This window comes from Corvus hawaiiensis, chromosome 2, assembly GCF_020740725.1.
Source record: "Corvus hawaiiensis isolate bCorHaw1 chromosome 2, bCorHaw1.pri.cur, whole genome shotgun sequence".
Lineage (NCBI taxonomy): Eukaryota > Metazoa > Chordata > Aves > Passeriformes > Corvidae > Corvus > Corvus hawaiiensis.
Window position 1 is genome coordinate 95476656 of NC_063214.1, and position 59959 is coordinate 95536614.

Consider the following 59959-nt stretch of genomic DNA (forward strand, 5'->3'; position numbering starts at 1 on the left):
ATAGTAAGTGGCAAGCTCCTGTGCAGGTCAGAGCTTGGTGGCTGCACTGATTCTCTCTCTATTTTGCGAATGTGTTAATACAAATAATGTCTCTGTGTTTTCCCCGGGAATTGCTGGCCTTGCTGTGCTGTATCTGCTTTGTGGAGAAGATGAAGGAATACATCTCTCTCTCCTATCTGGGATTGATGTGGATGGTTTATTAGTCAGGCTCACAAGGTCCCTGTTCACCCTCATTGAACTTTCATACTAATAATTAACACTGTTAGCATACTGTGGAGCTTGAGGAATCTGGTGTCATCCTGGGATCAGAGAAGAAAAATTTTGGTTGAGGCAAAACTCTGATGCGCCCTAAAGTAGTCAGTCCTTGCATGGCAGGGTGTGTGCAAGGATTTGGGCAGATTCTCTGGACAGATATCACCTCCCATAACCTGGGACTTTACACCTGAACAGACAAACGACCCTAGCAGACTGAGAATCAGCAATCTCTAGCACTGTACTGGAGCCTGACATGTGCCCATTGAGCCACAGGTCAGTACTGTCACAGGATTGTGACAGGCAGGGACACAAAATGTGTTGGAGAGCACCATGGTTGAGACAGGGATCCAAACAACGACAGTAATTGTGGAAAAGTTGACAAGGAGAATAATGGATCTGTATTATCAATTAGAAAGGGGGCAAGGAAAGCACAAAGGGTTTTATCAAGAAGCTGGTTTTTCAACAAAGAAATTGGAGGAAGGAGTGAGAGAATTCAAAAAGAACGAGGAAGCAACGCAGTCTCTGGCCTCATCAGAACTTCGAGACATGCAGAAAGATTACAGCCACAGGCCAGGTCAGTGGATTTCTGTGTGGCTACTTCAGTGCTTGAGTGCTTCAAGCTAGGGAATAGACAACCCTACAAGAGGGGATGTGACACTGCATCTGGTGGTCACCAACATAAACAAGCTAATCAGAGACATCAAGATCAGTTGCCTCAGTCTCTTGCCTCAGTCTCCAATGGCGACCTCTCTTCCCACACCTCTTGAGTCGATGGACAGCAGGATTGGAACTGAGGTAACAGAGTCCCTCCCACTGTAAGGAAAAATCACGTTCATGACTATCTTAGGATCCTGAACACACAAAAGTCCATGGGACCCAAAGAGATACATCCCAGAATCCTAACAGAATTGGCTGATGCAGTTGACAAGCCACTCTCCATGGCAGTCAGGTGAAGTCCCAGGTCACTGGGAAAAGGACAAAATTGTACCTGTCTTTAAAAAGTGTAGAAAGGAGGATCCTGGGAACTACTGACCTGTCAGCCTCACCTCTGTGAAGCTTCCCCCCCAGAAGCTGTGCTCAGGCACATGGAGGACAGGGAGGTGCTTAGGGACAGCCAGTATGACTTCACCAAGGGCAAGCCCTGCCTGACCAACATGGTGGCCTTCTAAGACAGAGTGACCATATCAGTGGAAAAGAGAAAGGTTACAGATGTCATTTATCCAGACTTATGTAAAGCCTTTGACACAGTCCCCCCAAAATCCTTGTCTCTAAATTGGAGAGAGTTGGATTTTATGGGTGAACTGTTAGATGGATAAGAAAGTGCTTGGACAGTAGCATCCAGAGGATAGTGGTCAATGGCTCAGAGTCCTGATGGATAGCTGGAGAGTAGCCCTGGGGAGAAGGACTTGGGGGTGCTGATGGATGAGAGCCTGGACATGATACAGCAATGTGCACCTGCAGCCCAGAAAGCCAAATGTGTCCTGGGCTGCATCCAATGGAGGCTGGGAAGCACGTTCAGGGAGATGACTCTGCCCCTCTACTCTGCACTGGTGAGACCCCACCAGGAGTGCTGCATCCAGCTCTGGGGTCCTCAGCACAGGAAGGACATCAACCTGATGGAGCGAGTCCAGAGGATGCCACCAAGACAATTAGAGGGATGGAGCACCTCTCCTATAAGGAAAGGCTGAGGGAATTGGAATTGCTCTGCCTGGAGAAGAGAAGGGTTCAGGGTGACCTAATTGTGGCCCTGCAGTACCTTGAAAGGAGTCTACAAGAAAGATGGAGAGAGACTTTTGACAAGGGCATGTAGCAACATGACAAGGGGGAATGACTTCAAACTGTACGAGAGTAGGTTTAGATTAGTTGTTAGGAAGAAATTCTTTACTGTGAGGGTAGTGAGACAGTGGAACAGGTTGCCCAGAGAAACTGGGGATGCCCCATTCACAAGACAGATTTCATTCTCCCCATAGCACCCTCATAGTGCTAGTAAGTATAAGTGCAGTAGGCTTACATACAGCAACCACCTGTGGGCTGAAGCCCTGCTTCCTGGGAGGTGGCTGGATCACCTGCTGATGGGAAGTAGAGAATAACATTTTTGGGATGAGGCAAAACTCTGATGCGCCCTAAAGTAGTCAGTCCTTGCACGGCAGGGTGTGTGCAAGGATTTGGGCAGATTCCCTGGACAGATACCACCTCCTATAACCTGGGACTTTACACCTGAACAGACAAATGACCCTAGCAGACTGAGAATAAGCAATCTCTAGCACTGTACTGGAGCCTGACTTATGCCCATTGAGCCACAGTTCAGTGCAGAGTTTCTCTGCACACACGGGATCTTTGCAATTTAGATTATATATTAGTAAGAAAATGAATTATCCCAAGACTGTTGACAATGACAGAGACAAATTAAAATAATCTTGCTGGAGCTATTGACTGACATTTTTTGTTGTTGCCAGTAAAGAATCTGAGAGATTCTAGATGAGAATTCCAAGTGTTTTTCTTTCACAGGATTAGAAAGGATTCATAAACCTTGCCACAAAAACTGCTCAGCTGTTGGCTGCTGCTGCACTTCCTCCTTTACTCTCCTCACACTGATAGGAAGAATGGAATCTCCACCCACACAAGTTTTCAGCCTACTTATGCCTGAAGATTTACATTCCTGTGTAGTTATCAATACAGCCAAGGACTGAAGACATTTAAGCAGGAAAAATTCTCTGGCAAGTTTCTTTTTCCTACTTTTTTAAAATTTCTCGAGTGACTGCTCAGCCACCAATCCAACATCTCATTCCTCTCAACTGAATCTGTATAAAATTGCTGTGAGTAAACAAGAAAACTAAAGAAAATATTCTAGCAATGTTTGCTGTCGGGATCGAAATGTCTTTTTTTTCTGGCTGATATTTTTAATTGGGATTATTTCTGTAGCCTTCCATTAAGCAGATCTTTCCTCTAACCAGACTCTGGAGCTCTGAAAGTTATGCCTAAGAGGTCTCCTTGGGAGAAATCCAGAAATCAATAACTAGTTATTGTAAAACAGATTGATTTACATAATTGAAGTCTAACAACCTTTAGTTAATTATCAATCTAGTTCAGGTTATTTATGTGCAACATATTTCAAAATACAGCAAAGAGTTCCGCAAGTGAAAAGATCCAGGAACTAAACACAGAAAAGGTCTGCAAATATTTTTGTGAGTATAAGGCACAAAGGGTGGTAGCAGGCATTTCTGTTTACTTTCTTCACAGAGGAAGGGTTGGGTCCTGTATGATGATTTCATTGCCAGCTATTATTCTCTGCCTTCTTTTGAATCACACCTCTGAATACTTTTTCTTGCCTTTAGAAGGCCTCATACCAACCATCAGAATTTTACATAAATGTGTTTGATATGAGAATAATGACTTTTTTCTCCTTTTTTACCTGAGTAAACAGAGTGATTTTTAGAGACACAGAGAACTACTACTAGCAATACACCAAGCATTTCTGAAAATGAGATCCAGGAGTCTATATATGGATCCAGATAGGCCAAATCATGGCCAAAGAAATCAGAGAACATGGAATTTAGTCAATAAGAGAGACGTCAAGATGAGGAAATTCAGATTTTTTTTTTTTGGAGCAGCCATATTAATTCTAAGCCTTTCTTCATGCAGTGCTCATTGGCCATGGATAAAATGAAAGATTTGAGTCTGAAAGAGACAGTGATTCGACCTGAATTATTTGAAGTGGAAGGTGTTCCCCTCATACAGCCAATTGGCAGCACGTGGGACCAAGTGTGGAAGTTCAAAGCCAGACCTGACGATGTGCTCATCGCAACCTATGCAAAAGCAGGTTGGTGTGGGTAGGAAACAGAATAGAAAAGTTTGGCATAGTGGTTATTGTTGGCATTGAAATCTATGTTTTTCTATTGTGATTGACATTTGTTTAACTCCAAACTAGACATATTTTAAAGACATGAAGCTGTGTCAGCTGTGACTAGTAACTTCTGACTTCTTTGGCAGATGCAACAACCATCTGTTACTACTGAAGTGCAAATGGCCAAAGTCTAATGACCTATAATTGTTTCCCTTAACTGAGATTATATGCATTTATATTAATGGTGTCAATAGAAGTTTTCCACCAATATGCAGCGATTTAACAATGCCTAGAAAGAACTGATCATTACTAAGAAATAATAGAAACTGACTGTATGACTATGGAATATATCATGTATTTGGGGAATGATTTGTTGTGTAAGCTTGTAGTGATTTCTGAAAATTGATTAATTCTTTAAAATAACCAAATTAATTTAGTAATTTTGGCCAATAAAAAAAAATCACCATTAATATTAGCTATCTGGTATTTTTCTCAGTGACTGGACAATATTTCTCCTCTTCATCAGACCATTTATACTTACTACACAAGAAAACAGCAAATAACAAGCATCAATATTAATTCTGTATGAATAAAAACATGTACCGTTTTGGAGATTCAGGAACAGATATGGGAGAATTTGATCATCATAAAAAAATAATTACTTGAATTAGCAACAATTTTTAAGGGCTTTCTTTTTTGTCAGTAGGGGGAAAAAAAATGTTTTTAACAAAAAACCCCACCATAAGTTTTGTAAAACTTGAAAGCTTTTGATTTGCTCTCTGTATACTGAAGGCAAAACCACATTATTTTATCCAGCTGGGATTAAAACCTTCTAGCCACTTGTCCTGGAGTGAATGTATGATACTGTATTCCCTATCAACTGCCTTATGCCAGACATGAATCCTGTGCCTTTCTGTGTCTTTAAGATGGGTCCGAGAGAAAGAAAAAAAACCCTGAAAATAATTAAAGTTAGGATTCCATTTGACATTATGTCATGCCTGTCTGAGATGAACAACACAAGCATCTTAAGAAAGGCTGAATCTCCTGCCCAAATTGCTTTCCAATTTATCCCTTAGCCTGTTCTCTAGCTGACCTGCCACAGTACCTCAGAGGAGGTGCAGTTAACACAGTGTTGACAGCCATAAAAGGGAAGAAACACACAAGATACACTATGCTGTAACTCTTATAAAATGTTGAAGCCGCTCGGGCAGATGAAATGTTGTTCAGACTTTCATAAACATGTTTCAAATGGAAACTTTGCAAATACTGCCACTTTTTTTATATTTTCAAGCTGTATGAAATTTTTACTCACTTGAAGTTCAGGTATTGCATTTTTTTGCTCAAATTCAGTATGAAAACAAAATTGAAATACATGACTTTTTGTGAGGGATAAAAGAAGGGAGTTTTATTCCTCTCTGCAAACAATAGTGAGCTTATCCTAGTGTTTTTTTCAGTACTGGTGTGGGGGCTATTTCTTTAAGCAAGAAGAAGTCTGTCTAAAATGGAATTCCTTAAATTGTGCTTTGGGAATTACCTTTGTATGCTTAATTAGGCATTTTGCCTCTATTACACTCTCTTTCCATTTTGTCTATTATTTTCTATGCTATTCTTTCCCCCATTAGCACAGAGTCCATCCTTCTGGCTTTCAGTTCCATGGAAGAAGAAACACTTGACTATCCTGGAGGGAAACCTCTAAACATTTGACATTTTCAGGTACCACGTGGACACAGGAGATAGTGGATATGGTTCAACAAAATGGAGACACTGAGAAGTGTAAACGTGAGACTACTTACAAACGCCAGCCTTTCCTTGAGTGGTTTATCCCAGAGCCTCCATCTCTACGTTACTCAGGTGACTATTATTTCTTTTTTAGACAAAATGAAACAAAACAAGCACTTAGTGCTGATGCCACAAATTTCCTGGGAAAGGTCCTACTTGCTCTGTTCTTGAACTAAGCACCATTTTGGCTACTAAGGACCAGTTCAGTTGCTTTAACATAAACAACTAGTGCTACTCAAAGTGCTGCAAGGCTGGCAGATGTGATAGCTTCAGGTGCTACTGAAGACCATTATGTTTAGGAGTGGTATCTGAAGCTGTGTTTGATACTCCACAGTACCTAAACCAGCAGCAGATACCTATAAAATGGCAACATGGGGGCAATTGAATGCCATTCTGTGATTACAGCCTGTATGGAAGGGAAAACTATGTCATGGATGTATTTCCAAAAGGTTGATTAAAGCAGCCAGGACGGGGTCTGTGGCTCAGACCCAGGAAACAGACAGTTCCAGAGAGAGCGTCCTGCAAGGAACAGTCCCTCAGAGGTCTGCGGCGATCCCTTGGCCGCCGGGGTGCCTTCACAGGGGGTGCCTGTCTCAGCAGGCTGTCAGCTCTTCAGTGATTCAGCAGGAGTGATTTCAGCTCTTGTCCTGCGAGGCAAACCCCAGGCTAGACCAGGAGGAGAGAGACGAGAGACCCATACAGCAGTTCCGCATGGGGCAGCTTTATCAGTCCACACCCTGCGAAGGAGAGGCTAGGGACAAGCTCTCTGATCCCACAGGGGCAGAGGGCTATATCTTATAGGGATACAGGGGTGGGTGTGAGAGGGTAAAAGCCAATGGGTTACAAAGGATCTGCATAGGTCTCCAAGAGGATCATGGGTCTGTGTCCTCTCTCGCCATAGGTGCAAGGCGGCTGCCTTTTCCAGGGAGATTCTGCTGGGAGGTTGTGCAATCTCCCGATCTCAGCAGGCGTCCCCTCCAGGGCAGAGGATGGGCATACTGTACAATGGATAATGTTTTCAGTGGTTTTGCTACTGTTTCAAGTAACCGCTGCTCAGTTCTAGGGTCTAGTCATCTAAACAAGCTGTGGGACATTCAGGCAACCAGCAGGCTTCACTGGTTTGCAGTTTCTTACAAAAGTCTCCCCCAGCAAGGCCTCCATTTCCACACAAATCTTTAAGTCAGACTCTCAGGTTTGAAGCTGAAAAGCTTGACTAGCTCTGCAGAAGTGCTACTTTTGGTCTTATAAGCTAGAATGTGTTGACACGGAGAGAGACAAAAAAATGATAGATGACAGAGGATGATAGATGATGACCGAAAAAAATTATGGAGGTCATGACAGATGTTTAAAAAGGAGAAGGGAGGAGATAGCACATCTCCAAATATCACCAGATATTCCCAAGTAGTCCCATATATCCATAGCTACTGAAAATCCACTGTCATTCTCTTAGTTTCTCTTTATGTGCTATTCACAAAGTCTAGTCAGCCAGTCATATTCTTGTATCCTAGAAAGAAACAAAAATTTCTTACCTGTAAGGTGGAAGGAGATCACTAAATACTGCAAAGGACAAACTTTGGTTGGATAAATATAAATCAGTATTCATCACTATCCGTTGGAGAGCAGGAGTTAGGTATGGGCCCAAGAAAGCACGAAGATATAAATCAGTGTTTCCCCTTTTCTACTTGATTACATACATAAAACTTTCTCTAGAAACACTGAAGATGCTTATGTAATGTTGTATATGTTACACTGCTATGTAAGTGGATATGAATGATCAATGCAAGGTGAACTGCTGAAAAGTCAGTCACAATCACATGTATAAGCACAGGAAAGAAGTGCTAGTGCAATTTAGAGAACAACTCACATCTTATAATTAACATCCCACAGGTCTGGAGTTAGCTGAAGCCATGCCATCTCCACGAACAATAAAAACTCATCTGCCTGTGCAGCTGCTGCCTCCATCCTTCTGGAAACAAAACTGTAAGGTAAGGCTGAAGAGGCATACTCTACTTCAAGGGCAAAGAAAGTGACATAAACCAGGGCAGAATATGTTTTCCAGAATCTCTGTGAAAACAAAAGGTCTCCAAAAATATTTTCCCTTTAATGTGCAAAGTCCGTGCAAATCTAAAGTCATGACTAAGTTACCTGAGCTAGATTTTAGAAAATGGCAGCTTCAAAGCAAAATCTCTTAAACCTCTACCAGCAGGCTCCAAGAGAAAACTCCAGGAGATGCTCAATATCTATATAAGTATGTGCAAGTTAATTTCTCTCTCTCTCTTTTCATATCAATAAAGATAATCTACGTGGCAAGAAATGCAAAAGACAACCTGGTGTCATACTACCATTTCCACAGAATGAATAAAGGATTGCCTGATCCAGGAACCTGGGAGGAGTTTGTGGAGAAATTCATGACTGGAAAAGGTGATTAACTGCAATCAGTTGTATAAGAGATTTTGATCATTTTAAGAATGCATGGCATTGATTTATTAATTTCAGTTATGGTTTGAAATCCAGTTCTGACACTGTGGAAGGATATATGTTGAAGGTGTTTCAGTCACAATTTTTCTTCATTCACAGGTTTTTATTATTGCCCAAAGGATTAAATCTACCTTTATGCTCCCATTTTGAGAAAAAAAACCCAACTACTCTTTATTCTGTTATCATTCAGAAAAATATATGGCAATTTTCAGTCTTAATCTCTTGTCTCTGAGATTAAAAGAAGCCAGTTGAAAAGGAACAATGGTTTAATTGGTTTTACTCTAGACTGATAAAATTAGAAATTTTAAAAAGAAATTGAGGGTTAATTTTGCTAGAAATGTGCAGTGTGAATTTGAGATAAGGGAGTCTTTGTACCTAAATTAATGTATCTAAAAATCAGGCATCTGAACAAAGACAGTTATCTAACTAAGGGCAGGCAACCCCAGAAGCTGATTCATCTGTTTCTAAAAGAGGTGCTGATATCACAGGATATCCAAGAAACAAAACCTGGTCAAGTGTGTGTCAGTTTACAGTTTGGGTCATTAAAGCTTCCTTTGGTCATTAATATTTTTACCACCATGTAGGCCTAGAAATACCAGTGGCTGGGCCGGCATAAGAATCTCACGTCCAAAGGAGGCCTTATGTCTTGTGTTTGACCAGATCATCCTGGGAGCCATCTGTCCCAGTGCAGACATCTAGAACATATCTACTTCTATCTTAGCTAATGTACTAGTTTGAAAACAAACCAGTGGGAGGCACCAAGTCAGAATAACAATTTAATGGAAATTAAAGAAAAGGGGAAAAAAAAAGGTAAAAGAAAACACTGTCAAACTGACAGAGTCAAGGTACAACCTGACACCCTGTTAGGCAGGGTGGTGGTAGCAGTCTGGTAGAATGGTGGCTGCAGTCCTCTGAAGCAGTGATCCTGTAGTAAAAGAGTCTGCTCTTCCTCAGGAAGTCCAGTGGTGGCTGTGTAGCTCCTGTCCTCTGGAAATCCAATGGGAAGCCAGTGTCTCTGGTGTTCAGCCTCAGCTTATATCCACGATGGGATGCTTGGTTCCTCCCTCTGGGTGGAGCATCTCACAATGGGGTAATGAGTCATGAGGCCAAGTGTTGATTAGGCTCATTAACAGAAGATAGTCCGGAGGGAGTTATCTCTGAGTCAGGCGGCAGGACAATGATGGGCAATTAACAGAAAGACAGTCTGGGGGGAGGAGGCAAGGAAACACTGCCCCACCTGATTTCAACAGCTGATGGAGATGGTAATAGAATACACTGCAACCCAGGACATTATCCACCCCTTATTCTATTACCATCTACATTATCCCAAATCAATACCTTCTTAAACTCTAAAACACACATACATATATGTAGGTTACGGGGGTTCTGGGGTCCTGTCGGGATGGCCGGACGTAGACGGTGACGGATGGAGACGAGAGATCTCTATAGGCAGGTCTTGGGACACAGCCGGTTTATTGTAAAGGGCGTGGGTATTGGGGCACTGCTCAGAGCTGCTAGACTCAGCTCTGAGCAGGCCCAAGAGAGCAAGAGAGTGAACGGGTGAGAGAGAGAGTGTAAGAGCAAGAGTGGAAGAGAGAGCAGGAGAATAGAATGGAAGAGAGAATGAGAATGTCTGAAGTCCTGGTTACAATACAATAAATCATCTTCTGCACTGAATATTCTAATTGTCACTAACCAATCTAATACAAGATACAAATCCTATAGCATTTACATACAGCCTATAAGAGTTCTTATATTACCATAGAGTGTTACATCTTAACTTCTAAAAACTACTCTTTGGACCCCTTCTGCTGAGCTAGTAGGGTCTGCTCTGACCCTTGGACCTGTTTGCAAGCAGAGGGTATTGTTCCATCAAGAGGGGATTACTTCAGTGGCCATACCATTGTTTTCTAGTTGTTCAGTAACTAAGACCTGGTATTTCAAAAGTGGCTTTCATTTCGATGTTGCCTGTAGTTTTCATATTCCCAAAATCTTTTGTCAGGCAATCATATTTCCAAGGCTTTCCTGTTTCATCTTCCCCAACATATATATATATATATATATATATACACAGTGAAATCTACACACCGTTCTCACCTAAGATTAGGTCTCCTTGTGGTACACAACGGGTTTCCCCATCTTTCTGCATTACCCACCAAGTGCAACCAGGTCCTTGAGCAAAGACAATCCCACGGATGGGTTTGCCTTTGCCTGAGGTGGGATTAATCCAAACAGTCTTTCCTAAAATACCTCTCAGGTGTACCGCAGGGACTCTATCTCCATCCACTGTGTGCAAGGGTTCAGACTCGGCGGGACCAGCTCGATTGATGGACCCTCGGGTATTGACTATCCAGGTGGCCTTTGCTAAGTTCACTTCCCAATTTTTGAAGGTCCCCCCACCAAGTGCCTTCAGGGTGGTTTTAAGTAGTCCATTGCAGCGTTCAACTTTTCCGGCAGCTGGTGCATGATAAGGAATATGATATATCCATTCGATACCATGTTCTCTGGCCCAGGTGTTGATGAGGCTGTTCTTAAAATGAGTCCCGTTGTCCGACTCGATCCTGTCAGGGGTGCCATGTCTCCACAGGACTTGCTTTTCCAGGCCCAGGATGGTGTTCCGGGCTGTAGCATGAGGCACAGGGTAGGTCTCCAGCCATCCAGTGGTTGCTTCAACCATGGTCAACACGTAGTGCTTGCCTTGGCGGGTTTGGGGAAGGGTGATGTAGTCAACTTGCCAGGCTTCACCATACCTGTACTTTGACCATCGTCCACCATACCACAGAGGCTTCACCCGCTTGGCCTGTTTGATTGCAGCACAGGTCTCACAACTGTGGATGACCTGTGAGATGCTGTCCATGGAAAGGTCCACCCCTCGGTCACGGGCCCATCGGTATGTTGCATCTCTCCCTGATGACCAGAGGCATCATGGGCCCAACGAGCTAGGAATAATTCTCCCTTGTGCTGCCAGTCCAGATCCACCTGTGATACTTTCACCTTGGCAGCTCGGTCCACCTGCTCGTTGTTGCAATGTTCTTCATTAGCCCGACTCTTGGGTACGTGCGCATCCACGTGTCGAACCTTCACCGTCAGCTTCTCTACTCGGGCAGCGATGTCCTGCCAAATCTCAGCGGCCCAGATGGGTTTCCCTCTGCGCTGCCAGTTGGCCTTTCTCCAGCGATCCAGCCATCCCCACAGAGCATTAGCTACCATCCATGAGTCGGTGTAGAGATAGAGCCTTGGCCACTTCTCTCGTTCAGCAATATCCAAAGCCAGCTGGACGGCTTTAAGCTCTGCAACCTGACTCGATCCACCTTGTCCCTCGGTAGCTTGTGCAACTCGTCGTGTGGGGCTCCATACTGCAGCTTTCCACTTTCGATTAGCGCCTACAATTCGGCAGGAACCATCAGTGAAGAGGGCATAACGTCTTTCAGTCTCCGGTAGCTCATTATATGGTGGGGCTTCCTCAGCACGAGTCACTTGCTCTTCCTCTTCTTCAGAGGATAATCCAAAAGTCTCACCTTCAGGCCAGTTTGTTATAATTTCTAGAATCCCAGGGCGATTCGGGTTTCCAATACGGGCACGCTGTGTGATGAGGGCGATCCACTTGCTCCATGTGGTGTCGGTGGCGTGATGCGTGGAAGGAACCTTTCCCTTGAACATCCAACCCAGCACCGGTAGTCGGGGTGCCAGAAGCAACTGTGCTTCAGTGCCAATTACCTCTGAGGCAGCTTGGACTCCTTCATAGGCTGCCAAGATTTCCTTCTCTGTGGGAGTGTAGTTGGCTTCAGATCCTCTGTAGCTTCGGCTCCAGAATCCCAGTGGTCGGCCACGAGTCTCACCAGGCACCTTCTGCCAGAGGCTCCAGGACAGACCATTGTTCCCGGCTGCAGAGTAGAGCACGTTCTTCACCTCTGGTCCTGTCCTGACTGGGCCAAGGGCTACCGCATGAGCGATTTCCTGCTTGATCTGGGCGAAGGCTTGCTGCTGTTCAGGGCCCCAGTGGAAATGGTTCTTCTTGCGGGTAACCAGGTAGAGAGGGCTCACGATCTGGCTGTACTCGGGAATGTGCATCCTCCAGAAACCTATGGCGCCTAGGAAAGCTTGTGTTTCCTTCTTGCTGGTCGGTGGAGACATCGCAGTGATCTTATTGATGACCTCGGTGGGAATCTGACGTCGTCCATCTTGCCACTTTACTCCCAGGAACTGGATCTCTCGGGCAGGTCCCTTGACTTTGCTCCTTTTGATGGCAAAGCCAGCTTCCAGGAGAATCTGGATGATTTTCTCTCCTTTCTCAAACACTTCCTTTGCTGTGTTTCCCCACACGATGATGTCATCGATGTATTGCAGATGTTCTGGAGCCTCACCCTTTTCCAATGCAGTCTGGATCAGTCCGTGGCAAATGGTGGGACTGTGCTTCCACCCCTGGGGCAGTCGGTTCCAGGTGTATTGCACACCCTTCCAGGTAAAAGCAAACTGGGGCCTGCATTCTGCTGCCAAAGGAATGGAGAAGAAGGCATTGGCAATGTCAATAGTGGCGTACCACTTCGCTGCTTTGGACTCCAGCTCGTACTGAAGTTCCAACATATCCGGCACAGCGGCGCTCAATGGTGGCGTGACCTCATTCAGGCCACGGTAGTCCACCATCAGCCTCCATTCTCCACTGGACTTACGCACTGGCCATATAGGGCTGTTGAAAGGTGAATGGGCCTTGCTGACCACCCCTTGGCTCTCCAGTTTGCGAATCATCTCATGGATGGGAACCACAGAGTCTCTGTCGGTGCGGTATTGCCGGCGGTGCACTGTTGCTGTGGCGATTGGCACCTGTTGTTCTGCAACTCTTAGCAGTCCCACGGCAGAGGGGTCATCTGAGAGGCCAGGCAATGTACTCAGTTGTCTGATATCTTCTGTCTCCACAGCAGCTATCCCAAAAGCCCAACGATGTCCTTTTGGGTCCTTGAAATATCCATTTCTGAGATAGTCTATGCCGAGAATGCACGGGGCCTCCGGGCCAGTCACGATGGGGTGTTTCTGCCACTCGTTCCCAGTTAAACTCACTTCAGCTTCCAGTACAGTCAGCTGCTGGGATCCTCCTGTCACCCCAGAAATGGAAATGGGTTCTGCTCCCACATACCTTGATGGCATCAGAGTACATTGAGCACCGGTGTCAACCAAAGCCGTGTATCTTTGTGGGTCAGATGTGCCAGGCCATCGGACCCACACAGTCCAAAAGACCCGATTCTCCCTTTCCTCTACCTGGCTAGAGGCAGGGCCCCTCTATTCCTGGTCATGTTGCATGTTGCTCTCTTCCGGTGAATACGTTCCTGCGGTCCCTTCAAGAGGATCGGTCATATTATCATTCCGGTACCGTCTGGAGTTCTGTGTGCAGGAGACCAGAGCAATGTTGACTCTAGATGCGCTTCTTGTGGTAGTTGTCCCTCTTTTTAGTTCACGTACCCGAGCTGCTAAGGAGGAGGTGGGTTTTCCATCCCACTTACTCATGTCTTCTCCATGTTCCTGAAGGAAAAACCAGAGGTTACCTCGTGGGGTGTATCCTCTCTCCCTGGTTGGGGGTCGCCGGCTCCTAATGGCAGAGACTCTTGTTGGTTCTGGTGGGATGTGGTAAATCTCTTCCTTAAGTTCCTTTTTCAGTTTCTGATGGCCTTCTTCAATCAAGCTCCGGACTTGCTCAGCCAAAAGACTTGTTTCCACGGATGAGACATGGGTGCGAAACGGGGCTGTGACGGTGTCCTCGTAAATCCTCGGTTTGTTCACCAAGACGCCCACCCTGTCCTCGCCTTCCCTCCATTGCAGCGTTGCCAGGTAACGGGAGTATATCTCTGGTCCAAGGCGTGCGAACCTCAACCACATCTGTGACGTGCACTGGACACCATCTGGGCTCTTAGGAAATCTCTCATCTTCTGAGAAAATGATCTCCAGCACAGCCAATTCCCTCAGGCACCGGATACCTTGTTCCATTGTGCTCCATTTTCCTTGGTGCACCTGGAGGTCTTCTTTACAAAGGTACCTGTCCCTTACACTTGTAAGCAGTCGCCGCCAGAGGCTGAGGGTTTCTTGGGTTCTCCCGATCCCCTGGTCAATGACCACATCCCGGGACAGAGATCCCAGTTGCCTGGCCTCACTTCCGTCCAGAATGGTGTCATTGGCTGCAGCGTCCCAGATGCGGAGCAGCCAGGTCAGGATAGACTCGTTCGTCTGGCAGGTGAATTCCCTCCGCAGGTCTCGCAGCTCACCCAGGGATAGCGACCGAGTGATGATCTCTGGTTCTGCCTCTTCTGCTGGGTGCGAAGGTCCTGCTGCATCCTCGTCAGTCACTATGCGGACTGATTTGCTTTTTGATTTCTTCTTCTGCACGGGGGCAACTGCAATTGGTTTAGGCTGTTCTGGTTCAGTGATGGTTTGCATGGGGACGCTGACAGTGCTTTTGGTTCCTTTCTCCTCTGAGTCAGTCTGCGTAGACATGGACACTGTTGTTTTACATTTGGTTCCTTTCTCCTCTGTGACAGTCTGTGTAGAGATGGACACTGTTGCTTTTTGTTTGGTTCCTTTCTCCTCTGTGTCGGTCTGCGTAGAGATGGATGCAGTTGCTTTGCTCTTGGTTCCTTTCTCCTCTGTGACGGTCTGCGTAGAAATGGATGCGGTTGCTTTGCTTTTGGTTCCTTTCTCCTCTGTGACGGTCTGCGTAGAGATGGATGCGGTTGCTTTGCTTTTGGTTCCTTTCTCCTCTGTGACGGTCTGCGTAGAGATGGATGCGGTTGCTTTGCTTTTGGTTCCTTTCTCCTCTGTGACGGTCTGCGTAGAGATGGATGCGGTTGCTTTGCTTTTGGTTCCTTTCTCCTCTGTGACGGTCTGCATAGACATGGATGCGGTTGCTTTGCTTTTGGTTCCTTTCTCCTCTGTGACGGTCTGCGTAGAGATGGATGCGGTTGCTTTGCTTTTGGTTCCTTTCTCCTCTGTGACGGTCTGCGTAGAGATGGATGCGGTTGCTTTGCTTTTGGTTCCTTTCTGTGTGACAGTCTGCGTAGACATGGTATTTGCTGCTTTGCTCCTTTTTACCTCCTCCTCAAGCAGACGTTGCACCACACTAAGTAGTGTTTTGTTTCTAAGCATGGTGTACACAATGCAGGCCATAGAGAAAAAAGAGAAGAGAACTGACAAGAAGATTATACCATCCTTAACATCCAGAGGGAACTCAATTTTTTCAAAAACTGCTGTGCCTGGCCTAAAAGGCTGGAAGAAACCACTCTCTACTCCTCCCACCAGGGGCTGGCTGTGATTGTTGAAGAGGTCCCAGACATAGGAGCCCAGACTAGGACAGCCAAACAAAATTGAGTATATATTCCGAATGGTATTCATCGCCTCACAGGTTATTATGCTATAGACATAATAAACCAATAAAGCAATTCTCATACCATTCCCTGGTTTTAACAGGAGTAATACAACAGGCAGGTAGTTCCCCATGTGAGGAAAAATATAGAGAGCAAGATACAGTACCCATGCAGACCAGCTGAGCACCATGGTGAATAGATTTCTGTTTATACAAAATTGTAATTCTGACCTTTTCTCAGAGCAAGCCCCACATTGGGCGCCAAATTATGTACTAGTTTGAAAACAAACCAGTGGGAGGCACCAAGTCAGAATAACAATTTAATGGAAATTAAAGAAAAGGGGAAAAAAAAAGGTAAAAGAAAACACTGTCAAACTGACAGAGTCAAGGTACAACCTGACACCCTGTTAGGCAGGGTGGTGGTAGCAGTCTGGTAGAACGGTGGCTGCAGTCCTCTGAAGCAGTGATCCTGTAGTAAAAGAGTCTGCTCGTCCTCAGGAAGTCCAGTGGTGGCTGTGTAGCTCCTGTCCTCTGGAAATCCAGTGGGAAGCCAGTGTCTCTGGTGTTCAGCCTCAGCTTATATCCACGATGGGATGCTTGGTTCCTCCCTCTGGGTGGAGCATCTCACAATGGGGTAATGAGTCATGAGGCCAAGTGTTGATTAGGCTCATTAACAGAAGATAGTCCGGAGGGAGTTATCTCTGAGTCAGGCGGCAGGACAATGATGGGCAATTAACAGAAAGATAGTCTGGGGGGAGGAGGCAAGGAAACACTGCCCCACCTGATTTCAACAGCTGATGGAGATGGTAATAGAATACACTGCAACCCAGGACACTAATCATTTTGACACTTGCTGGAGAGAAGCAGGCACTTCTGACAGCATAGCAAATATTTAAACCAGGTAGAATCATAGAATAACACAATGGAATTTTGTTGTCTGTATGGTTCTAACCCCTGCCCTGCTCAAAGCAGGGACAATTAAGACAAGCCTTGTCCAGGTGATCAAATGAATACTGGAAATGTGTGTTTCCATTGACCATAATGCATTTGCATTTGTTGCCCTCTAAAACTACACATGAATCCTGCTCTGAGCATCCATACACCTGAGGGATTAATAGCAAAAATGCTGTAATAAGCACAGTGCACAGCAGTGCTTATCACAGCCATAGTGATTCAAAACCAGCTTGGAAATTCACAGGTACTGGTTAAGAGGGAAACATGAGTGCTACGTGTTAAAGACAGTTGGGGCATTTATAGCTGCTGCTGCTATTACTTCTTTTTCAGTCCTCTGGGGTTCCTGGTATGACCACGTAAAAGGATGGTGGAAGGCAAAAGATAAGCACCGTATTCTCTATCTCTTCTATGAAGATATGAAGGAGGTAAAAGGCAGAACATATGTTTATAGAGCTCTGAAGTATGTAAGTCTAGTAGATACTACTACAAGCAACAGTTTTGTATTACTTGATCTTCTTATCAGATCTTCTTATCTGATCTTCTCTGTTTGAGAACTGCATCTCTAACACTATGTTTGATTTCTTTGCCTTTCCTAGCTCTCCATCTTATCCCATTGTAATTGTCTCTGCAGAATCCAAAGCAAGAAATTCAGAAGATTGCCAAATTCCTTGAGAAGGATCTGAGCCAGGAGGTTCTAAACAAAATAGTCCATAGCACCTCATTTGAGGTAATGAAGAACAATCCCATGGCAAACTACACTGAAGACTTTCAAGGAATAATGGATCACTCCATTTCCCCATTCATGAGAAAAGGTACTGAGGTCTGTTAGTGACATCAACTCTGGTTGTCATTCTGTTTTGAAATAAGCATTGAAGTAAAAGTATCTGATAAGTTATGGATAATGAGCTTCAGGAAATACTGGTAAATTAATCTTTTCTCTTTTTTTGCTTTTCTGTTTCTTAGGGACTGTTGCAGACTGGAAGAATCATTTCACTGTGGCTCAGAATGAGAAATTTGATGAAGATTATAAGAAGAAAATGTCTGATACCTCTCTTGTTTTTCGCATGGAACTGTAATTACTTGCAATGGAACTTAATGATCTTCAGCCTTTTCCATGTCATATATTTTGCTTTTCCTTCACAAAATGTCAGTGTCCCTAAGAATCCAAGATCTCTCTTTCACACATCACTGATTTTTCATTACTGAGAGAGTGCCCAAATTATGCCAAAGTTTAGTAATTCCACTGAACACTTCTGAAATAATTCCACTGAACACTTCTCAGTCACCCCTACCACAGCAACTTTCAGCATTAATAAAAATATTTCAGACATGCTGTGAGTTTTGGTCTCTGTAAAGCTGCAGTTGATATTGCTGGCATTTTCAAATCAAACTCTTAACAGAAACTAGGAACCAACAGGAAAAAAGGTGTTAAAGGAGTGCAACAGGTCGTAATCAATAAATAACAATAAACAAATTTAAAGGTGGTCAAGTATAAAGAGACCAACAGAAGTCCACAAAGTAGAATAAATTTAATTTGGTCTCATTTTAAGTTGGACATTATAAATGCTGTTGAGATGAAAGCAGTATTTCCAAGAATACTGAATACCCATTACTTCCTTTGATAAAATTTGCTGAAGGGCTGAACAGAGGCATTTATCTACAGTCTAGCTGTGGACACAGTAGTCCTTATTGCATCTCACACTTGCCTCCTGAACTGGATATCACAGTGTTCTGCTAACATTTGGAAAATTCTGAAAGTTGGTGTGAACCAGGTGGGGAGACAGTGCTGCAACCTCTTCACTGTTGTAAAAGTGTTCATCAGATGCCTCACTCCATTGCCTTCTCCTTCATCTCACTCTTAATCAAATATATAAACATCTCATTGAGGGCTCTTAGTTGCAACAGGGCCTGGTAGGTACAGGAAAATAAAAACTAGTTCTGCTTCAGCATTAGTACCATAACTACAGCCATGCTTTGAGCTTGCACAAAATTAAGTAAAGTAATTCATAACCCATTTAATTATAGGCAACTGTTACCAATCCACTTTTGGATTTCAAGTGCCATCATTGAGCTTGGCACACAAAAAAGGCCATAAAGACTTCCTGCTTAACTGAGTTTTCACTCTGGATGTCAGAAGGAACAGAATGTAGATTACAGCAGCTAAAGGAAAATACCGTTTCAGTCTCATTTAGTCTCATTTAATCTAGCTTAGTCTAGTTTAATACAAAAAAATGTTTGCTGGGGATATTTTCTCTTTGGCTCATGGAGAGTTAAAAGTGAGCTAAAAATCTGTAGCAATATGAGCAGCTGTCAAATGCAAAGTTCAATTCAGGCTACCTATTTAATTCACATATCTAAAATGAATACAGTCATAAAGGGCAGCATATATCTAAAGTGAATGCAATCATAAAGGGCAGGAATACCTTGCATCAATTTGAAAACAAACAAAAAGCTGCCTGTTAAATGTAGGAGTTACATTGTCCTGGCCCATTGAGTTTTCCCCAAAAATGCAGGAATCACTGAAACTGGAAACACATATTTATTACATTAGCGCAACTTTTTTTTTTTTTAAGACTTCAGGCCAACAGATTCCTGTCCACAAACAAAGGATGACTCAGTAAAATGACTACCTGATAAAAAATTATCTGTCACAGGCACGGCTGTTCATCACAGTAAGGCTAAATACCAGCTTGAGGAGCTTTTCGCTACTTGTTTGGTTTTTGTTTATGATTAACTTGATTTACTGTCTCACTACTGCAAGTATAAGGAATAGGTGCTGCCTGCTCTCTCAGATATTTCCATTCTCTTGCATTGCTCTATGAAACCACGAGTCAGCACAGCTTGTCAATCTAATCCTCATTCAGTGCCACAAGAGGTATCACTAAATGGAAAACATGCTTAACTCAGTAGCTTGGTGACATTTTATGAGCAAGGCTGTACAAAAGGTCACACAAATGACCTGTTTACTTCTCCCTTGAAATCTCTGAACTATCAGAAAAGCAAAATGCTGACAGTGGCTGAAGCCTGATTTGAAAAGGGAGTTGCATAGCAACTGCAAGGATAGAGGAACCATATAATAAGGGACTTGTATCCCATTGAAAAGCCACCTTTGCTCTCACTTCCTTAGGTAACTTTTCACCCAGCTGCAACTAAGCTGCTACAAACAACAGATAAAAAGGACCACGGGTCAGACTGCAATCACAGAATAAAAAAGGAGAGAAACAAACACTTGATGTGTGGCTACATAAAAACTGGCTTCTCTTATGCTATTGATATTATCCTTCGATATATTCAAAGACAAAAATCTTAACTTTTTTGAAAAAATGTAGCTGGCAGAAGGATAGAAAAGTGGGGAGTTTCTGCTTTTTATTCCTTCTCAAGCCACCATAGCTGAGAGATCAACTTATGGATTCAATCATGATTTGCAGAATGTTCATATTGTACTAGTGTAAAACTACAAGGAATAGTTTATTGTTACCAGTGAAAATTATTTGATCTGTAGTTACGAAGAAAATTTGGGAAATAGGTTAATGGGCTGTAAGCATCCCGCAATGGACCCAGATTCTACAATGGTTTGATGTTTATTTTGAATGTATGTCAACAGAGATGTGCATATGCTTCTGGGCAGATGACTGGAGGGTGCCCTCATCTAGACTGCCTTTAACTTCCATATCTTTAGGTCTGTCAGTTGTTATGTACAGGAGAGCTTTAAATGATGTGTTTGTATATGGAGATTTTTTACTAATACCAACAGAAGTTGGTAAGAGACTTAATATATTTTTACATAAGATACTGTAAATCAATGAGCAACTGCAGAAGGAGATTGTATGTGTTCAGCCAAATTATTTCAAGTAATTTAAACTATTGTCACACTTCTGATGCAAACACATGACTCTATTTACCATGGAGATAAAACTGTACAGAACTGTATTAGACATAAATTCTGAATATATGCCCATGCTTTATTTTCATCCAGTTATCTAGATGCACAGTTTTACTAACCTTCTCAGGTGCAACATCTTCAATGTCAGCTTAACAAGGACTTGTGTCAGTTTAGCTAATGCAATCCCACAGCAACTTCTTCGATGCTGCTTGTTTCTTCTTTTGCAAGAGAGTGTGCCTGCTGGGTTCTGATAGTGGCAAAACTTTGTTATTCATCTCTAAAAAATGTTTCAAGGTCAGTGTTGATTAATACATGTTAACTGTTCACATGGTTTTGTTTTGCAGCTCTGCATAACGACTACGAAAACAAATCCTCCCATGGGAAAGAGTGAAGATTCCTGCTTCGATACAGACTGTTTAAAGGACACGGCTGTATTAATCCTAGAGTAGTCATAATCCCCCTTGAGCCTGGCTGTCAATAGCAGCTAGGGGAGACATTTTACTTTCACATGGAATGCAACCATTTCTGAAAGAGAATGAAAGAAGCACAGAGCTTCAAAAAAATTAAAGAAAGAAACAGAGAAGGGAGCTGTTCTATCTTCCTAGCTAGCATTCAAAGGCAGAGGGACACTGCTTTCCCTTCCACTAAACTAACTGCAGATGATCTGCTTCATACTTGAACTGAAAGTCTCTGTTTCTCCAGTTAGGAAAAAAACCACATGCAGAGGAAGAAGATTTTATTTAATTTGTCCTATCCATATAGGATATGGACATCTTACTCTATATAAGTTTTTTATAATGGTTTATGTAAACATGTTCACAAAGAGCCTTATCTTTACAACCAGGTTAATCATTAATTCTGGCATTTTTCAGAAGTGCATTAACATATTTTAAGCCTGGACGGAAGCTTTCATTTCCCTCACATCCTCAGTGTCTCAATGGAGGCTGTAGGTGAGCCTAGAGGCACATTGAGAGTGAGAGTTAAGTCCTTCATACTTCTAAGGTGCAACCAAACTGTGCTGCTGGACTGAAAGTAATGGGCTTAGGCTGGATAACAAGGCTCTGCCTGCCCTCCAGACCAAGCACTGTCTAGGTAGATCAGGAAAGTTGTCATTCAACAGTGTTCCATGGTTAATGTCAAAGAGGCAAATTACTCATGGATTGTTTTGCAGAAGGGCTTTGGCATCGCCTGCTGCAAGGGCAGTTGGTATCTATCAGCTGTGTGAGCTCAGACTGCTTTTTGAACTGTCTGAAGGCTCACAGTCTAATTATATCCATCTACCATGACTGTGGAGACAGAGGCATCATGTCAAAAGCAAGCTACACTGGGTCCTGCTCTGGTACAGGCAATGTAGGTACAGGTAGACTCTTAGGTCGGGCACCTAAAAATTAAGGTAACTAATTTTTTTTATTTGTTAAAATTGGGCCTTTTCATTCACAGTAATTTTTTATTGTACCAATAACACTCACTCAGCTACATTTGTTACTATCTCTGTGTGCAATTAGAGGATCTCCACGTTCTGTTAACAATGGAAGTCTTTTGTAGCCAGACCTCATCCCAGGTGTGAAAAGAAAATGGTTCCTCCTGTGAGTTTTACACTAATCTGTCAACAGGCTTGTTGGCCTTTGCTGGTGAGAATATCAAATTACTCACCTCTCTTTCCTTTTGCAGTTTAAGACCAGAATTGAGGACTATATATACAGTCTATTTTTTTAACACCTAACCAATCCTTCACACACAAAATGGTACTGAGATAAATAACTCTTTTTTTCACTGTATCATTCCACTCCTGTGGGAACATACTGAATTTCAACATAGTCAGCCAAATAATTTGCAGTTCATTTGCACAGGGCAGGGGCTGTACTTTAAGTTTCCAAACAGAGGAAAATAGTTAACATACCATAAATTCATATGCCATTTTCCCTTATATTAACCTGGCATGTAAAAAAGGTATAGAAGCAGCTCAAAGCAAGAACTCTGACTGGCCTGGCATAGGTCACAACTGAGAGTCTGCAATCCTCAGAACTTGTTGCAAAGACAGATTCTACAGTGGTAAGTATTTAAAGCATCTGCTCCTTTATGCCAAAAACACATTCCTCAGTAGCAAAACTACAGGCATTTTCTCATTCTGTGCTCTTCAGAAAATTCTTGCAGGTCTAATAATTCCAATGCTAGTGAACAAGCATTTGTGCCCTGCCTTGATGTAAGGGCTAATTACAGCCCTGTGGGACTTGGCTTCTCAATGAAAGCAGGATAGAAAATTTGTCATGCTCTTTTATTGTTTATCTTGTTATCTTGTTTTACATAGACAATGCTATTTTTAAATATGAATTAATTATCTTTTACAAAGATAATAAAATCATGGGATATATGGACTATGTAAATTATTCTTGTTTTTCTCACTTATCTTGTCTCAAATTAGCTGCATTCATTATTATGTATCAGCTTACTGTCTCCTTCTAGATAGGTAAGACAGTTCTTAAATTGTTTAAGAAAACTCTATCAGTCTATTGCAGGTACAAATTTTTCAACAATTTTCCCCACAAAATTCAGAGCAACTTGTGCTTTATTGTAACAAACTGAAATAATCAACAGTCAAAATCCTCAATTGTTTTTCTTTTAGTTATTCTATAAACTTTTTAAAATTCTTCTACCATTCCCTAACCAAGATTCTTTACAATTGCTGTTGCAATTCAGGACCAGAATAAAAGACTGTTAAGACAAATGTACAATATACCTAAATTCTGTTGCATAAAATGGAGGAGGGTGGGAGCGGAGATTTGGCCTGTCTCTGTCAAATATTTGATTTGGCTCTATTCCTGTCTCACAGGAACATGGAGCTCAGGGAGGGGTGGCTGAATCAGCCAGAATCAGTTTCAGAAAGCCTGCCATGAGTGAGCCAGTAGCTCATTGCCTTCAGTACAAACACCTCTGAAAACTCTTCTGTGTCTGCCTTGGACAAGCTCCAAAATCAATTCCCTCGTAGGCTAAATCATGAGATGACCCAAGAATTGGTACATAATACATATTGTCTGAAGATAGGCAGAGGAACAAATTTACATGAAACATTGTTTTCTCTGTGGTTTTCCAAAAGAGAAGGTTAGTTTCCTACAATGTTCTTCTCAAATATCAAAATTCAGTTGGAGGCTGACCTTGAAGCACAGAGCCATGCAGCATGGCATAGTTTGGGGTAAAAGCTTTTGCTAAGGAATGGTTTTGGAAAGACTCTTTCTTGAGAGGCTCTTCTTGAAATTGTGTGAAATCCCCATGTTAGATCACAGCAGCACAGGCATAGGTAAACAGTTCAGAGTATCCCAAGGTGAAAGGGGAAAGAAAGAATTATCTGTTTAATGCCCTCTGAGGCTTCTAAAAAGTATAACACAAGTTATGAAGAAACAACACCTTCATGCTGTTTGGTTAGGGACATCTGTTCCTTGACAGCAACCTTTGTGAGCATGGAACCATATGTTCCTGCTATAGCTGTGTACCTGCATAAATAAATATACATGAATATATACATAATGGCCTGTGAATGCATTTCAGGGGGGAAAAAAATAAACACTTTCTTAGGTATATGTGAAGAACCTTTCTGCCTTTTGTCAATATTTGCCATTTGAATTTTACAAGAAGAATGACAGTAAGTGCACTTGAAAAAATGCAATTATTCTTCCGAGATGAGCGTTTCAACTAATGCGACTTTTTATTAAAATACATATTCTCTCATGGCATTATAATTAATTTGGTGGTATTCATCCAGTGAACCATAAACAGAATAATATGCCTAAATTGTTTTTCCCAGGCAACTTCTCATTAAAAATCAATTACTTATCAGAAAATATGAAAAATTATTCAGGCACTACCAAAGTGCACGCATGGTTACGATGAAAAATGTGTGCCCTTTAAAGTAGGCATTGCTCCCCTCAAACCGGCATAAAAGCGTCTCTTACAAAACACGTAATTACAAGCCGTAACACCTGGGTTCTTCTATTAGCTCTGGTAGTCCTTCACATCCATTTTTGAATTTACTTTATCATGGAATTGTTAGGGTTGGAAGGGGGATCATCTCATCCAACCCCCCTGCCAAGGCAGGGTCACCTAGAGCAGGTGACAAAGGAATGTATCCAGGTGGGGTTTGAATGTCTCTAGAGAGGGAGACTCCACAACCCCTCTGGGCAGCCTGTTCCAGTGCTCTGACGCCCTCAATGTAAAGAAGTTCTCCCTAGTGCTGGAGTGAAACTTCTTGTGATTTTGTTTAAGGCCATTGCTCCTCGTCCCTGGGCTCTGATGAAAAGTCTGGCACCATCCTATTGGCACCCGCTGCATTTATTCGATAAATAACTTAATCACTTTGTGTTTCCATCGAAGTATTAAAAACAGGGTCTTAAATCGTTAAGCTTCTGCCCTAGCACGTTACTCTTCACCTCACGCTCTCCTTATGGTGGCAGTGAGACACCCGCGCTGACGGCACTGCGTTGCCCGCAAGAGCCCTTCAGGAACAGGGAATAACAGGGTGCAACCGTGTTGCAGCCATACCCTTTCCCCTTTCTAGAAGGCGGAAAACACGAGCTCGGCAGCGACACCTGGGACCCACACCGCGGCCCAGCTACACCCTGCCGCCGAGGCAGCAGGCCTTCAGCACAGCCCCGCCCGCCCCCGGGGCGGTGCTCAGGGACGGACAGGCCGAGCCCGGCGTGCCGGGATGACGGAGGCGGAAGCGGGTCGGGGAGGATGTAGCGGCGCTGGCAGCGGCTGCGGCGCCGCGATCTCCCCGCCCCTGCAGCCGACCGGCCCCGCCATGGAGGTAACGCGGCGGGCGGCGCGGCGGGGGGAGAGGGGCCGCGGAGCCCTGGGGGTCACCGCAGCTGGGGAGGGGCGGTGCGTGACCTTGGCATGCAGCATGGGGGACCGGGGAAGGTGCGGACCAGCCCCTCACACGCCGCGGGTTCCCTTCCCGCGGTGCCGGGCGGAGAAGCCTGCGGGCCGCTGGGCGCCCTTCGCCGCCGCCTCGCAGCGGGTGGCGCAGCCCTGGCGGACGGCAGCTGTAAGGGAGGCCGGGGGCCGGGGTGGGAAGGGAAGGGAAGGGAGGCCCTGCCGCTGCCTCTGCCCCGCGGAAATGCGAGCGCCGGTGAGGGCTACAAGAGAGGTTGCTTAGTGCCCCGCCTGCTTAGAAGGTGGGGACGTTGCCCTGCTGGCTCGGGCTGGGGAGAGCAGGCGCTGCTGACTCGATGGGAGCGACACCCGGGTGACACACGGCGGGGGCGTCGAGTGGTTACTGTGTGGAAGCACCCACGGGCGAACAAGGGCTCCTTTTCCACCGAGATGACCCGATGTGTTAGCAGTACGTCAACTGTGAAACACCTACCAACACAAGCAAATAAACCCACTGAAGTGTCTGTATCTAGTGTAGCTTTCATAAACACCAAGGCAAATCCAAAGGCAACATTGAAGAGTTTTAAGTTCACACATTAAATTAACTCTCCTGGTAGTGTCTGTGCTGCTCACGTGACACATTCTAATAGCGGTTCAGTGCCACTGGTTGTTGAAGCGATCACGATTCAAAATGCGTTTGGATGGGACTTGGTACACTTAGAGTTGGTGATGTCTAATAGTTGCACACTGCTCAGAAAATTGCTGTTCGTGATGGCCATTACTGCCACAGTTCACAGCAAAGGCTGCTGTTATTGCATTTATGCATTGGTTAGGCTTTCTAAGAGTATGTTAGGCTACTGCAAAAGTAAGGGATAGATAGCAGTTAAAATACATAGGTCATCTCGAAGTGTGTTGTGGAAACCCCTTAGTGTAGGGGCTAAAGTAGGCTTGAAACAAAACCAAAAAAAAAAGATTGTGTGTGTATGTATATATACGTATATCGGTATACTATGGAAGCATCCTGATTTCAGAATGGTGGACTAGAAACCATGCAGGATTGTGTTGGGCTTAAAAGCATACTTAGTAGCTGCAGGCTCGCAGCTTGGATGCACCTAACCAATAAAAATTCAGGGTGTTTTGGTAGCTCATCTTCCTCATTTTTCTTCTAACTCAAGTGGGTGAAGCCCTCTACATGAGCTGCTTCTGGTTTCTGTTACCAGAACAGCAAAACTGGATGCATTGTTTCACACGGTATGTGGTTCTGCCTCTCTGTGATTAGCTTAAAAGAGTTAAAAGTATTGTGAGAAGAAAATTCATCTGATCTTACTGTAGTATGAAGAGTGGTGAGCTGTCATTTTCTGAACAGTACATGCAGTTTGTTGTAATTCATTATGCTGTCCAAGTGCTAAAATATTAGGAGTGTAAATGTTGACAAAGTTTTACATGCTAAGAAAATCTGAAACTTTATAGCTTTTTTTTCCTAATGCTGTACCAGCACATTATTTTCTAATAAGTTTGCTTTTGCCATCTTAAAAAAAACCCCAAACACATAGATAACTATAACTGCCTTTGTCCTTTGTCTGTACTTGACCTCATGTTTCTAAAGGTGATGCTTTTTCTTATCTGTATCACCTGTTCTCTCTAAATTCTTAGTGATTGTCCATTCTCTTAGTGTTTAGATCTAGTTTGGTTCTTCCTTAGTTTCTACCATAAGGGTTTTGCTTTCTTTGGCAGAATGAAGAGAGTAGCAAAATAAAAGTGAAGGTATGTGTGTATACATACATACACACACACACACAAACATCTAGATATATAAAAGTACAAAGATTTCTATATACACGTCTCCACTTTTATACCTATGCACATATGATAGTATGAAGGAAAAAGCAGGGTAAAGGTTGAGGCTTGGAAATGCTATTCCTAATATATTGGAAGTGTCTGTTCCCTTTTCCTTCACAGCATTCTGGCTGTATATGTTTCTTTGTGTTCCTGATGATACATAAGCATATCCCATATAAACCACTGTAAAGTAACAGTCTCCCAGATTAGATCTGTGGAAGTTTACAGTCGAACGCATTTTATGTGTATGTGAGGAATAGGAAACCCAGAATTTGCAGAGCCTTTTCAGATATGTTTGTCAGGCCAGCAATCTTAGTGGGAACTAGTATGTGTAAGGAAAAAAGAAAGAAGAGTGGGTTTATAATTTGTTCAAATGAGCCCTGACTTTGCTGAGTCTTTTGGAATATATTTGATATGCTAACAATTGTAGTGATAAACCGGTGTGTTTAAGAAGGAAACAAAAAAAGATTAGGAGTTTATGTGGTTCAGAAGTTCCCAAGGTTTGATTTAATTGCAACTCCTCTACAAGTTTTTTTTTTTGTTGTCTTTTTTTTTAAATGGTTCTTTTAAGAACAAGATAGTGAGTCATGCTTTTGAAACGGCTTGTAAATAAAATTAATTTGCAATACTGTATCAGTTCTAGATGTCAATTCAGTAATGGAATCATAAGATCATACTGGTTTGGACATTGGGAGCTTTCTATTCTGCTGTTCTAATAATCACAGTAGATGTTTTTCCATTATGCTTCTGACTAATCCTACAAATATTTGTTGTTTTAAAATTTTATTTTAATTTTTTTCTTGTTCTCTTGCTATATTCAGTTAGTCTCAGTGTTTGAAGACTTTCAATTAGTTCCTTTGGTAGTCTTACACTGAAAAGTTAGTTACTGCCAATTGTACTTTATCTTGTGCTAGGTTCAAGATGCTGGGCAGGAGATGGTGGCGTCTTCTGGCACACCAGGACCAGGCAAATCAAAGGTAATCAGTCCTCACAAACCTAATTTATTTGGATACCAGTAGCTGCAAGGGTTACAGCTTAGCCTGCGAGCCATGACTAATAGGAAGACAAAGATATTTTTAACATTTCTTCTAGACAGGAAAAATTAACTTATAAACATTAAGATAAAGTGTTTTGGAAACCATGAGGAAAAAAATTTTTTTGGTATGTTCACTTCCTGTTATATTTGATAAATTAATAGCATGCAGTTTTGGCAGCATGTTTCATAATGGACACAGACATCTTTGCATATGTTGGAAGTAAATTTAAACAATGACAATGTTAGGTCAACATGCTATTTTCAAAATGTTGTTCAAATTGTATTATTGAATTGCCATCCTTGCCAAATGAATTTTCCTAACTGATGCTGCCCAATTGTCTGCTCCAGAGTTGTTTCAGAAAAGTACAGAATTAGGAGTAGTTTCTGTTACTGTACTTGAAATAACAGAATTGGATAACAAAATAGCAGTAACTTGTACTGTTATTCTTCTTTGAAATGTTGTTCTTCTTGCAAATGTATGGCAAGAGTTTCTTGTCCTAAAATTCAGCTTCTTGGAAGTGAGATGCTAAAATGCCTTGTCTCTATTTCTCTCTGGGTTAAAGGAAACCAGTTTCTCTGATACATACTTTTTTTTGCAGCTGGACACATTGCCCAAAGAAGACCTCATCAAATTTGCAAAAAAGCAAATGATGCTAATACAGAAAGTGAAGTCAAGATGTGCAGGTATCTTTCTGGAAAGAACAATGTCTGGCTAAATGCTTGACACTACCTGACCTTTTCAAATATCACTGTGTGGTTTTGATAAGTAGATCTAAATTCAAGGCAAAAATCCTAGATTTTATTTTTGTTCAATTTTGCTGTTTATGGTGGGAGGATAAGGGCTGAAGTAACTTGATTAAGAAAGAGAGGAAAAGAAGTATTGCTTTTGCCAGGTATTACATTAATTTTGGTCTGACAGTATGGCATGATGGAACAGTGTAGCTTGTGTAAAAGTTTTAGTGGGATTTGTCATTGTCTGTTCCCCATGCAGGTTGCTTTTCAGGCAGCAGATGGGAGGAAGAATGTCTGATATTTTTTTTCATGAATAGTACTGTTGTAGAGTACAATGGCTTCTTTAAGATAGTTTGCTACTTTATATTTGAACATTTGTTGCTTTAACAAGAAATTGTAAAATATATCAAACAAAATTTTATGCTTAACAACAAAAAGTATGTGTAAATCTGTGCTCTCACATGCTGTCCTTCTCTCTGCTGTCCCTTTTCCTCCAGTGGCCCACTACTTGGACTGGTGTCACTTCCCCTTGTTTGAAATGACAATTATGCTGACTGCTGGGAGCTGCCCAGTGAAACAATAAGGATATAGGGATGGGCTATACCAGGCTTTTCCTCAGTGTGGTTATTCATAAGATCTTGTTCTTCTGCTTGCTGCCTATTTTTAGAGAACCAGTAGAAACTGAGTATCTTTCCTCTGATTTAAATTGACCATGAAATAGAAGGTAAGATGATCATCAAAAGAATTTCTATCTGTTGTCCCTCTATCCAAAGAAGGAAGTTTTGCTTCCTCAGGGAACCATGCTCAGTGTCAGGACTGGAGAAGTAGTACTGAATATTTGGTCTCTTTCTGTTAGTCCTGTCTATCACTCAGTAACAAACAAAAACTGATGAAGTAAAAGACATCTCTGATTTGAACGAAAGTGTTGTCAGGCACTGGATTTACTAGAAATTTGCTACTGTGATGCAGCATCAATTCATACTGTGAAATTTCTTTACATTTTAAGAACTGGAGAAAGAAATTGAAGAACTCAGATCTAAAGCAGCTACTGCAGGAGCTGATGATATTATTCAGGTAGGAATATGTAATGGGTTTCTACTGTATTACATAAAGTTAGCTTACATACATCCACAGAAATAATTTGGTAAATAGTAAATAGCTTGAAAACTGTTATTCAAATTGAATGGAATCAATTTGCAGGAATCCAAGACACTTCCTAAAACCTTTTTTATTCCTTCTCCCCTCATGTCCTTACTCCACTTGCCAGCAAACACTATTGATTCTGTGAGGAATAGTACAGAGTAGTACACTTTCCAGGCAGAACTTATCACAGCACTTCAGTGCTTGAAGGGGGCTTGTAAGATGTGGACAAACTTTTCAGCAGGACCTGTTGTGATAAAACAAGGGGTAATGGTTTTAAACAAAAAGCTGGTCAATTTAGATTAGATGTAAGGAAGATGTTTTTTTACACAGAGGGTGGTGAAATATTGGAAAAGGTTGCTCAGAGAAGTGGTAGATTCCCCACCCCTGGAAATATTCAAGATCAGGTTGAATAGGGCTGTCAGCAACCTGATGGAGTTGAAGATGTCCCTGGTTGCTACAGGGCAGTTGGACTAGATGGCCTTTAAAGGTCCCTGCCCACCCAAACTATTCTATGACTCTATGAATGTCCCCACCAAGACTTTTCCTTGTGTGGCTGGTTAGACCAGTTTTTGTTTATTTTGGAGTGACCATTGCAGAAAGACTTCAGCTATTTACAAAAGTTCTGACAGTCATTTGATGAGATTAAAAACACATAATTCAAGTTGCATGTCACAAGAAGTATTTTTGGGATCTGTCTTTCTCAAGGTAAGGGTCATAGCATACGAAAGTGAAAATTGGTAGTGACGAGGAATTTCTCAACTGTAGAATTGTTTTGAATAATTTGGGTAGAGATTTCTTTTCTACAGAAAGGGAACTTCACCACCACCACCTGATAATAAAAATTAGCTGATCACAAGTACAGTTTTTAAAAGAACCCAAAGTCATTGTTTTAGTCTACTTATTTCATATCAGTTTTATTTGAGCTGAAAGCAGTTTTTAAAACCAGACTGATGTGTTTATTTGACAAAAAGGGTCATAATCAGTATGTGAGTTCCTACATTTTGCAGAAATCATTGTTTCCATTGTTAAGAAACCCTTCTTTCAATGACCTTTCTCATTTAATATTAGGCTCTCACAGAAAGGCTGGATGCTGTGCTTCTGGAAAAAGCTGAAAGTCAGCAGCAGTGCATAGCTCTGAAAAAAGAAAATATTCAAATAAAGCAAGAAGCAGAGGTACTGAAACGAGCCACAGAACATTACTGAAATATTTCAGAATTATATTTATTTTCCAGGTTTACTTGTTGTATATCTAATTTTAATCTTTTTCTTCACTTACCTTTGTTCTATCTTTTAAAAAAATCTAAAAAAATCTAAAGGCTTTATATATTAAAGCATATTTCTCTGTACCCCCTAGTTCATAGTAATAAATATAAAATTCTTACGTACATTGTCTAGATCCACAGCTGTGAGAAGAATTCGGTGTGTACATTAAAAGCCTACGTAGGCTTCAATCCATCAGCTCTGCCTTTCCATGGGAGATACGAGATTTACCTTTAGATATTCGTAAGAAGGAGCCTGTCAGCCAAGGCACCTATATTATATCAATAATCTCAATTAATAATAAAGTGAAGACTGAATTGCTTGCAATTGATGGGCATTGTTATATTCCAGATACCTGAATTTGTTGTACTAAAACTAATCTGATATTTAATACATTATCAGAATAGTTGCTAAAGCTGAAGTCTATCATGACCGTTTTGTGAAATTACGCTGGTAAACATGATTTAGGATTTAGTTTTCCTTTCTCATTTTGCAAATGTTCTTGTACTCTGTGCAGTGTCTTCTGAATTTATTTGTCTTAATACAGTTAGATATTTAAAAGCTATAACAGTTTTTAAAAAACATTCTCTCATTCATTTTTGTAAACAGTTCACTTGGAAATTCTGTGTGCTAAATTACCAGTATTTAATAATGTTCTTGTTTGTTTAGGCTGCAGTGGCTAAAACAGAAGAATTGCAAAAACAACTGGAACAATCAAGTATTGACTCTCTGGAAGAAATAAAAGCTCTGAAGAGTGAATTAGCAAATGCACAATGCAAGCACAATGAGGATTTAAAAAAGCTGAAGTTGGAATTAGATGAACAAGTGAAGAAACAAATTGAGCTGGTGGAGCAGGTTGAATGTCACAGTGATAGTCAGAAAGAAATTAAAAGATTACAAGATGATGTCCAAAGAATTAAATCTACTTATGAGGAGCAAATTCTGTGTCTGAACAAGCAGTTGGAAACTGTGAATGAAGACAAAAACAAAGAAGTGACAAATCTGCAAGAAACTATTAAAAGCAACTCTCAGTGTTACCATAATGAAATAAAAAATCTGAATGAAGAGCTTAAAAAATTAAAAAATGCCCATCAGGAAGAGGTGTCAGAATTGATGCATCGGATTGAAGTATCATCTAAAGAAAACAAAGAAAAGCAAAATCAAATAAATCAGTTACAGCACAATTTGGCAGAGAAAAATGCCAAGGATGAAATGCATGCTCATACTGACCAGCGTGAATATGACTTGGAGCAGCTGAGAGAAGTCTTAAATAAAAATTTAGAAAACAAGATAGATGTTGCAGATACGCAAGAAGAACCTTGTGTAGAAGCAAGAATGGAAGAAAAGGTTAGGTACCTGGAACATAGTTTAGAAGAACTCCAGTCTCAACATAGTATATTAAAAGATGAGTTAACTTACATGAGCAATGTCAAGATAAAACTGGAAGAGGAAATCCATCGTATGAAGGATGAGTACTTTCATGAGCGGGAAGACTTGGAGTTTAAGATAAATGAATTGCAGCTTACCAAAGAAGATTACTGTTGTGTAATTGAAAAACTAAAACTGGAGCTTCAAGGAGCAGGACAGCACTATGAAACTGCTGCAAAAGAGCACAAATTAGAGATTCAGACTCTGAGAGATCAACACAAGAGAGAAATTTCTGAACTAAATGAAACTTTGTTATCTGGTTCTGAAAAAGAACAGATGGCATTAATTTTTGAAATGCAGGAACTTAGAGAACAACTTGAAAAGCTAACTCAGGAGAAAGAAGAAGCTGTGTCCAGTTACAACAGCCTGAGAGAAACAATGGAAACTCTACAGGCTGAGCTAGGTGAATCTGCTGGAAAGATCAGCCAGGAGTTTGAATCAATGAAACAACAGCAAGCTTCTGATGTCAGTCAACTGCAACAGAAACTCCGGGCTGCTTTCAATGAAAAGGATGTTCTTCTTGAAACTGTAAATCGCCTACAGGAAGAAGTAGAAAAATTGTCATCTAATCAGTTAGAGATAGAAGAACTTAAATCTAAAATTGTTAGTCTTGAGGAGGACAATAACGCAATGACAAGTTCCATTGACCAAAAAGAGATTACTGTAAGAGAACTGGAAGAGAAGATCATTGCTCTTACTGATCAAAACAGGGATATTTTAAATGATGTGAAATGCTTGGGTGAAGAGAGAGAAACCCTTCAGGAAAGGTGCAAGCAAGAACAAGTTAAAATTCAGGAACTTCAGCAAGAAGTAGATGTTGCTAACCAATACAATAATGACCTGAAGGAAAAGGTAGAGGAATTAACAGAGAAACTGAATGAAGTTTTAACTTCAAAGGGTGAAAATGCTCAAATGCTAGAGCAACTAGAAAAACAGATTGAATGTCTTGTGCGTGATAAAGAGCAGCTTTCATCTGAAGTATACACTCTTTGTGAGGAAAACAAGAAACTCATTCAGGAAAAAGGTGAATTAAATGAAGAGCTGGGAAAGACTACATCTGAAAAAGATGGTTGTTTAGTATTGAAAGAGCTGTCTGAAAACTTAGAAAAGAAACTACAAATGATGACTGCAGAAAAAGACCATATAGCAACATTACTTGAAAATGAACAAGTGCACACATCCCATGTAAGAACTCAGCTGTACCACCTACTTGAGCAAGTGGGGTTCAGCATTTCAGATTCTAATGAGGAATATGATTCTCTTAACTTGATAAAAATTGCAAATGAATGCTTGTCAAAAATTAAAGAAGAGCAGTGCCTTGCTCTACAAAAGGAGGAGGAAGTAGTTCATTTGCAGCAGGAAGTTGAGAGATTAGAGGAAGAAAATGCAGCTCAACATAGAGAACATAGATCCCTGATTAAGGATTTTGAAAAAGAAAAGAATCTCTTGAGAGAAGAACTGGAAGGAGTGTTGTCTGAAAAAGAGGCGCTTCAACATGATATCCAGGAGCTGAGGAATGTCAGTGAAAAAACAAGGATTGAAAATCAAGATCTTTTAGCTAATATTGAAAAGATCAGTCAAAAACTTGCTCTTTATGAAAATCAAATACAAGAACAGCAAAAAGGATCTGAAAAACAAGACGACTTAAATTTCATTCTGGAACAAAAGGAAACTGAGCTTAGAAATGTGAAAGACGAACTGAGTTCTCTAAAGGTTATATTTTGTTATTGAAGTATAAAGACTAAACCTCTAAAGTCTTCAGAATTAAGGTTCAAAAAATACTTTCAATTCTCTCTTCTTTTTTTTTCTTTTTTTTTTCCCTTGGCCTGAAAGTGAGTTTCCCTTCTAGAAAGCACATGTTTCTGAGTTTTCTAGCACCTCAAAATTCCCTTCTTTCCCCTAGGAAAAAAAAATGGAACAAAACCAATCATAAAGCTTTTTTGACAAAAGTTGTTTGTAGTTGAACCTCTCTTCCTATCAATATCCCTCAAAGCAATCAATTGACTAGATGGACTAACTGACCTCATAATCTTTCACCTCTAACTTTCTGTGGTTCCATCTCAAACAAAACTGCTTGATCTGCATTAACTTCAGGTCTTGGGAATTGCTGGTTATGTAAAGCTGACAGCTCCAGAATGAGGGTGTCTCCCCTTTTTTTGTGCTTTGACAGGATGGAAAGCAGCTCTTAAAAGGTTGGAGTGTTCTGCTTTCAACATAACTACTTTCACCAAGCTGATACGAAGTTCCTCATAAAGGCTTTCTTGGTAGTAAGAACGTAGACAGTTTTAGCTGTAGCTAAAACTTCTGGTGGCTTTTTAGGGAAAATACAGGTACCACAAAGAAATTTTTGTAATACTTCTTATATCTATTTTTATAATACAGAATGTAATGGAGACAATGACTGAGAAAACTGATCAACAGTCTTCAGTAGCAGAGCTTCAAGAAAAAATTGGTATCTTTCTCACTTTTTTTTTTATATAAATGGTTTGGCTTCTTTGGATTGTTACTTTTTCTTTCTTTGCATAATTGTCCTGTATTTCCACAAGTCGAGGAAGATGGGGAAGTAGGTATTAATGCAGCTTCCTGCAATATTTCTTCCATTGGGAATTTTAAATGTTAGCAATTTTAAGTTGAATATGATTTGATACTTTTTAAGGCTTTTTCTTCCTCTGTACATCTGTCGATAAACAGTGTAGTGGATTTAATATTTATTTTTTAAATGTGGGTAACTTGTCAGTAAGAATCCTTGAGGCTACCAGAAGGAAAGGGAAGCAACACTGCCAAAACTACTGTTGCTTTATTGCAGTTTTCCCAACACAATTAGCAGGAAAATGCTTCTGAGTTGTTAAATTTATGTAGAAGTAGACAGGAATATGGCTCTTAACTGTGATGGAAGCTTCTGAAACAGGGAGAGATTGTCCAGGGAAGGATTGCCCCTAAGCTCTCTGTGTGTCTAGATGTTTTAGCTTCAAATTAAATGCTTAACTGAATGAAACACTTGAACATCCCCCCCTGCTTTATATTTTGTTTGGTTTTAAAATCATGCGGATGTTTGTGTTCTAATTGAATTTCATTTCATTTCACTTCTTGGGAAGAAATGGAAAGATGTAATTTTTAATTTTCTTATGTATTTATTTTAGGGATGCTCGAAAAAGAATCTGCTGAAAAAGGAGAGAAGCTAAATAAAATTAAAGTGGTTGCTGTGAAAGCAAAGAAAGAATTAGATGCCAGCCGAAAAGAGGTACCCTGACTACTTCCTAATATGAAGAAGATTCTGCATGAGGGGTTTTGTTTTAATGACACACACTTCTTTTTATTAAGATGCAGACTCTGAAGGAAGAGTTGGAGTTGGTTCGATCAGAAAAAGATCAGTTGTCTGCATCAGTGAAAGATGTAATTCAAGGAGCCGAAAGCTATAAGGTAGGTGTAGTGCTGCATTCACAAAAGACAGTAAACTGTCAGAAAATACTTCAGGTTTGAAGCCTAGCCTGGATATACATTGCTATTTACTTGCACAACTATATTTGGCAAAAAAATTTGTGTCAGTGCAGTTGAATACCAGAATCCAGAAATGTAAGGTTCTCTTAATGGAACCGTGCAGCTGCTGTCAGAAGAAAATGAGGCACTTCCTTTCTACTGGAATGTTATTTTTAAACCTTTTGAATCTAGCATCATACATACCACGCAATGTGTTGCTGAGGCAAAACATAAATCCCTGTGAATTCTTCAAAGTTGAAGGTCCATTTGAAAATCCTTAAATGATGAAGACAAACTTGGAATTCCTTGGGAGCAAGTCTTTTTGGAGTACACCTCTGGGCACATGAAGGCAGAAGCAGGTGACAAGTCAGCATTGCTTCCCAAAGAGAAAGCTGTTCCCCATAAGACTTATGAGGAGAGGCTGAGGGAACTTGGGTTGTATAGTCTGGAGAAACGCAGGCACTGGGGGAGGCTCTATTGCTCTCTTACAACCACCCAAAAGGAGGATGTAGCCAGGTGGGGATCAGTCTTTTCTCCCAAGCAACAAGTGATAGGACAGAGGGAAATGGCCTTAAGTTCCACCAGGGAAGGTTTAGATTGGAACAACTTCTTCACAAGAAGGGTGCTCAGGCGTTATAACAGGGGAACAACGGAGTCACCATCCCTGGTGGTATTTAAAGTATAATAAGTAAACACAGCAAGCACTTTATGTACATGTATATAAAGTAAACACAGTACTTAAGCACGTGGGTTAGTGGTGGATTTGGCAGTGCTGGGTTTACTGTTGGACTCAGTCATCTTAAAGGTCATTTCCCATCTAAATGATTCTGTGGCATCGTTGAGAGTATTGCATCCAGTCTTGTCCTTCCTTCTACCCCCAAATACAAGAAAGACATTGATAACTTGAAGCAATTTCAGTGGAGGGATGGCCAGGTTGGTCAAGAGACTGGAATAAGCGATGAGAAGTTGCTCAGCCTGGAGAAGACTTCAAAGGAACCTAATACGAGTCTTCCAGTACCTACAAAGACATTATGATGGGAATAGAGCCAGGTTGTTAATGGGGGTGCAAGGTAAGAGAGTAGTCCTCAGTTGAAATGAGAGGTTCCAACTGGATACCTGGATTTTAATGCTATGAGAATGGTTGAGCTTTGGAATAGGTTGTCCAGTGGGGTAGCCATCTCCACCCTTGGAGACAGGTCCTTGGAAAGACCTGATTGGACAAAACTCTGAGTAACCTGGGCTCATCTCACTGCTGACCCTACTTTAAGCAGTAGGATGACACTTACTGAGCTGTCTTCCAACCTGAATTATTCTAGAATTTCATTAACTGGAAGGGGTTTCTCCCAGAGCCTGTAGTGGAATCATAGCTTTAATTTCATTCTGGTATTTCTGATGTGCAGTAAGACAACTCCTATACTGAAATATTAGGTAAGCACACCTCAGAGGTGTAGAATGTGCTTATGCAATACATCTTGCAAAAAATTATGCCTTTGTGTTTGTATGTGTTAAGAATCTTTTGATGGAATACGACAAGCAAGGAGAACAGCTGGATTCTGAAAAAAGCAGAGCAAATAATCTTGAACATCAGGTAGACGACCTCACAAGACAGCTACAGATGTCATCCGAGCAGGTCAGTTCTGTATGTGGGTCTGATCTATTGATAAGTACCATAAAAATTAATTCTGCCTGTTGGGTGCAAGTTTTAATCGTGTAATTGTTACTATAGTTTCATAACCTAAGTGTATTTTGAATAGTGACTTGATTCAGAGTGGTTTGTTTGTTCCTTTTCAACATCTGATATCTTACCTGGGCTGTGAGAAGGATAAATATATCTAGAATGTCTGGCTTTGTCAATAGAAGGAGTTTAGTTTATCCCAGGTCAACTCACAGAAAAGAGCAGATCATCTCTGACTTGATTTTGGACCTACGGCTCTGCTGCAAGTATCAAACTTGCAAACAAAATGTGGGTTTGGGTTTTTTTAATTTCTTGTTTAACCAACTGAGTGTTTAAATATACTAAATGAATTATGGAGTTTGCATTTTTCACAAGGATGAGAGTTTAAGATGCATTGTAGAGTACTGTAGTGGCATTCAGAGGGATCTGAGATGGTAATTAAGGAGCTGTAAGGCACATTTTTGCAAAGCTAGCTGCAATGAGTTTGGTATTTAGGATTTAAACTCCTGGGCCCCACGCACCAAAGATCCACCTAGGCCACTGTTTCCTTACAAACACAAGCCAGTAGTGAATATCATAGGAAGAAATAAGAAATAATGGTATATATTCTGCTGATTATGCAGGCATTGCATTTTTCAAGTTTGTTATAAAGAATTTGTAAATAAAACACTGGTTAGGTAATTGACATCCTTCATTTATACTGCATTCTTAATAGGCAAAATAAAGACTAAGATACATCACTGAAAATGTCAAAATTTAATCTGTTACAGTCACTGCAGAAGTATTCCAGATGCAGTAGAGTTCTTACTATGTGCTGGTGGAAGACTTGGTGGTTCAGTCAAAGCTTGCAGTTCAGCCTTTTTTAGGAGTTAATACTATGATCATTTGTTTATAAATACAGCACCTGTATTTGAAGTGTGGCAATAAGTATTGAAGTATTGTATTGTTGCAAGGGGAAGGCGATTCTTGCAGAAAGCATAAGTTTTGAGGTTTTTTTTTCAGATTTCTTTTAATTCTTGCCATTTTACAGAAAGCTGGGCAAATTAACTGAACAAAATAACCAAAATGTCCTAATGGCTTTAATTTCACCTGTTTATTAATCTGATTTAAAAGAATTAAGCTAGAAAAGACTCATCTGTAGGAGTGGTGTTTGTTAGGGGTTTGGATAGAAATCAATGTTGGGAATTTTTTTAAATATAGAAAATATTTTATCTGTTAACATTGCACATGAATTCAGCTTATGTTTTTTATCATTCCACTGTGCTAATTTCAGCATGATCAGTTACACTCTGCGAATGAAGACCTCCTGGCTCGTGTTGAAACACTGCAAAATAATACTAAGCTGCTGGAAACTCAGATACTGGAAATACAAAGAGCCAAGGCAAAGGCTGACAAAGAACTAGAAGCTGAAAAGCTTCTAAAAGAACAGAAAACAAAGGTAATACTTTGTAGAGATGGTGAATGGGTTGAAGCATTGCTTTCACTGGATGTGATTTCTGTTAGACCTTTGTAAACTGTGTTTTCATAGATCAGGTTCTGTGCTTTCTCTCCTTGTTACTTGACTGTCCTTTTTGAAAACTTGGTCTGTTCATTGAAAGAGCTTTTCAAGGCTGTCAATTCAAGTAGGTTGGGGGTAGTTACAGAATGTGAAAACCACTTTGTAGGATTGTTGGTTTTTCTCCTGTTTACAGTGATTTCCTAAAAAAGAAGTCAACTATCTGTATAACCCAAGTGTGTGTGTGTCTAAGTATAAAAAGATGCTGACATCTGTTTTGAAATTGGACTGCATAATTGACAACTATTTGAATTTCAGGAACATAGTGGTGCTCTCCGAGAAATGGAGGAGCTTCAGATGCAACTTCAGAAGGAAAAGAAGCACCTGCAGAAAACTATGCAAGAACTAGAGCTGGCCAGAAAGGTAGGGTTGCTGTCCATGTTAGTGCTTAATGGACTACCAAAGATTTTGGCCCATCTGGCTGTGTAGAGTGCCTTCCTTTCTGGTCTGAGGATTTTAAAGCTGGAGGGTTGCAGAAGGGAAAATGTGAGGGCTTTTACCCCTGCTTGTGTGCTTGGAGAGCTGAAATGTTCTTTTAGGGTTGGTTTTGGTTTTATTTTTTGTTTGTTTGTTTAGCTTGGGTTATGTGGCCTTTCATGAGTAGAAATAGGAATAGAATTCAGATGTCTGGAATACGTGTATAGTGCACTGTTAAGAAATTGCCTTGGTTGTAAGGACTGAAGATGACAGAAACTAATACATACAAAACACCTACTGATAAAACTAGCAACAGGTTTTTCAAAGCTTTTGGTTCTTGTTTGAAAACAGATTATTTACTGAGGATATGGAAACCAAATGGATGGGTGGTATTTGCGGATATGGATAGAGACAAAATTTTTGTCTGATGAGCAGTATAGTTTTTTACAGAATTACAAAAGTCATAGCGGCCAAGACAAATTGTAAGCTCTAACTTCATTTTGTGTACCTTGCAGGATGCTCAAAAGAGTACACTGATGGATATGGAAATAGCTGATTATGAAAGGCTAGTAAAAGAACTTAATCAGAAGATTACTGATAAAGACAGCAGAATAGAAGATCTTGAGCAAGAAACAGGGATTCAGAAACAGAAACAAGAGACCCTACAGGAAGAAATAAGTGAGTAAACTATAAACAGCAAGAGTCACAATGGTATAGTTAGCAGTGGTAAAAAATACAATTCAGAAGCAACTTCTTAAGTCAGCGAGTGAGAGTAAGCTTTGCAGGGAATACTAAACAGTTGCATCAGGAAAGCAATTTTTGTCTTAGAGGAACCTTTACTAGGTTATGTATCACGTAATCCAGAATTCAGCGCTTAAAAGCGAATTTGCCTGCCTGACATACTGTGTTTCTTACCTGATTAAGTTATTCATAAGTTCTAAATTTTGGTGACTGACAAGGGTTTTATATACCACACTCATAAAACTTTATTGATTACCATGTGGTTAAAAATTCCATTTCTTCCTATCCTCAAGTGTAAATCTTAAAACCATTTCACTTATTTGAAGATCTTTGGGATAACTTTGAAAAAGGATGCTAACGTTACTATAAGCTACTTGTTTGCAGCTCTTAAGGAATCTGTTAGAATTTGTTTAAATATTTTCCAGCGTTTTTAAGGAAATACAAGTGAGGAGGTTTCCTTTGCATATAATTGTTGTTTTCTGCATTAGAGTCACTTCAGTCAACTATGCAACAGGATGAGGAAAGAAATGCCAAGATAAAACAACTCCTGGTAAAAACCAAAAAAGAACTGGCTGATTCAAAACAAGCTGTAAGTCCATATGCTAATGACTGTGTATTCTATTTTTAAACTAAATTTTAAAAAACAGATGGTAGGTGAATTTTTAGGTTGCTGAGGTTTGGGGGTTTTTTTTAATATCCAGGTAATTTTATCTTGCAGGAAAATGACCATCTAATGTTGCAGGCCTCATTGAAAGGGGAACTGGAAGCCAGTCAACAGCAAGTGGAAGCCTATAAGGCAAGAAACTTCACTGTTTTGTTAGTACAAGTTTTCTCATTTAAGTACTAAGGGTGTGATTTATACTGGGCACATGAAGAATAGAGGTGCTATTTTTACTTCTAGGTTACTGGTTGTTTTTCTTAAATGAGTTTTTTCTGTTTGCTGCTTTCCCCAAATATTTTTTCCAGTGATTTTTTTTAAGTGGATTTACTCTGTCTTTTTCCTCTTTCCCTTTCCAGCAGAGGAGAGGACTGTGGAGTTTGAAGCTTGTAATGGGAATATATTTTTAAATGATTCTTTAAAAATGGAAGTTGCTCTGTTTTAAAACAGAAGAGCACAACATTGTCCGCAAAAGTCTTAAGTGTTGTCCATCTGTATATGGAACAGGAATAGGAATGGAATAGGAATAGGAATGGAATGGAATGGAATAAGCAGGGAAGGGAGAGGGGTTGGCTTTCTTAAATGCTGCCACACCAGCACTGTAATTTTATCTTCAATTCTTTCTTTAAAACATCATCACTTTTTAAAAATGAATACATGGTAACCCGTGTCTATTTTTTTAAATTCTATTTTTATTGGATTTAATTTGGTATTTACCAGTTCTGTGCAGGAATTACTGTAGTAGAGTCCTAGGTGGCATGGTCCCTTGGAGAAGGAAGAAAAGTTTTTGTAATAGTGAAGTTTTCAACTGACTTTTTCAGATTCAAGTGGCTGTACTGACATCAGAAAAGCATAAAGTTCAGGAACAACTGCGAACATCTTCAGAACAGCACCAGCGTATGATGAGTACTTGCCAGCAAAAAATTGCAACCCTGCAAGAAGAGTGCAGAGCATCCCAGGTATTCCAGTGGAAGAAGTAATCTTAGAGACTTACGAAGGGAGATTTACTGCACTCTCTGCTTCTTCAAAAATATTTTGCAGATGTTTCACTCTTCTCTTTTTGTCTGTCAAGAATTAAGAATTAGCCCCGTAATTGAGTGGTGGTATAAAGGACAAGCCAGACTGTCCTGGTTGACGTGTATCACTTGGGGTGACACATCTGGATTTGCATACTTCTGTTTCCAGTAGGGAAAAACTTGTGGTAGTGGGGAGCCGGGGTTTATTTTAAGATGATCAGTAAGTATACACTCAAGGAAAAGAAAAGTCTTGAAAGAAAAGAGCACAAACAAAATAAAGGAATAGAACTTGCTTCATTTAAAACAAATTAACACAGATACCACTTTAAAGAAAAAAAGCTGTGAGAAATATATTTGCAAGCACCTTTTCATATGCTGAAATATGAGCAGCTTCTTAATTGGCAGCTGAACTACATGCAAAACTGACACTATTGCTGAAGTTTATTATAATTTCTGGGATTTTTTTGCTCATATAACACTGTTTGATGGTCCTGGAATCTGCAGTGTTTGCATTGGAGACAAACAGATTAAGAATATAGTAGGACTGTTATGTTCAAACCACCTTTATGGTGATTACTACACTACTCTATGGCCACTGTTGTATGGTAGGTGTGCATCCTGCAGGTAAGTAACAGCTGAATGCAGCCTCTCAAAAAAACCTCTACATTTTAAAAAGGTGAACTGAAATGGACAAACTTTGTGGTTGCTGCTTCAGGAGGTTTGCCTTAGTTGTGCTGGTACACGTGGATCGTGGTTTTACAAATATATTCTTCATACCTGGGTGCTTACCATACCTGTCTGTGGTGGCTTGGTCTGTGATGCTGTGATATCAGCAAGGTTGTAGATCTTCCATATTGGCATGGCTTGAACCTCTTGGAAGATTAGCTTTCCTATTCAGATGCCCTACATCTGGAAAACAGATATTATTACAAGGTTATTAGTGAAGGAAAACTCCCTCTAAAGGAAAGGTGGACACCAAAGCAGATGGTAGAGAACAAAGTCGTGCTGGCATTTAAGGCTGTGTACCTGAGGACTTAGGAATATTCTAGCTCACATAGTATGACAGGATGAAAAACAAAGGATTAATTTAAAGAAATGACCACAAATTTATAGACTCTGAAAATCTGGAGCAGTGGCTAATCAGAGTCAGTTCTGTAGAATTTCACTCACCAGTTCAGCTGAAGGGAAAGTTTCCAAAATCCTTCTCTTAGGAGTGAGAGCATTTTAGTTACCTGTAAATGGGAGTGACTAATGAATCCATGAGCTTGTCCTAAGACCCAAGAAAGAAAACCTGCATCAGTGTTTTGGGTTGTTTTAGAGAAATGTACAACATGAGTACTGTAAGGATGGAATAATATTTGCTGTATAGTGTGCAGTCAAGGATGAAGCTTCTACGATGTGAGGCAATTTTCTGTATGTCCACAGGAACTCATGTAACAGCTGCATTTAGAAGAAAAGACACACTAAACACCTTTACAGTCAACTACAATATTATATGTTGTGCTGTGTAATACCACTGCAAGACTGACTTAACTCCTCAGAATTATGCATAACTTTATGGCACATTAGAATTTTTGTCACCTTTGTAATACTGGAGAGAAACAGAATTATACCTCCTTTTGTATTTTCTGTCACCTTTGCCTTCATTTAAAGATGTTGATAGAAACCCTGGCTTGTGAATCTCTCAGTTGAATGCAGTTTTTGAATTTTCAAGTATTCTTTCATTTCTTGAACACTGGAATGTTGAAAATCAATGTCTCAAGTTTCACATGTTATGATACACAGTTAAAATCTAAAGAAACATTATCTGTTATGGTGGTCACTGTTTTAATTATCTATTTAAAAGAAGGAAATGCAGCAGGTGGTTTTCATTTTTTTCAGTGTAAGATGTGTTTCATTATCAAGAAATAAGGGAGTAATAATCAATAGTAAAACTTACGGGTTTGTTTTCTGTGTGATAGGCTGAACAAGCATCTGTTACATCTGAATTTGAGAGCTACAAAGTCCGTGTTCATAATGTTCTAAAACAGCAAAAGAATAAATCTGCTGCTCGGACAGAATCTGAAGGAGCCAAACAAGAAAGGTAAAACTAACGTTTTTACTTGACCTGTAATCTGCCTGTGGCACTGCCTAACTGAACAGAAGAAATGCCAGTTTCTACTGTCATGGTGCTGTATTAGTTCTAGCTGGGTTTGTCTTTCTAACCATTATTTTAGTGTAGATTACCTATTGTTACAGTTAGAAGGAAAAGTAAGGTCTTAAGAAGTTTTTAATGACTCTAATGAGCAGAAATTAGCCAGCACATTCTGTGTAGACTTGACATGATGTTTCTCTGATGTGAAGTAGCCAACTGCCATTTGCAACTAAGAAGAAAAGAGCAGATTGGTTCGGTTCAGCTGAGTTCACTTCGAACTTTTTCAGGAATTAGTGGTTTAGTATAGGTAAAGCTCTGGATGCCAGTTCAGTCATCAGTTCCAGTAGATTTACAAAATCCTGTATGTTGTATCATATGAGGAAAGACTTGGAAGAAAAAAGTTACACTACCGAAAGTTCCCTGAAAATCCTTTAAGTATGGTCATAAGCCAGGTGAATTCAGATTCGCTTCAGAAAATGTCTCAACTCACTGCAAAAATCAACCAGTTCCTGCAAGTTATTTTTATAAGTCGTTGATGGCTGCCCTTGGTGACAGACTGGGTGTTTATGTGTGGAATGTCAGGATTCATTTCTGATAGACCTTCAGTCGGTACCAACAACTGCAGGCAAAAATCCACCAGAGGGTGACTTGTGCTTTGTTAGAGACCTGGGTTTAGGGTTGGTTTGGGGTTTTTTAAACATTCTTGCCTTTGAAGCAACAAAGCTGCAAGAGTTACATTTCTTTGTCTCTCCTTTTTGCAGAATTTTAAGAAGTTCTGGTATTGTTTTTCGTTGTTTTTGTGAGAGAGACCTATCTTAGAAACAAATTGGATAAGCAATAAACAGATGACAAATGTTTTCCAAAGAAATTATTTACAAGTATCAACCCTAAGGATTAGTGAGATGTGCAGTTCATGAGATAATGGAGGTGTCTGCATATATAAATACAGAAATCAGTAAAAATAGAATGTGTGTGACTTAAGATTTTTTTCTTCCTGATATATCTGATTTTGATTTGTTTCTGACCAACTGTGTTTATCTGTTACAGACTTGATGTTGCTTTCTAGTTCTTTGCTCAAAATCTACTCCAACCATTTGTCCCCTGTATTTGGTCTTATTGAACTGATGTGCATTTACTAAACATACAAAAAAAAGCCTCACTATTTTCAAGAAGAAATTTTTTGTGCCATCTGAATCCCATATATTATTTCCTTCTGTCTTGGCCTTCCTTGAAGTAGAAAGTGCTATCAGTCATGCTTTCTACACCAATAGTTGCATTCCCAGCAGTTCAGATGGGATGTGGCAAACCTATTTGTATCTACATTGAAATAGGATCTGGTTGTTTCTGCTTGTAGCCACATTCTAAGATTATTTTGGTCTTAGTGCTGTGTTGATTTAATTAATAAATATGCAATTTGGATCAGCTATCCAAAAAGTTTTGTGGATATCATATAGGTTCTGAAATAATTAATTATTTTAAATGCATGTTGCATATTACTTTTTCTTCCATGTGCAGGGAACAGTTGGAAATGGTGATAGATCAACTTAAAGTGAAGCTGCAGGATGCTCAGCATAATTCACAAATGAATGCATCTGAACTCCAGGCATTGCAGTCTGAACATGACACCCTGCTGGAAAGACACAATAAGATTCTGCAAGAGACTGTTGCAAAAGAAGCAGAACTCCGTGAAAAGTATGGTCCGCTGATGAACAGATACAGATATTTTATTTTGTTTGAACTTTAAGATCTTGGCATGTAGAAGCCTGTAAATGTACTTAACAAAGAAGAGGCATGTTCTTGAGAAAGTTAAAGGAATTTTCAAAAGAATTGTTGGCTATTTTTCATGAGTCATCAGAAGTCTCAACAATGGCAATGAAATAGTAGCTGATGAGGGAATTTGAGATTTCTGCAAGCTTTCTACCTCTTAACTAAATCTAAATTAATCTAATCTCATTAAATCTAATTAAACTAATCTAAAAATTAACATTTTTAAAGCATATTGACTATTTTTAAGTCTAATGCCCAGCACTACATTTGTGTTGTACTGCTCTACTAAATTTTATGGATGTTTCCTATTAAAAAAAAAATAAGATACTTATATGCAAAGCAAACAAGTTCACTGAAAAAATACCGAGTTCTTGTCCACCAAGTGCCTTTCTTACAGAAAGTACTGTATTTTCAGTTTGTGCTTGCCACAGTCTTAATTTTCTGTTTCTTTCAAAATGAAAGGAATCTGTTTAATCTGTATCACATCTTGAAAAATCATATGAGTCCTGATGCTTGAACTCCTCAAAAAGAGTCTGTCCTCATCTTTTCTTCTCCATTTAGGTACAAAGAAGTTCACATGAGGTATTAATTAGAAATTACAGATTGGTATTAGGAACTGTTGACTTCTCGTCACTGTCTTTGTACAGTTTTATCTGTTCCTCATAGCTACGTAATGGTTCACTGTAGTCAACCAAATTATGTTCTGCATTTTCCTGGAAACAAACCATTCACAATAGGTTCCCTTTATACCTAGACACTGGTCTTTGCTACTCTGGCTCTGTTTAAGTCTGTGTGCTTATAAAGGCAAGTCCTGGGCTTAGTCTTTCCATTAATGCACTTGTTTAACTGCATATATTTAATTGTTTAATATTATATATTATTATTTAATATATTTAATTGCTTGTGACAGTTTTGTCATGCTTCTGGAGTACCTCCACACTAGGTACAACTGATGAGTTACTGACATTTTTCTTGCTAACAGCTACACTCTTCTGCACTGGAAGTTGAGGTTTAAAAAATAAACTTACCTTCTTAGAAACCTGTGTTTTTAGAAGTCCTGCATAAGTGTTTGGTAAGCAGATGTTATAGGAAGTGGACTATAAGTGGCATGCCCTGTATGACACTATAAAGAGTCATGATGCAGTTTTAGAATTTAAAAATGTTTAGACCACAATGTCTGTTAAGTCTTTCATTATTTCCCAAAGACATCTGAATTTTTTGTTCTGAAATAGAAGTCAAGTTTATATAGCACAGTGCATTCATATGATAGGAAATAAGTGTAACTTTTTCAGTCTCAGATTTTCCCTGTAAAAAGAGGACTTTAAGTGAAAAACAGTTGCACACAGTCATTCTAAGATAATCATACACATGAAAATGGAAAACTGCCTCAAACTGTAAAAATTTTGATATGTAAAATGACATTGGTTTGCTGTTTGTGTCTTACTGTTTGTGCATGCACTGTTTTCAGACTCTGCACAATACAGTCTGAGAACATGTTCATCAAAACAGAGCACGCCCAGGCGTTGAGTCAGCTGACAGCCCAGAATGAAGCTCTCCAGAACAATTTCAGAGATCAGGTCAGGAACCTGCAAGAGGAGCACAGGAAGACAGTAGAGACACTTCAGCAGCAACTCGCCAGAGTAGAAGCTCAGCTCTTCCAACTCAAAAGTGAACCAAGCACTAGAGGTAACTTCCAGGCAGAATACCAGTTTTTCATGGGTTGGTTACAGATTTGTGTACCCCAGTCTGAAGCTAAAACATGCTTACAGTGTTTGATTCTGTAAAATCACCAGAAACTTTTTCTGGAAAATCTGCAGCATGCTGTATCAGTCCACAGATACCAAGTCAGGAATGTGTCTTTGTTATTATTTACTGTCACTTCAGAATCCCAAGGTCCTTGAATACATGCAGAGGAGGGCAACAAAGGTGGTGGAAGGGCTGGAAGGACTGTCCTGTGAGGAGCAGCTGAGGACTCTGGGTTGGTCTAGTTTGGAGGAAAGCAGGATGAGGGCAACCTCATTGCTGTCTTACAGATTCCTGAGGAGATGAAGTGAAGAGGGAAGTGCTGAGCTCTTCTCCCTGGTACCCATATAGGACATATGGGAATGGTTCAGAGCTGCCATGGGGAGGTTCAGACTGGATATTAGGAAGCATTTTCTTACTGAAAGAGTGGTCAAACTCTGGAACAGGCTTCTTAAAGAGCTGATTGATGCCTCAAACCTGTCAGTGTTTTAAGAGGCATTTGGACAATGCCCTTGATAATGTTTTAACATTTGATCAGCTGTGACATGGTCAGGCAGTTGGACTAGATACTTGTAGGTCACTTCCAAGTGGAACTATTCTGTTCTAGAATCTGCATCACTGTTATCTATTCTGCAGTATCTGCATTGTCAGACAGATGGAGGGAAATTATTTTGTAAATATTTGGTGTTCTTATCAGGTTGTCTCAGGTTTTGGAGCATGCTGTACATCTGCCTCAAGTACAAGGTGTAAAGCTAAAGAAAAGTGTATTGAAAGCTGTTTTAAGAATGTTTGTTATTTGTATACATGCTATTTATTAGTATACTTGCTGTTTGATCCTTCTTCGAATTTAAGATTTTACTGTCTTCAAGCTCAAGTGCTATTTTTGTATCTGTAAAGTTACTAATAAGGAGGTAGCTGGACATTTGCCAAGCAGCAGTAACAGTTTAAGAAGTTCCTATGTTACTACTGAAGCAGAAGAATTTACACTTTCCCACAGGACTGGTGGAAATAAAAGCGAATTCTATTATGCATTAAAAGTATTTGTTACCGTAGCTAAAACACATCTTCAGGGAGATGAGCATGAAGGTTTCATAGTCATTGAAATAAAAATTGCCAGTCAAGTTTGGGTTTAGAACCAGACTTTGATTGGAATGTTCATTTAGAGGTGAAAGGCTGTATTTTGCTATTGTAACTGTTACGTGTATCTAGCTTTCTCTTTTTGCTTCACTTTCCCCTGCATTTTGAAAACTGTTTTATGTACTGCTCTCAATCCAAGACAGTCACAGACATAGCCCTCCCAATTTCATTCTGATACGAACATCAGTAAGTGTCTTCCAGGTCCAGGTGTTTCAAATCTGGCAATGAAGAACTTGAGAGAACGGCGGAGCACTGACCTTCCTGTCCTCGATGTGCATACTGTCGCTAGGGAAGAGGGAGAAGGTATGGAAACAACAGACACAGAGTCTGTCTCCTCAGCCAGCACCTATGTTCAATCCTTGGAGCAGCTTCTGAACTCGTCAGAAGCAAAGCCTGGTAAGTAGATCGTGGCTTTCAGAAGCGCTTGCCTACATGGGTTGCAGAAGTTTGTGCCCTCAAACTATTTTAGAGCATTGTGTTTCATGCTTTTAGGTTCAAGACACAATTGACTTGACAAGTCTAGTCAAGTGCCACTGAGTTTACACAGTTCTGAACTTTTGTAGGAGTTTTGTCATTGAGTAAGGACTAACAGTAGAACATTCCTACAGGTTTTAGTGATTTAAAGATGTCATATTTCTGAGCTTTTAAATGGAAAAGACTGGGTGAGCAAGTCAGTGAATAGTTATAGAAATTTTTGTATTCTGGATGAGTCTCTACTAGGGACAATTAAGTGCAGATTTAACCTTATTAATGAAAAGATAAAACTTCTGTTCATCTTAATGAGGCTTATTAGAACAGGTCTTTATTCATAGGATTTCTTCTAGGAAACTGAAATCCAGCATGAAGAAGAATGTTTTAAGAGTCACCCAAAAAACAGTAAAATACGTGGTAGCATATAATCTCGTTTTAAAAGTCTACTGATGACTTTGTGGATAACTATTGAAAATCTCTGTTTATGGGTAGGAAATAAGGTATCTTGGTGTATTCTAGAACTGTTTTGTCAGCCCCCATCTAATATATAAACAAAAATAGATCAGAAAATTAAGCATGCAGCAGCAGCATTGATGCCTGTTAAGTCTGCAGTCTGGCTTTGCATGAATTGTTCATAAGAAACTACATTATTCAAGTCCTGATGTTAAGTAAGTATGAATTAGATGCAAGTGCTTTTTCCTTCTCTTAGTTTTCTTTTCCAATTAATTACAGAACCATCTCAGTGGCAAGCAGATCTCACCAAGGATGAACTGATTCAGAAACTAAACACAACAACTAAGAGTGCTGATCACTTGAATGAATTACTTCGTGAATCAGAAGCAACCAATGCAATCCTAATGGAACAAATCAAGGTTAGCAAACATACAAGAGATATGAGGACGGCTCTCATTTCCATGGCCTGTTTGTTAGACCAAATATCTTTCAGAAAATACCAGTCTATAAAATTTTGGTGATATGAAACCTAATTTTGGAGGGACTTTTATTCCACAGGTCTAATTAGTGCTTCCAGTGTCTACTTCAGTTTTGGGCTTCTTTTTCACTACAGTCTGTAGTTGGGTAGGCATGTGGGGGAGGCAGAGAGCAGTGTGGAGTAAAAGCTTCTACAAAAAAACCTCAGGAGTTTGGAAGTTTAATGTTTACTAAAGGGTCTATACTATTTTCACTTAGATAAAAGCAGTAAATCCCAAGAGGAGTATTGTCTGGTTTCTCTTTCTGTAACCCGTTTTAGCTGCCTTAAGTTAAAAGAAGATACATGAACTAATGTATGAGTGAGCTTTCTGAAGAGATTTCTAAATGTACTAAGCTTTGTCTTATAAAATGCTTTTAAATGAATATCATCAGATTTCTGAATTATTTAGCTGTTCCACTGTTATCTACTCTTTGATCACTGATATTCTCTCTACTGCACAAATTTTAGCAAAAAAGGTTATTTTTAGGCAATAAGAAGTTATTTCTTACAACATTATCACATACTTAATTTTCACTGGATTTTTGTCCTGAATACATTGCTATACACGCATTATTCCTTTTGAAGCAAGCTCTGCAATTCATTTTTTAGCTCTTCAAAAGACCTTTGTTCGATTACTCATTAAATGAAACAAACAGCATTACATATTTTTTCCCTCATCTGCAGCTTCTTAAGAATGAAATAAGAAGATTGGAAAGAAATCAAGAGAGAGAAAAGTCTGTGGCTAATCTAGAATACTTGAAGAATGTTCTGTTGCAGTTCATATTTCTGAAATCAGGAAGCGAGAAAGAACGGCTGCTCCCAGTAATAGACACCATGTTGCAGCTCAGCCCTGAAGAGAAGGGGAAGCTGGTTGCAATTGCCCAAGGTAGGTGGTGTTCAAAATACTGTCACAAAAAGAAGGAGAATTGAAAAAGGAAAAGGACAGTTCTGTGCTGTCTGTTGTGAGAAAAAACAAAACTTAGCAACATAATGCCAGTGAGCTAGTCATAAAATGATTTTGCTTTGTTGGGAAGTTACTATTCAATTTTCAGTAAACAGAACAAATACCATAAAATTAAGATAAAATATCATTTCTTCTGAAACATTCACATTTTAGGAAGACAATGGTAAGTTGTAAAAATTTAATGTGTTCATGTTTTGAGTAGAGTTTAAAAAATTTTTGTCAAAATAGAGGTTAATATAATTTAATTACTTTCTTTGCAGATGTTCTAAACAGATAACTGAAGTGGTCCTCTCAAGGCAGTACTGCAGATCTAATATTAGTTTCAATACAGTACCTTTAAAAATATCTGAAAGAAAATATGCTCTTTGTTGAAGAAATAAAGAAACTAGGGAAGGAAATAAAAAGAGTTAGGCATTTGCAAGAAATTAACACAGGATTTACATGTACAGTAATTTTCTGTTTCTGGTTCAAATACTCTGAGCATTTGTTCCCTTGAAATACTTTTTAAGGTATTGTTTGTCATTTCTCAGTAACAGTAGCTTCTTGTACTTCATTAGGAACTGACCTATACTTTATTTTTAAATTAATATAAACAATAAGCAACACATGTACATATAAGAACTTAAAACTTGTGAACAAAATTACATTAAAAAGGGAAGTGTTCAAGTACTGCATTCCATGATAGGCTGTGCATTTGAACAAAGATGTAAGTCAAGTCCATAGCATGTTGATGTTGTTCTGGCCCTCTAATGAAGACTGATTGGATTTTTCTGGAGAATGGTGATAAATTACCTTTTTCAGACATTCTCAAGTACCCAAAGTAAAGTGGACTTGGTGGTACAATCTATATCTATGTCAGCCCAAGAGTGAGTTCCTTTCTCAGCAAGCTTGAGGACAGCATTTGAAAAAGGATAAAGGAAAGGAGTGGGACAGGATCATGTAACCAAGTGATGCAATGTCTAACGTAATACAAAGTATGTTTTTGTTCCTCCTTCAGGTGAAGAAGAGAGTACCTCACGGCCCTCTGGGTGGGCTTCGTACCTCCACAGCTGGTCTGGACTTCGATAGAACAGTGGAAGCACTGAATCTTTAAAAACATTCCACAACTGCAAAACCAAGAAATCTTACTGTAGAAGATCTGTTGGTGTTGTAGCATTGAACTACAGGGTTTTATTTTTGTGTGTTATTTTCAGCTTTTTAGGCTCTTCTAAGAAAGAAGCCTGCAGTAGCTCTGAAAGATGGTCCTATTTTATGCTCTGGCAGCAGTGAACTGTTTGTCTTGTAAATGTTAAAGCTGATAATAAGAACTATGAGAACTGACAAATTAATTGCAGATTGCCTGGAAGCAGAATTTGTTAAACCTGTGATAGCTCTTTTGATAGTTAAAAAGTTTGATCTGATATATTAACTGGAATAACTAGACTTTAGATTTAAAGCATTTTAAAGTGTTTACAGTTGCTTTCACATATCATTGTCAGCTGGCTAATCTATATGGTTAGTGTTATCCTCTGCACGTTTAAGAAACTTAAAATTATTTCCTCTCTTGTGATGGCTACAAAATGTAAGATAATTAAGAAACAGGGCATTTTCTGCTTTAAGGTTGTAGTCTTTCTTAATTTTTTTTTTTTTTTTGCAAACCATGAAGGCAACAGTTCACAAAATGTAGAGGGTGCAAAAATCAATATGAATTACAGTGCTTGTCACATCCGGGCATGGTACTGTAGCAGTGATTAATGGCATCTATGGAAGCCTTAGGAGAGTACTCCAAGACTCAGAGGTCTTAAGTCCTAAGTGAGCTGAAGCTTTGAGAGAAAGGACTTAAGCTAGGGCTTTTTAACCTGAGGTTGGAAGTTTGTAGAAAAGACCAGGAAGAAATGTTTCATTACTGTAGTGATGTCTGTACTGGGATGACAAGGCTACTCATACTGACTTAATCATATTGAAGACACTAAGAAAGAATCTGAGCCCACAGGTCAGACTCCTATCATTAATTTCTGAGAGAAAAGAATGAAGCTTTTGTCAGTAGATGCATCTTTTAAGTGTTCTAATGATTGAAGATCTTACACCATTCTCTCACCTACCTGTGTGTGTGCACATCGTTTGCACAGATCTTTTGCACAGATGAGATGATCTCTGTTCCACATTCCTCAACAGAATGTTGGTTTTTTTCCTAGAAAAATGAATTTCTACCATCTCTGCTTCTATTATCTTCAATTGTCTTCTCCCATAATGCCTTTCACCATCTTAATTTATTTGTAAGGTTTTAAAAAGCATACACCTGGGTTTGAATCCTGCTTATGTTTAAACCGGAAGTTTCTGTCTTTTTCACTCACCTTTTCATGTCCTCTGTGTTGTTTTACAGAGAGTCTTTCCTTGGTACACATACAAATACTAAATAGGGTTCCTCTCTATCTACCTTAGCTCAGGCTCTGAGGAAATGATGCTTGTTCCTTTAATACTGCCTTATTTCAGGCTGAGATTAATCTAAACATATGAACAGCAGAATGGCAGCATGTTGAGAATAAACTGTTCAGTAAGTGTGCTTTTGGTTTAATTTTTTGCTTGTTGTATATATTTCAGTACACAATCAACAAAGCCAACAGGCTTTATTTAGGTATTTTAATTCTTTTCCTCCACCTTAGGTACTCTTTTTTTCTTCCCCTCCAATATGTGTTTTAACTGGAACCTTTATGGTTTGTGCTACTGGGGAAAACATTCTCTGTGAATATTCAGAACATAGAACTGATCAACGGTAGTATGACAGTAGGGATGAGTCTTTAGGTGTCTGTAGGTGGCAAGCAGGAGGCTCTGTTTAGGCTTTCTTTCATTTGCTTCTGGAGTGGTTTAGCCTATCTTCAGCATTCACGATTTGGACCAGATCTTGGATGTTGAGTTCTAACTCCTTATTCAGCTGGGTTTGGTTATTGTCACTCAAAAGAATGCCATAACACAGCAACAGGAGAGATTTGAAGTATGTATAAAACTAAGTGCTAGTCATCCTCCTGCTGTGATTTTAACAATGGAAACATGAGTGGAAGGGTATGGCTTTGTCTTAGTTTGCACTCCGTTTGCAGCTGACCCGATTTAGTCTCCGCTGTTGCTAAAGAGCTGTGACAAGTTCCTCTTAAAATGCACATATTTCAGAACTGTAAATTATTTAACATTGTAAGCTGTGAATAAAGGTATGCAAGTAACATATATCACTGGCTGTATTAAATACCAGTTGCTTATTGACTTCTTTCAAGTCTGAGTTGCATGCTCACTGTTTTTAGTAAAACTTGAGTACCATACTTATGAATGTAGTGAACAACTTGCATTAATATATTTTTTTTTACAATGGAAGATTGAGATCTTAATTAATGTAAAAATATTTTAGTAACTGCTACCAAACTGTTTTCTGTTGGTAGGATTGCCAGAACTTACCTATGTGGCAATAAACTGACTGTAAGCAAATATATCAGAGTTTAATAGACACTTGCAGTAAATGGCATAGAAGAATGTGAACTGGAAACGGGATTATTTTGCAAAGAGAACTTTTTATATGTCATATATTTGCATTTGTAATGTACAGCACTGTAGCTGTGATTTGCTTTCAAAAAGCAGTTTAAAGTTTTAACTAGTACTGCTGCTTCTTGATATACTGTGGTGCTCTTTTTTGGAAGAGCACTGTGCTGACTTTGCTTTCTGGTTCTTTTTGTTTTCTTTACAGTGCCACATTTGTTAGAATGTTTCACAGAAAATGTCACCCTTGCCCAAAATGTTTATAAGCTTAGGACCAATTTTTATCCTTTATCAGCCTGGCTTCAGCCCAAGCCTAAGCAGGGCATAATAATAATAATAATAGTAGTAGTAATAATAATTCTACTGTCACTATGCAGAGTATATATTAATTAAAAACCAAAAATGGGAGTGATTCAACATTCCCAGACCTGCATGTGCACTGTGGCTGAATCTTTAGTTACCTAATGCTGACTTAGAAATGGGTTATATATCTTTTGTGTTCCTTTTATCCAGAAGGGAGGCTCATCTGTGCAAGCAAAAAGTGCTCCAGATGAAAGACAGGAAGATGAGAGCTTGTCAGGCTGTTGTATAGATGTGGCCAGTTGAATCTGGGGTTCAGGATGGCCAATGGGAACCGTGTTAGAAATTATACATGAGAGTAAAGTTGCTTTTTTTCTTTCATGATCCTCCTTCCCCAAAGTATAACTCTGAGAATACAGGGTTAGATTATTTTCTAAATTTAAATCCTCCTTTGTGTATCTCTCTCCATCCTTTTGCTGTGATAACAGATGATAATATTGTGAAATTGTGGAGGAATGCCTAAAAACTCTCCTTAGTTTGTACTAAGTGACTTTGAAGGCAGCTTAAAAATACATGCTTCATTTGGCTTATGCCTTGGCTTCACCCAGTGCACCAATACTTCCTAAACTACCTGCTAGTTCCGCTATTGTTGGCACTGTGAAAATATCTCCCTTAGAAACCTTGCAAATAGCAGTCACCACTCACAAGATGAGAAACCAAATGTATGAAGAGGTAAAAATATATTTGTTTTAGTAACTTCAGAATTTCTAGTCTGGATAGATAAGTATTTTGTTTGGAAATGATGTCTTTGATGGCCTTTTCATGTGGCCGTCGCTTCAATAAAATTCACCTTAACTCAACAGAGTGCCTTTTTTTTTTTCCCTGAATGCCTTTTCTTACCTGAGAAAATGCTACTCAGGTGCAAGGTAGAAAACAAGGAATGTCTGTCATTGTATTGAAGAGATTTTATGGATCTGGTATAGTATCTACAGCCTTTACTTTGGAAGACAGCTACGGCAATGGATTCTTCTGGATGAACAGAAAAGAAATTGGTTTGTTACAGGGGGTTTTAGAAAAAAAGAAAATTTAAAAAAAGCTCATTTAAATCTTCAACTTCATCTTTAAACTTCAACTGTATTACTAGATTGTCACCAGCAATCTGGCAATATGGGTCATGAGGGAGAGGAGGGACGCAGAAGCTATTAATGGCCTTGTTAGCAGGAATGTGCTGTGTACGGGTACTCCCTACCTTATAAATCAGCATGAGTTTCTAATTGCACTCAACTTTAAAATTACATCTTCCCTAATACCCTGTGATAATTTTTCTTTATCTGCATAATTGTCCTAGTGCAAAGATTACATGCTCAGTAGATGAAGCAGTGTTGGGTTTGATTTAAGCGAGAGTTTGGTGTTCTTGCCAACCAGTTTTCTTAGACCATGCTTATTAGGCAAATATGTGGCCAGAGAGGGTATAATAAGCTGTGAAAAGAAGACATAATAAATGGATATAACAGTCCTATAAGAGACCCTGATACTTCCAGTCAACCACTAACAGCTTTCACATAAATGTATATGTGCTATGGGGAAGGGAAATAATATTCTGACTACTTTTTAAACTGAATTTGATTAAAAATTTATTATATGGTTGTGAAAGGATGAGAAGATGCATCTTACTTTCAGGAGCTTCCTTCCTTTCCTTTGTGTCCTGTGTCTCTCAGGCTCGTCCTGAGGATTCAGGCTGGATTGAACAGTGAAGACTGAGAATAGTAAAACAAGTACGGAAATGCACATCAGTTACTGTTCCAACAATTCACCATGCCTTGGTATTAGCAAATTTTTTTTTTTTTTTTTTTCTGTCAGTTGAATGCCTGAAGGCTTTTTAAGAATCCAAGGTAAATGTAATCAGTGTAAAATACAGTGTGCTCTTTTGGGCATGGGCACAATCCCAGTTCTCCACATTTAAAGTGTTTTAAATTGATAGACATTGGATAGCAGTTATTGTAGGCATGTAGAATTTAAGTGGGGTTTATTGTTTCATTGCCTGAAAATCGAAGCTTGTTCTGAGAACACTCAGACTGTTTCCGGAGGGGTGGTACATATTAGCTTTTGGCTCTCTTGCTCTTTGCAGGATGCAGAGCATCTCAAAAATAAAAAGCATAGAAGCCATTACAGAGCTCCAGAAAAAGGCTGTTACCCAAATACTGTTTTACTGTTGTTACTCCCCTTTGTGGAGTTAAGTTGCTGATGCTCAGCACTATTCTTGCCAAGGGAGAAGGCCAATGACACCATTTTGGCTTTAGCAGCCAAATATTTATACAGACTGGTTAATGTTCCTTTCACTTCTAGTCACAGCATTGACTTAAACCTGCAGCTGTAGCAGTCCAGGGGAAGGCTGCCTGCCTTTGCAAGGGGACAGATGGGTGGCCCCTCTGCCACCGAGTAGATGAAGGCTACAGAGGGCCTACAGAGGATGAAGGTGGACAGAGGGCTACAGCCTCGGGAACACTGGGGAGAAGAGTAGATGGTGATAAAAACCTGAACCATCTCCTGTTGTTGATGTGGCAGCTCCCTGTCCCTGCCCTGACTACCCACCAGCCTTTCTCTTGGAAACTGGTTAAACCAGTTGTTTGCAGTGGTGGGGGATAGTAGATATCTTGCAGGAAGAAGATTTTCAGAAAACGCAGAAAAGCTAAGTATAGGGTTTTAACATTCTGGGAAAGATGGGAATTGCAGTGACAAAAAGCTTGGAATAGAAAAATTACACACTTTTACTAAAAATGTGAGAGTAGTACCATGATCTCCAAGAGTCATTATTTCTTAAAGTACCCATTTTGTGATGCTGCCATAAGTTTTTTCTTTAGCCTTTACTGTGTCTGTCCAAGTACTGATCTTATCATGAGGCAGAAATTTATGCTGCTAAATACGGAATTTTATTGATAAATTTTGCAGATGTTTGAGATTGATCAGTAAAAGTTATATCCTTGGTTTTGCAGAGTCTCCTTCCCTCTTCCAAGAAACAATGATGCCAAATATACTAGGTGTGTCTAAAATGCATGAAGCAGAAATCTGACTCCTTTTATATGGATGTCAGAGTGATCACTAAAATAAGTCTTCCAGTATTCTGAGAATACTACATATTTTTTTTAATAATAGCCAAGTTTTTTTAGAGATATCAAATAGTGGTTGAAACTTATTTATTCAATTGGTAAGTGAATTTATTAATGCTAAGCAAAAATGCAAAGTTCATTAACAGCTTTGCCAAGAATATTTAGCTGGACACCCTGTGTTCAAAAATTATTCCTGCTTACATGGTCAAAGCTTCCTTCACTGTTGCTTTAACTTCACAGCTTTGGAGGTGTGACATGAAGAACACTGACAATTTACAATTTAAATCCATTGGTTATATTAAGGAAAACAACTACGGGGTTGCTCTGCTAACAGGCACTCTGAGTCAGAGAAGGCTTAGTTTGGATATTAGAAAGAAATTCTGTACTGTGAGGGTGGTGAGGCCCTGGAACTGTTTCCCAGAGAAGCTGTGGATGCCCCATTCCTGGAAGTGTTTAAAGGCAGGTTGGATGAGGCTCTGAGCAACCTTGTCTAATGCAAGACATCGCCTGTGGCGGGGGGGTTGGAACTACATGATCTTTAAGCTCCCTTACAACCCAGACCATTCTATGAATCTACCATCTGTAGTCACATGAAGTTCTGGTAGAAAGCAAAAGCTAGAGCAAATAACACAGTTAGAAGTTACTTACTCATGTCCCTTCATACCACTCTGGCAAAATCGTAAAATACTTTTTCATTTCCAGAAGAAGAACTTGACGTAAAGATATTTGTGATTTGAGACAGGCAGTCAAATCCTTTGACCAAGCAGCTGCCTTCTGTCCCCAATAATCCTTCCTTTCTCACTTCTTCCTGAGGCCTACAATAATGGCCTTGTTTAATGTCAGCAAGGCTGATCATGCATTTAGCTCTAAATAGGTAAAGGCTCTGTGCTATCACTTAAGAGTGACAGAATAATTTAAGTTGGAGAAGACCTTGACTATCAAAGAGTTCAGCTGTTAACCTGGCACTGCCGAGTCCATGTCACTAAAGTGCCACTTCCAGCTGCAGTAGAGTAAGTTTGGCATTTCAACAGTGATGGAAAATGTAAAGTGCTCTGGAAACAGAACATCAGACGCCTACTTAAAACTGCATTTTACTTGGTCTTAAAGGGAGAGATGAGAGTAAAAAAAAAAACCACATTAATTTTGTGATTAATATGCTAGGCTGGAGACACAGAGTCCAAATTCCCTGCTTTGCCACATGCTTCCTTTGTAAATTTAATTTCAATTTCTCTGCCTCTATTTCCTGACTCGCCTGCTGGGGATAATGGCACTTCTCTATCTGATGCCAAGTACATTAGCAGCAGAATATTAAACTTTGTGATGGGTTTGTAAGCAGAAATAAGTAGGTAGATTACCATATTTTTTTTAAACTGCATAGGAAGAAAACTGTCATAGCCTGCACTAACACTGGAATGGGAGGAATGATCTTTTGAGTCTGTGGTGTGTGTTTTGTGAATCCTATTACATTACTTGCCTAAGAA

General features: G+C 39.9%; 2 protein-coding genes across 5 annotated transcripts; both read left to right on the forward strand.

Moving 5' to 3' along the window:
• Positions 1–2889: 2889 nt before the first annotated feature.
• On the forward strand, positions 2890–17985 carry SULT1C4 (sulfotransferase family 1C member 4). 4 transcript variants are annotated; one of them, XM_048326821.1, is made up of 8 exons: positions 2890–2972; positions 3898–4075; positions 5813–5950; positions 7766–7863; positions 8173–8299; positions 16986–17080; positions 17287–17467; positions 17619–17985. In XM_048326821.1, exons 2-8 carry the CDS (start codon positions 3910–3912, stop codon positions 17729–17731), a joined length of 918 nt encoding a protein of 305 aa, XP_048182778.1. In that variant the 5' UTR covers positions 2890–2972; positions 3898–3909; the 3' UTR covers positions 17732–17985. The 4 variants fall into 4 exon arrangements, with proteins under 4 accessions (XP_048182778.1, XP_048182804.1, XP_048182787.1 ...); XM_048326847.1 differs by lacking the exon at positions 2890–2972 and adding an exon at positions 2979–3071; XM_048326830.1 differs by lacking the exon at positions 2890–2972 and adding an exon at positions 3367–3424.
• A 7237-nt stretch (positions 17986–25222) lies between these two features.
• On the forward strand, positions 25223–56231 carry GCC2 (GRIP and coiled-coil domain containing 2). The gene is made up of 23 exons (XM_048326860.1): positions 25223–25339; positions 28161–28223; positions 28882–28966; positions 30021–30088; positions 31226–31330; positions 32087–34558; positions 35228–35297; positions 35986–36086; positions 36167–36265; positions 37833–37952; positions 39271–39435; positions 39811–39915; positions 40485–40647; positions 41199–41299; positions 41429–41506; positions 42190–42327; positions 44346–44467; positions 46034–46210; positions 47754–47971; positions 49367–49561; positions 50369–50508; positions 51291–51492; positions 52568–56231. Exons 1-23 carry the CDS (start codon positions 25238–25240, stop codon positions 52636–52638), a joined length of 5160 nt encoding a protein of 1719 aa, XP_048182817.1. The 5' UTR covers positions 25223–25237; the 3' UTR covers positions 52639–56231.
• The last annotated feature ends 3728 nt before the right edge of the window (positions 56232–59959 follow it).

Coding starts and splice junctions, on each gene's coding strand:
- SULT1C4 (XM_048326821.1), top strand. CDS start 3,910: ATGGATAAAATGAAAGATTTGAGTCTGAAAGAGACAGTGATTCGACCT. Junction 5,951..7,765: donor TCCATCTCTACGTTACTCAG/GTGACTATTATT, acceptor AACATCCCACAG/GTCTGGAGTTAGCTGAAGCC. Junction 17,081..17,286: donor TCTATGAAGATATGAAGGAG/GTAAAAGGCAGA, acceptor TTGTCTCTGCAG/AATCCAAAGCAAGAAATTCA.
- GCC2 (XM_048326860.1), top strand. CDS start 25,238: ATGACGGAGGCGGAAGCGGGTCGGGGAGGATGTAGCGGCGCTGGCAGC. Junction 39,916..40,484: donor AACTAGAGCTGGCCAGAAAG/GTAGGGTTGCTG, acceptor TGTACCTTGCAG/GATGCTCAAAAGAGTACACT. Junction 49,562..50,368: donor CTCGTCAGAAGCAAAGCCTG/GTAAGTAGATCG, acceptor AATTAATTACAG/AACCATCTCAGTGGCAAGCA.